The 72089-nt window shown below is 35.9% G+C and overlaps 2 protein-coding genes and 1 long non-coding RNA gene across 4 annotated transcripts; 1 reads left to right on the forward strand and 2 right to left on the reverse strand.

Annotated features, from left to right (window-relative positions):
* Positions 1-36472: 36472 nt before the first annotated feature.
* LOC141687112 (uncharacterized) lies at positions 36473-41676 on the forward strand. Of its 2 annotated transcripts, XR_012560926.1 has the most exons (4): positions 36473-36655; positions 36741-36798; positions 40744-40817; positions 41349-41676. It is a non-coding gene; the product is annotated as an uncharacterized LOC141687112 (long non-coding RNA). The 2 variants fall into 2 exon arrangements; XR_012560925.1 differs by lacking the exons at positions 40744-40817; positions 41349-41676 and adding an exon at positions 37574-37619.
* Positions 41677-42997: 1321 nt separating this feature from the next.
* Positions 42998-44182, reverse strand: LOC141685938 (uncharacterized). The gene is made up of 2 exons (XM_074491013.1): positions 44070-44182; positions 42998-43742 (listed from the first exon to the last, which is right to left on the reverse strand). The coding sequence occupies exons 1-2, from the start codon at positions 44180-44182 to the stop codon at positions 42998-43000; spliced, it is 858 nt and encodes a 285-aa protein (XP_074347114.1).
* Positions 44183-45659: 1477 nt separating this feature from the next.
* Positions 45660-50983, reverse strand: LOC141684243 (chaperonin CPN60-2, mitochondrial). Its single transcript, XM_074489113.1, has 18 exons — positions 50826-50983; positions 50506-50530; positions 50281-50412; positions 49629-49788; positions 49101-49276; positions 48912-49007; positions 48272-48376; positions 48077-48163; positions 47888-47977; positions 47701-47781; positions 47540-47608; positions 47206-47283; positions 47031-47126; positions 46748-46847; positions 46566-46669; positions 46315-46420; positions 46153-46231; positions 45660-46062 (listed from the first exon to the last, which is right to left on the reverse strand). Exons 1-18 carry the CDS (start codon positions 50861-50863, stop codon positions 45951-45953), a joined length of 1734 nt encoding a protein of 577 aa, XP_074345214.1. The 5' UTR covers positions 50864-50983; the 3' UTR covers positions 45660-45950.
* Between the last annotated feature and the right edge of the window lie 21106 nt (positions 50984-72089).

The following is a 72089-nucleotide window of genomic DNA, read 5'->3' on the forward strand; positions in this document are numbered from 1 at the left end:
GCATCTAGATGCTGATGATCAGAATATAAGTGAGCATCAGGATATGGTTGTTGATCAGAACTTGGAACCAAATCAGCAATTAGAGGATGACGATGAAGCCTCTATTGCTACTCATACTGTTGTTTTATCAGAAGATACTGATTCTGTAAGTTCTGATGCTGCAAATGCTGGAGATACTGGTGATGCTGCTCCATATTCAGATGCTGATGAAGCAGGTCCTTCAAGACATGCACCTCAACAAACTGTTCTTAAATCTGAACTTGTTAAGAAGTTTGTTACAAGAGAAGCACCAGTGCCTTGGAGTGAAACTCCTGCAGGACAGGAGTGGACTAAGGAATGGAACTCAGCTACCTGTGCTCCATTTGCACAGCATCTGGCTAAGCACTTGACAAAAGCTGATGAGATGTTAAATACTGATGATTTCAAAACACATCTTAGAGTCACTGCATTGAGTACTAAACATTTACAAGGTCTCCATTCAACTACTCATGCAGAGTTACATCACTTACGGGAAGAATTAATGAAGCAAGAACAAGTTCAGAAGATTGACAAGAAAAAATTCTTCCAACCTACCTTTGACAGAGTTGCTTATATTGAGAAGACTCAAGAGTCACAACAAGCTTAGATTGATGATATTCTGAAAAATCAAGCTTCTCAGCAATCTCAACTTAATGAAATCCAAGCCTCAGTGGAATTGCTTGTCTCTCTTCTCTTACCTGCTGATGCCAAAAAGGGGGAGAAAGTAATTAAGTCCAAATACAAAACTGATAAGACACTGATGGGGAAGGATGATGAAAAGGATGATCAAGGAAACTCTGGAATGGGTAGAGGTCATAGTCAAGGTAGAGGTCTCTCATCAAGAAAAGCTGAAATCACAAGTCACAAGACAAGTTCTGATACTGGAAAAAGAATTAGTTCTGCTACTGGTTAAAGGATAAGTTCTGATGAACTTTTAGATCTTGATGAAGAAATGTCAAGACAGTTATTTCTTCAGGAAAATCCAGGAATGGACTTGGAGAGTTTAATGGAAGAAGAAGCCAGACTTAAATCAGAAAAAGTCAAGTCTAAATATGAAGCTTCTGGTAAAAAGACACTTCCAAAACTCAAAGGCATTGTGATAAAAGAAAGGACAAATACTGAAGCAACAATGGCTAAATCACAACCGCAGATAGATCCAAGATCCAAGGGTAAAGAAAAAGTTGGTGAACCTATCAAGGTTTATGTGCCTCCTGTGAATGAAGAAATTACTAATGAAAAGGATGATCTTGCTCTGACTTCAAGAAAAGTTTTTAAGACAACCTCTGACATGGCTCAAGTGGTTCAGAGTCAAGAGACAGTAAGTTCTGATATTTCGAAGAAGCAAGTAACCTCTGACATAGCTCAAGTTAACTTGATATCAGAAGATAAATCAAAGAAACTCCTACTAGGATTCACTAAAGCAAAACAGACTCAACCTTTGAAGACTGCTGCAAGTGGTTTTGAAGCAAGAGTGGTTACTGAAAAGGAAGCAAAAGATAAAACTGGATTGGGAAGTGCTGATGAAAGAAGAATACAGAACACTACCAATGATCCAACTTCCTTGAGAGAACCAGGTATTGGAGCAACTCCTGAGAGATTGAATCAACTGGAATCTGTACAAATGGTTTACCATACCTACTTGAAAGAACACATCTTGTTGTACTTCATGACAGATGGTAAGGTTTATCATATAAGGCAAAATGCCATTCCATTGAAGTATTTTGAAGAACTGGAGCATGTACTATTCTTACTTCAAGTGAATGACAGATTAACAGAAAGTGCTGCAAACTATTTGAAGGATCAGATTCAGAGACAGAAAAGGCTTTATTCTGTTAAGTCTGACAGCACATATCTTCCAAAGTACAGAGATCACAAGGGTGATATAGTTGAAATGAAGCCCAACACTGCTAAGATTATAACTACCTTTCTGGGTTACAGGGCTGTGGAATTCAATCTTGAGTCTGATAAGGCATATTTGATCAGACTGGATCATGATATAAGAAAAGCTAAGATTAATGATCTCAGGGCTGCAATCTTTCAAATTGGTAAAGATATTGCAGAACTTAAAGATGCTAAAAGGAGGATGATTGATGAACTCAGATATGCTGAGAGATGTTTGTTGAAGAACTATCTCAGAACAACTCCTGACATTAGAGAGATCAGAAGATGAAGCCAAGTCAAGATCTATAACTGCTTAAATTCTGATATTTGTACAGACTGAAGTTGTTATCAGAAGTTAAATATTGGTAAAGCTTTAAGGACTGTAAGTTGTAGTTATCTAGTCTAATTCTCATGCATTTGTACTTAATGTTTTTGACATCATCAAATATTTGTTAAACTTGTATATTATGCTAATTTACAAGTTGGGGGAGATTGTTAGATATATTTGATAATGTCATGGCTAATATGATTTATGTTTAGTTTTCAGATCTTACTTAAACAGGATAAATCAGTACTTACTGAAAGTCAGGACTGAAGGATATCAGTACTTAAATTATCATGAGATAATCATTAGAAGATGGATATCAGAACTTAAGTACTGAAGGATGTTCAGATAAGGACAACAGCTGATTAAAGAAAAGAAGATCGAGACAAACATAAGAAGAGATATGCATGAAGAAGGAATTCTATGAAGAATAGAATACTTGGAAGAAAAGATATCTGATTGATATATTTTAGGAAGCAGAATTATATTCTATATCAATTAGCGATTATCTTGTAACTGTGTAGTATATAAACACAGACATAGGGTTTACACTATAAGTGTTATTATTATCGAAAATATTATTCGTTGTAACCCTAGCAGCTCTCGTGATATTTGTTCATCACTGAGAGGTAACAGTTTCATACTGTAACAGAGTTTATTGTTTCAATAAAGTTTGTTTTCTGTTACTTGAGTTATTAAATTCGATTTAATTGTACTTTACACTGTATTCACCCCCTCTACAGTGTGTGTGACCTAACAGCGCTTGAATCGCTTGATTCCGATTTACGGATCAAAAGTTATGGCCATTTTACTAAAAGTGATTTACACAACAAAAACTGCTACGAATTACGAACTCTGAAAATATAAAGGATTGACTTAAGAATGTTCATAAATCATGAAATTTTTACAGAGAGTAGTATTTTGAGTTTCCTAACTGCCATTAAAATTTCAAGTGAAAATAATGGTTTTTTCAATTTTATAAAAATATCGGAGCCGAGACCGTGCGATTAGAAACCGTAGAATCTATAAGTGGAGCCGACGACGAAAACTAAATAAACTTAAGATACTTTGAAAAAGGAAGCGACCATGATGTGGATAAGGACTTAAATGAATAATAAGGATAAAATACGTTAAGAGGGTGCATATTAATTAGCGAATGAGTGCGGGTAGCCGTAAATTAGAACGGGACCTAACGAAATGAATTGTGTTCATAATTATAGATTTCCGAGCGGAACCTAGAGCATCCTCCACCTCGAGATACCCAGGAAAGTTTACGAACCCAATCCCATTTACTATTGTGTTGTGAAAGGATTGTTTTATTATCATTACATAAGTACCATGTTTGCCATGATACGTAGTTATTGAATTTTTGCATGATATAGCGATGTTGTACGATAAGTATATATCGTGAAATGTTTAATTCCGCTATAAGCGTGACGCATTATAATAAGACTGAGAGTCGGTCGGGATTTCAAGATAAAAATCCGGGAATCATTCCAGAGATATTATAGGACGATTACAAGTCCATAGTAGTACGTTTTAAAGGGACTCAACGTCCACTTACCAATATTAAACACCTCGAGCTTTTATTAAAACGATTTCCAAAGATCTTATTCCCTCAACTATACTTTATCATTTGGACAAGAAATATTTACTTACTATTCATTTATTAGGGAGAAGTATTCTCCAGTAAATATTTACTTCAATCTCGATTTAATATTAAAGTTATTAATGTATTAAACATAAATTAGTTGAGGAATATTATTTTATTCTTTTAAAAGTAAACTCCTTCGAGGTTTAATTATTTATCGATTATCATTTAATTATTTACTATTTATTAAAGGGTTTATTTATGATTTAAAAATCATAGAACCGGATTTAAATTACTTTCTGATTTTCGAAAATCATTCGAATAATTTCAGATCGTCGAAGAATATTATCCCGGCTTATTTAATATTTTGAATATAGTTTGGAGGAGAAACTTTTCCCCCTTATTTAATTATCTGTTGACAACGGTCAACTCACATCCTTAGTACTTCCTCCGAAAATTTCGGAAGTACGTATATATATATATATACATTTATATCCTAGTAAGATAAACTGTTCCTATCAACAAGCAAAACACTTGGGGAACTCCGATGTGGTTCGAGTTCTCGAGATATGATAGAATTATTTTAAAAGGACAAGGGAGGGGTAGACTCTGGTACTATGTGTGCTAGATGGACTACAAAAGGTACCGCAGGCGAAGGTACTCTGTGTACTCAGGAACCTGTGAAGTATGTGTATACCCAAAAATGGGACACGTAGCCCGAATGCGGCAAGGGTGATAACCGGGATACGAAGGTGTCGTCCTTCTACTAGTAGAAAAGGTTATAATTATCGTATTACGACTGATCATCGTATGCGGTGGCTCCAACGAGTGTCCTATTCTTCCAATTGGAATTGTGATGCAATACCGTAACCCAAGAATATGTGCTGGGTTTACTATTAAGGTATTCGCAGGATAATAAAATCCCTTATAGAATTATTTTCATAAGAAGGTGTGTATCACCAAGGAAAACTAATTTCGAATAAAATATAATTATCATATATAATGTTTTACGTAAGCTTATAATACATACATTTTCATACTGTACATTATTATGCTGGGCACTATAGCTCACTCTTGCTTTCTTTAAATGACACAACACAACAGTGAATCAAGATGCCTACCATGAGAACCACAACCAGGAAACGGGTAGGAAATGGCCAGCTATTCCGTAGATTGTTTGGTATTGTACCGCAGGTAGTCCGAATAAGCTGGATTGGTTTTCAGTTGTTTTTAGTTCGACTTATTTATAAGTATGACTTATGTAAGGTAATAAATAAGAAACATATATTTGGTCGATGGACTAGCCTTACTTAAAGGTTATTCCCCAGTAAGACTTAATTACTTCTGGGTTGTAATAATTATCACTTTGCGGTTTAATCTACTCTAGTAATGAATGGTTCGTATCCAAGACAATAACCTGTAAGTGTGTGTGTGTGATAAGTGTGGGGTTGTAAAGTATGAGTATTTATATATTATGGTGCAAGGTATGTGATTTATAGTGGTTTAGATGGTGTGGCCTCCGAGATTCCCGACCCCGGATTTTGGGATGCCACAGAAATGGTATCAGAGCCTTAGGTTATCAAATCTTGGAAACGATAGGATATAAAATAAGTAGACATAAGAATAATAAAATAATCAATTAGAGCTCAAGTCGAGTTCGTTGTCGGGCTACACGGGTAGTCTTGACAGTTTTACCCTCAAGGGAATACCGACTCTAAGTTAGTAACACCTTGCCTAATTGTGTCAGGTATTAGTGGAGCCTATGAGGGAGGTTGACCATGTTGATAATGTTATGGTTCCTGAGCATGACCCTACTCCTGAGCTAGAGGACCCACCCATTGATGACTCAGATGATGACCCTACTGAGGATGTCCCAGAGGAGGAGACTGACCTTCCTGTCCCCATAGCTGATGACGTTGAGATGACCCAGGGAGATGGCGTAGGCTGAAGGGATGTATAGATGTACCCTCACCTGACTATTCGCTCTCCTACACCACCCCCAGGGATGCAGAGCCCTATGCCCTATACTGATGATGATGAGGAGGATGGGATATATGCACAGGTCTACGAGGCTTACAACATATCATCTGGCAACCCAGACTCACCTCTACCACCCCGGCGACCATACATGTAGTTGTACACGACTGGATGGTGGCTCAGCTTAATGCTGAGATCACTGCGGCATCTGCTCGCATTGTGGACTTACGCCAAGCACTGACAGTTGAGAGAGCCATCAGACTAGGATACCCAGGGGACTTCAGAGCTGCTTCCCCAGCCATAGCCCGTAGAGAGATTGATGGGATTGAGCTCCGTACCCGGGTTCAGATGAGGATGACAATGATTGGAGTATACATCCCAGTAGTTGATGCAGAACTGATGTTGGAAGGAGCGATGAGGAGGGTGTGTGACCTCACGCGCAGTGACAGTGACTGAGGGACTAGTGACTAGATATGGACCTTGAAGAAGGCTGGGTCACTTATCACCAATTTTGATAGGATAGCTAGTAGTAGATAGCGTTCTTAGCCCTTCAGGGTACACGACTTATGTATTTGCATTTCAGTATTCAGGATAAGTAGTGATGTATTATAATCAAGGCATGTATGAACTCGGTTAGTTGTTTTGTCCCCAAGATATAATTGGGAGACCCTATGGTATATATATCTAACAGTTATTAAGAAACTGATTTCCATATTATTGCACTCAATAAAAACATGCTAGATAATAGATGACATGCTTACATATGAATAAATTAATCCAATTATAAAATATTGCAACTATATTGACAAATTTTCATTATCAGAACAATGCCACCCCGTAGAAGAGGAACCAGGGCACAGCCCGCAGAATCTGTTAACCAACAACGGAATGAACCTGACCCTGTAGTAAATGAGGAAAGTGAAGAAGACCTAGACTATAATGAATATGACGAGGAAGACTATGTAGAAGAAAAGGCTGACGATACCCATCAGGGAGGGAACCCCATGAATGAATTTATGGAACTGTTAAGAGCAAATCTGAACCAACAGCCTATTCCACCACAGCCATATACTGCCCAACAGACTATAGCCACTGCCTTTAGGGCCTTCAAATCTCTCAAACCCCCAGAGTTTCTAGGATCTGCCGACCCCGTTGAAGCACGGGCCTGGCTCAAAGAGATAGAAAAGTTCTTCGAGATACTAGGTGTAGAGGAACGACACAAGACTATTTTCGCTTCTTACATGCTGAAAGGATAAGCTAACTACTGGTGGGAGTCCAAACGAAACCTAGAGACTGATGTTGTGATTCCATGGGATAGATTTACCCGACTATTCTTCGACAAGTATTTCCCTAGGTTTATGGAGACCCAGATGGAGATTAAGTTTCTAGAATTGAAACAGGATAAGATGACTGTGGCGAAATATGAGGCCAAGTTTACTGAGTTGTCGAGATTTGTGCCTGAGTTTGTGAATACCGAAGAGAAGAAAGCACGAAGGTTTCAGCTTGGTCTGAAACAGTGGATCCAAAACCGAGTGGCGGTGTTAGAGCTGACAGACTATGCCACCTTAGTACAGAAAGCCTCAATTGTTGAAGCTGGCAGTGTGCAAAGTGTGAAGGAAAAGGAAAATAGGAAGAGGAAGATAGGAAGCCAAGGCGGAGGAGGAGGAGTAGGAACTAGGAACAGGAGCCTTCCAAGCAGGTTCGTCAGGGGAGCGGTGTCCCAACCTGCACGAGGCCCCGGATTCAGAAAGGCCCCGAGTGAGAGTGTTCGCCAGGGCGGCGGATAATTTAGGGCAACGTTCCATAGCCAAACCCGTGCCCCAATACCTGAATGTCAGAAATATGGGAGAAGACACCTTGGAGTGTGTACCCAGGAGAGAGCCCCTCTGAAATGTTACAGGTGTGACCAAATCGGACACCTTGCCAACAACTATACCCGACCCAATGTGACGTGTTTCCAATATGGGAAGGTAGGACACATGAGAAAGGATTGCCCGATATTGAAGCCCGCAGCCTCAGGGATGAGCAGAGCTGCATCCAACCGACCCCCAGCTGCTAGGACCTTCAACATGACCGTTCAGGATGCTGTCTGAAACACTGACGTGATAGCAGGTACCCTTTTGTTAAATTCCGAACATGAAAATGTTCTATTTGATTCTGGAGCAACCAAGTCATTTATATCTCAAGATTTTTCTAAAAAGTTAAAACTTAACGCCGTACCCTTACGCGAGGTATTACAAGTGGAAATAGAAAATAAAGAAATAATCCCTATGAAACAAGTACACCCTAAGTGCAAGTTGAAATTAGAAGGGAAGATCTTCGAGGTTGACCTAATCCCATTTACGTTAGGAGAATTCGATGTAATCTTAGGAATGGATTGGTTATCCAGTAATGGAGCGTAAATAGATTGTGAACGGAAGAGGGTAAAGATAAGAGTGCAAAATAAAAAGGAAATAGTATTTAAAGGTCAACGACAGAACCGGAAATTTCTAACCATGCTACAGGAAAAAAGATTGTTAAGGACAGGTAACGAGGCCTATTTGGCGTATATGGTAGATACTAAGAAGGAAGTTCCTAATATACAGGACATACCCGTAGTGAACGAATTCGAGGATGTGTTTCTAGAGAACTTGGCAGGGTTGCCACCCGATAGGGAAATAGAGTTCTCTATAGAATTAGCACCAGGAACGGCACCAGTATCCAAGACCCCATATAGGCTAGCCCCAGTTGAGATGAAGGAACTAGCTTCTCAACTGCAAGAGTTATTAGATAATAGAATGATAAGACCCAGTGTGTCACCATGGGGAGCTCCAGTACTGTTTGTAAAGAAAAAGGACGGCAGTATGAGATTATGCATAGACTATCGAGAATTGAATAAGCTGACTATTAAGAATAGGTACCCTCTCCCTAGGATTGATGACCTATTTGACCAACTCAAGGGACCTGTACATTTTTCCAAAATAGATTTGAGAATAGGATATGACCAGTTGAAAATCAAACCGGAAGATATACCGAAGACTGCTTTTTGCACTAGGTATGGGCACTATAAGTTCTTAGTCATGTCGTTTGGACTAACCAATGCACCCGCAGCCTTTATGGATTTGATGAACAAAGTGTTCAAAAAGTACCTAGATATATGTGTGGTAGTTTTTATAGATGATATTCTAATCTACTCAAAGACAGAAAAAGAACATGCAGAACATTTAAGGATAGTCTTAGAAATCTTGAGGAACAAGAAATTGTATGCCAAGTTCTCGAAGTGTAAATTTTGGTTAAGAGAAGTTCAGTTTTTAGGACATGTGGTGAGTAGCAAAGGAGTTTTAGTTGACCCCGCCAAAATAGAGGCGGTATCCAACTGGGAAAGACCAACTACCCCAAAAGAGGTTAGGAGTTTTGTGGGTTTAGCAGGATATTATCGAAGATTCATGCAAGACTTTGCTAAGATAGCTGGTCCACTGACTAGACTTACCCGGAAGACAGAAAAGTTTGTATGGACAGAGAAATATGAGGAAAGCTTTCAGGAACTGAAAAAGAGGCTGGTGTCAGCACCAGTGCTCGCTATTCACGATGGAAAGGGATAGTTTGTGATATACAGCGACGCATCACTTAAAGGATTAGGATGTGTACTGATGCAGCATGACAAAGTTATAACGTATGCCTCTCAGCAATTGAAGGAGTATGAGAGCAGATACCCGATGCATGATCTAGAATTAGCAGCCATAGTGTTTGCCCTGAAAATTTGGAAACACTACCTATACGGTGAGAAATGTGAGATCTACACAGACCATAAAGCCTCAAATATATCTTCACTCAGAAGGAACTGAACATGAGACAGAGGAGGTGGTTAGAGTTGATTAAGGACTACGACTGTGAAATTTAGTATCACCCGGGTAAAGCCAATATGGTGGCTGACCCCCTTAGTAGGAAGGAAAGACTCAAGATGATAATGACATCAGAGGAGCTATTTAAAGAATTTGAGAAGATGGAAGTTGACGTGAGAATGACCGGTAAAGGAACAGAAGGATTATTTGAGATTAAGCTGGTGCCGAAACTGACTGAAAAGATACGAGTATGTCAGGAAAAGAAGGCGAGTTAAGAAAGAGAAACATTGACCGGTGAAGAAGTGAGATGCGAGAAGGACGAGAAAGGGATCATGAGGTATGCGTCCCGAATTTGGATTCCAAATGTGCAAGAGTTAAAGGACGAGCTGCTGCATGAAGGGCACAGCTCCAGATATTCAATTCACCCAGGAAGTACGAAGATGTACCGTGACCTTAAGGAATATTATTGGTGGCCTAACATGAAGAGAGAAGTAGCAGAGTGGGTCAGCAAGTGCTTGACATGCCAGAGAGTGAAGGCTGAACATCAGCGACCTAGTGGACTACTACGGCCCCTGGAAATTCCGGAATGGAAATGGGAGCATATAGCCATGGATTTTGTGACAGGCCTACCAAGGACGAAGACCAATCACGACGCCATATGGGTTATCATAGATAGATTGACCAAGTCCGCACACTTCCTACCAATCAACGAAAGGTACCTCTAGTAATGAATGGTTCATTTCCAAGACAATAACCTGTAAGTGTATGTGTGTGATAAGTGTGGGGTTGTAAAGTGTGAGTATTTATATATTGTGGTGCAAGGTATGTGGCTTATAGTGGTTTAGATGGCGTGGCCTCCGAGATTCCCGACCCCGGATTTTGGGCGCCACAATAAAAACCCATAAACCAGGGTTACCATCCACAAAAAAGTCTTAAAAACTTATGGCAATCATAAACATAGTTTAAAACCAACATCAAACTAACATAAGCTTAAAAATAGGTCAACATCAAAAAAAATAGTCTCATTATATGAGAAAAACTCTTTCCCCCCCTTCATCATTGTAAAAGGGTGTTAGATATATTTGTGATGTCATGACTAATCTGATGTGTTTAGTTTCAGAACTTAATATCAGGACTTATCAAGACTTACTGGAAATCAGAACTTACTAAAGCCAGCATTTATATCAGAACTTAAGGTGTCAGGATTTATATCAGGACTTAAGTGCGGGTACACTTCAGATAAGGAATGCATCTGATTTACAGGAGAGGATCTGGACTAAACAATAGAAGATATGCATGGAGAGTTGGACAGCTAGAAGACCTATAAAAAGATAATATCTGATTGATATATTTTAAGAGACAGAATCATATTCCATATCAATTAGAAGATATCTTGTAACTGTATACTATATAAACACAGCTTAGGGTTTACACTATAAGTGTTATCATTCACGAGAATATTATTCATTGTAACCTAGCAGCTCTTAGTGATATTGTTCATCACTGAGAGAGTAGTTTAACCTACTTTGTAACAGAGCTTATTATATTGAATAAACTTGATTACTGTTATATACTTGTGTTCTAAATTGATTTGATTGTATCAACACTATAATCAACCCCCTTCTATAGTGTTGTGTGACCTAACAAGTGGTATCAGAGCCTCTCTGTTGATATAAAAACAGTGAGATCCAGTTTACAATCATGTCTGATGAAACACAAACTTCACCTAAGCCCACCAAAACTCAAGATACTCAAAATAATCAAATACACAGTCGATATGAGAGTATTAGGGTTCCCATACTGAGAGCATATGAGTATCCTATATGGAAGGTAAAGATGGTTATGTTTCTGGAAGCCACGGATCCAGAATACCTTGATAGAATAAATGATGGACCATATAAGCCTACCGAGCTCTCTGTCGCAGTTGCTGATCAACTAGCAAAGATGATACCAAAGGAGAAAGGTGATTACACACCTGAAGACATCTCATCTATTGCCAAGGATGCAAGGGTAAGGCATCTGCTTCATAGTACAATTGACAATGTCATGTCAAATAGGGTAATTGGATGCAAGACTGCAAAGGAAATATGGGATGCCTTGGAGACTAGATTCCAGGGAACTGAAGCCATCAAAAAGAACATGAATACTATGTTAGGTCACACACACTGTATAAGGGGTTGAATATAGTGTTTACCATAATCAAATTGAATTAAAGAACTCAAGTAACAGAAAACAGACTTTATTCAATATAATAAACTTTGTTACAATATGGAACTGTCCTCTCTCAGTGATGAACAAATATCACGAGAGCTGTTAGGGTTACAATGAATATTATTCTCGATAATGATAACACATATAGTGTAAACCCTATGTCTGTGTTTATATACTACACAGTTACAAGATAATCACTAATTGATATGGAATATAATTCTGCTTCCTAAAATATATCAATCAGATATCTTTTCTTCCAAGTATTCTATTCTTCATAGAATTCCTTCTCCATGCATATCTCTTCTTGCGTTTGTCTTGATCTTCTTTCCTTTCAATCAGCCGCCTTCCTTATCTAAAAGTCTCCTTAACGCCTGATATTATCTTCTGATAAATATCTCCTGATAACTTAAGTTCTGACCACTTAAGTTCTGACTTCAGTATAAGTGTTGATTTCTAGTTAAGTACTGATTTGTCTTGTTTAAGTAAGACCTGAAAACTAAACACAAATCATATTAGACATGACATTATCAAATATATCTAACAATCTCCCCCAACTTGTAAATTAGCATAATATACAAGTTTAACAGATATTTGATGATGTCAAAAACATTAAGTACAAATACATGAGAATTTGACTAGATAACTACAACTTACAGTCCTTAAAGCTTTACCAACTTTAACTTCTGATAACAACTTCAGTCTGTATACACATCAGAATTTGAGCAGTTGTAGATCTTGACTTGGCTTCAATTACTGATCTCTTTGATATTAGGAGTTATTCTGAGATAGTTCTTCAATAAACATCTCTCAGCATATTTAAGTTCATCAATCATCCTCCTTTTAGCATTCTTCAATTCAACTGTAACTTCACCAATTTGAAAGATAGCATCCCTGAGATCATTTATTCTGGCTTTTCTTATATCCCGATCCAATCTGATCAAATATGCCTTGTCAGACTCAAGATTGAATTTTTCAGCCTTATAACCCAGAAAGGTAGTTATAATCTTAGCAGAGTTAGGCTTCATCTCAACAATATCACCCTTGTGATCTCTGTACTTGGGACAATATGTGCTGTCAGACTTTACAGAATAAAGTTTCTTCTGTCTCTGAATTTGAGTCTTCAAATAATTTGCAGCACTTTCTGTTAATATTTTCTTCACTTGAAGTAAGAATAGAACATGTTCTAGCTCCTCAAAATACTTCAGTGGTATAGCATTCTCCCTTATATGGTAAACCCTTCCATCTGTCATGAAATATAACAAGATATGTTCTTTCAAGAAGGTATGGTAAACCATATATACAGATTCAAGCTGATTCAATCTTTCAGGAGTTGCTCCAACACCTGGTTTACTTAAGGAAGTTAGATCATTGGTTGTGTTCTGTACTCTTCTTTCATCAGCACTACCCAATCCAGATTTATCTCTTGCTTCCTAACCTGTAACAACTCTTACTTCAAAACCACTTGCTGCAGTCTTCAAAGGTTGAGTCTGTTTAGCTTTAGTGAATCCTGGTATGAGTAACTTTGAGGATTTAACATGAGCAATGTCAGAGGTTTCCTTTAACTTATCTTCTCATATCAAGCTAACTTGAGCTATGTCAGAGGTTTCTTGCTTCAGTGTTATATCAGAACTTACTCTATCTTGACTCTGAACAACTTGAGGCATGTCAGAGGTTGTTTGAGAAATCTTCTTTGAAACCAGAGTAAGATTAGCATCTTCAACAGATATTTCTTTATCCATAGGAGGCACATAAACCTTTACAGGTTCACCAACTTTTTCTTTGCCCTTGGACCTTGGATCTATCTGCATTTGTGATTTGGCCTTGGTTGCCTTAGGATTTACCCTTTCTTTTATCACAATGCCTTTAGCCTTAGGAATTTTCTTTTCAATAACAGAAGCTTCAGATTTGGAGTTGACTTTTTCTAACTTGAGTCTAGCTTCTTCTTCCTTTAGACTCTCAAAGTCCATTCCTGGATTTTCTTTCAGAAATAACTGTCTTGAAATCTCCTCATCAAGTTCCAGATGTTCATCAGAACTTATCCTTTTACCAGTATCAGAAGTTATTCTTCTCCCAGTATCAGAACTTGTTCTTTGAATTATTTTTTTTCTTTTCGGATAGATAAATAATGAAGAGAAAACAATTTTTTTTATAGTTCCAGCTTTTCTTGATGAAAGACCTTTACCTTGACCATGACCTCCACCCATTCCAGAGTTTCTCGGGTCATCTTTTCCATCATCCTTTCCCTTTAGTGTCTTCATTGATTTGCATTTGGACTTAATTACTTTCTCCCCCTTTTTGGCATCAGCAGGTAATAGAAGAGATACAAGAAATTCCACTGAGGATTGGTTCTCATTGAGTTGATTTTGATGAGAAGCTTGATTCTTCAAAATTTCATCAATATGAGACTGTTGCTTCTCTTGGGTTTTCTCAATGTAGGCAATTCTGTCAAAGGTAGGTTGGAAAAACCTTTTCTTTTCAAGTTTCAGATTCATATCTTGCTGGATCAAGTTTTCTTGAATTTTATTCACCTTGTCATGAGTTATTGAGTGTTGACCTTGAAGGTGCCTTATACTCAATGCAGTAACTCTCAACTGAGTCTTAAAATCATCATTTATCATCATTTCATCAGCTTTTGCAAGATGCTCAGCAAAAATCTTTTCAGAAGGAACAAAGGTAACTGTGTTCCACTCCTTAGTCCATTCCTGTCCTCTAGGAGTTTCACTCCAAGGTACTGGTGCTTCCCCTGTAACAAACTTCTTGACTATCTCAGCCTTATGAACAGTTTGTTAAGGTGCATGCCCGGATGGACAAGCTGCATCATCATCTACATTTGTAACAACAGCTTCACCAGTAACTTCATCATTAGCAGCATCAGAACTTATAGAATCAGCATCAGCAGCATCCTCTGATAAAAGAATAGTATGAGAGGCTATGGAGGCTTCAACATCATCCTCTAAGTGCTAATCTCCAACTAAGTTCTGATCAACAACCATATTCTGATGCTCACCTAAAATCTGATCTTCAGTATCTAGATGCAGAGAAGGTGTTGTAGGCAATTCTAGATTAAAATCAGCATCAAGAAGTGGTGTTGGTGGTGGAGTAATTGGAGCTGGTGGAGCTTCTAAGTACAAAACCTCAGGCACAATCAGGTTGTGAATATCAATCTCAGCACTTGTGCCTGGGTCTTCAGTATGTACTGGTTCATTTACAGGAGACATAGGAGGAGTAGGCAGTTTGTCTTGAGTAGGTTCTGGGTGTGCTGAAGGAAGAAAATCAACAACAATTGGTTCTGTTGGGATCAGAGATTCCTGACCCCCTTCCTTAGCTCCTTCTTCCAAAGTTTCTCCAGAATGTAATGATACACTGACAGGCCTCCTGGCTCTTTGCTTTTTATGTATCTTTGAAGGTGGAGAGACTGTGGGAGTTTCATCAGAATACATCCTTCTAAGTCTTTTGAGAAGCTTAGAACTCCCAGTTTTAACATCCTTTTGAGAGGAAATCTTCTCAGCTTCTTTAACAACAGGTTCTGATACTGGAACTTGTTCCTCACTGTCTAACTCATCTCTCAGAACAATCCTCCTTCTCTTCTGTTGTGTCTGAGGTACAGTCTTTGTCCTCTTAGATTTGGAAGATGAAGGCCTCACAGGATGTGCTGATGGTGAAGGTTGAGATGTCTGTGATGGTTTGAAATATGTTTTGATGGAGGGTTGAGTAGGTTGAGGTTGAGAAGTTTGAGGTGTAGATGTGGTATGTTCTGATGGTTGTTGTGGTGGCTGGGATGTGCTGGTGGGTTGAACATCATGGAAAATAGATGTGTAGGTTTGAGGATCAGCATTTATTAGGATCTGTTTTATAGACTGAGGTATCTGTAAGGGTCTAACCACTTGTTTCTTTATGTCAGCATTTAACAAATCATTAAAAGCCCATTTTGCAAGTTTAAAAGGTGGAATTAAATCAGTGGTAGGTTGGGGTTCATCAGCACAACAGAAATTATATATAAGCTGATAGAATCTAGCAAAGTACACGACATTCCTATCTTCTGCCATCCTATCCCCTGTTGATACTTTGATACTCTGTGATACTTGTGATTGCCCTAGTCTAAAATGCCTAACATCAACAGCTTTAGTCCTAAGCTAAGAAGCCTAACGACTAACTCCTTCTGCTGCTGACGAAGAGCACTGCAAGACGGATGATCCATTCTTACTGACGGAGATGTAGATCTCTTTGGACAGTCAACAAGTCATTTTTAATGATCTCTGGAAATTGAATCCAGAGATCATGAGGAATGTTGTTGATAGGATATGCAGTCGGAAGTCCATTTTGAAAAATATGCACAGTTTCGGTGCCATAGTTGTAAAACCAACCAAACTCAGCCATTTTTGTTGATATGAATGAAAAGAGAGTGAGTTTGTGAGAAAGTGAAGAATGTTTTGGCTGGAATGAATCGTTGGTTTAAATAGCCAATGGAATACCAAGGGACGCGAGAACTGGGCAGCAATTACAAGTAAAAATAATGACCCCTCGATTCCCTAGACTGATGAGTAATAATAATAGCCATTGGAAGCTTAAAACAGGAGTTAATGAGCACACGAAACAAGTAGGAATGACTGTGCATGTACGAGTACCACTAACCCAAATTATGTTGACTGTTTATAACTCACCCAAACTTATTCTGAATGTTAAATATGACTGTTTCAGATTTTAACCACAAATAAGTCAAGTAAAGAATCAGGATTTAATATCAGAACTTAGACTTATATCAGAACTTAATAGTCATCGGAACATGGCTCCTTAACTCGAAAAGTGAATGTCTATTCCTGTAATTCTTCACACAAAATACTGATTTCATTTCTTCAGAACTTAATCATCAGAATTTCCATCATTACTTGTCCTCAGAATTTATGCAACTGACACTTAACCTGTTCATCTAAAACAACATTTACCAACACAGTAATTTTCATCATTCATATGGAGTGTATGTGTGTGCAGTAAGCTAAATATCAAATAAAGATTAAAGTCTGATTCACTTCAGTACATCTTAGAAATAAGGCATAACTAAGAACTTTGCTTAAAATCTGTTAGTATTCTGAAGTCTACTTTAGAATGAGTTCATGCATGAGTCCACCTCAACTGTTTTGTGCTCATTTTATAAATATTTTGAAATTCCATTTTACAGTGGCTTCTCAGTGTAAGTGAGTTACGACTGCTTATCAAAATTTATGCTTTTATCAGAGTATTTCTCCAGTAATCATGGAGTGTGAAAAGTCACCAAGAAAATTTTATTTTGCTTTTCTAATGCATATTACTTAATACCAGCAATGCACTTGGGTCGTCCCTTCCATATTTTTACTCTAGATCTCAAAGGAGTACCTGATTTTTATTTCTTTTTCTTTTCCTTTTTCTTTTGATAAGTGAGGTTTATCAGCACTTAGTACATCCATCAGATTTACTAACATCAGAACTTAACAGATAAGAAGCATTATTCTAGTTTTTGACTTAGTAATAAGATACACAAAGTAAACTTAACTAAGCTCAATATTAGAATTTGCTTGTGTTTAAAAGATTTCCACATAAATAATTAGTTCAAACATGGGACTTTAGTATGTTAAAGACTACTAGGTCAGCATCTAGCACAGTTATCCTCATTGGATTGAATAGTAACTGAAATATTCATATCACTATCAGAGTTTAGAAATTCACATCAGACAACAACCAGTACTTAAGCAATTTTCAATTTAAGCACATAATACATAAAAATAGTAATATATGTAAATACTGATCATAAAGTCTGATGTATCATAATATAAACTAAGCAGATTTAGAGAAAGAACCTGAAATCATTCCAAGTTCATTTGCCAATCTTGTAAAAGTAGCTTCACACAGTGGTTTTGTGAAGATATCTGCTAGTTATTGATCTGTTGGAACAAAGTGCAATTCCACTGTACCTTCATCCACATGTTCCCTAATGAAATGGTACCTAATGCTGATGTGCTTTGTCATTGAGTGTTGAACTGGATTACCTGTCATAGCAATAGCACTTTGATTATCACAGTAAATAGGGATTTTAAAGTATGTTAACCCATAATCCTGTAACTAATTCTTCATCCAAAGAATCTGTGCACAACAGCTTCCTGCAGCAATTTACTCTGCTTCTGCAGTTGATGTGGAAATTGACTTTTGTTTCTTACTAAACCAAGAAACTAATCTGCCTCCAAGAAATTGGCCGCTTCCACTTGTGCTTTTCCTGTCAATTTTGCATCCTGCAAAATCTGCATCTGAGTAACCTATTAGCTTAAAGTCTGATTCTCTAGGATACCACAATCCCAGATCAGCTGTACCCTTAAGGTACTTGAAAATTCTTTTCACAGCAGTTAAGTGAGGTTCTCTTGGATCTGCTTAAAATCTTGCACAAAGACAGGTAGCATACATGTTATCAGGTCGACTTGCAGTTAGATAGAGTAATGAGCCAATCATACCTCTGTAATCAGTAATATCTACTGATGTACCAGTATCCTTATCCAATTTTATTGCAGTGGCCATGGGAGTGGATGCACTTGAACAATCTTGCATTCCAAATTTCTTCAGCAAATTTCTAATGTACTTGGATTGACAAATAAAAGTGCCTTTTTCATTCTGCTTGACTTGAAGGCCCAGAAAATAGCTAAGTTCCCCATCATACTCATTTGATATCTTGACTGCATCAGTTTGGCAAACTTCTTGCAAAGTCTGCCATTTGTAGAACCAAAAATGATATCATCAACATATATCTGTACCAAAAGTAAGTCATTTCCATGGTTGAGGTAGAACAGTGTTTTGTCAATAGTTCCTCTGTTAAATCCACTTTCCAGAAGAAACTGAGCTACAGTCTCATACCATGCTCTTGGAGCTTGCATAAGGCCATAAAGTGCTTTATCAAGCCTGTAGACATGATTTGGAAGTTTGGAATCTACAAAGCCTGGAGGTTGTTCAACATATACTTCCTCTTTCAATTCTCCATTGAGAAAAGCACTTTTCACATCCATTTGAAAGACAGTAAACTTTTTGTGAGCAGCATAAGCCGAAAATATCCTTATGGCTTCCAATCTAGCAACTTGTGCAAATGTTTCATCATAATCAATTCCCTCATGTTGAGAATATCCTTTTGCAACAAGCCTTGCTTTATTCCTAGTAATTATGCCATCACTATCAGTTTTGTTTCTGAACACCCACTTTGTACCAACAACAGATCTGTTCTTTGGTCTTGGCACTAGGGTCCAGACTTTGTTTCTTTCAAATTCATTTAACTATTCCTGCATTGCTTGCACCCAATCAGCATCTTGAAGAGCTTCTTCCACTTTCTTTGGTTCAGTCTGAGAAAGAAAAGAATTATAAAGACATTCATTTGATGTGGATGTTCTAGTTCTGACACCTGCATCAGGATTTCCAATAATTAAGTCAGGTGTATGTGATTTAGTCCACTTCCTTGCAGATGGAAGGTTTTCTCTAGAACTGGATGCTCTCCCATGATCCATGTTGTCTTCATCAAAATTTTCGGATGCTCCCCCTGAAATTATGCTCTCTGAGTTAGATACTTCAGAATTTGAGTTTCCAGAATTATCAGAACTTGGCTCATCAGAACTTGATGAATCAGAACTTGAAGAGCCAGTTGTAGGTTCTGATGCTTTTTGAGATGTGGTTGTATCTTCAGTATGCTCCCCCAGCACAGGTGCATCTTCCTTTGGCGTAGTTACCAAAGTTTCAATAACATCAGAGTTTAATCCATCAGAGTTTGCAGTATCAGGATTTAGACTGTCAGGATTTACAGTATCAGAATTTAAATCTTCATTTTTAAACCTCAGCTGATCATGATCATTGAAATCTTCAAGTCCAGTAATCTTCTTATCATCAAAAGAGGCATTGATAGATTCCATGACAACCCTTGTTCTTAAATTGTAGACTCTGAAGGCTTTTATGGAAAGTGGATATCCAACAAAATTTCCTTCATCAGCTTTTAAATCAAATTTGGATAGCTGTTCAGGATGAGTCTTAAGAACAAAACACTTACATCCAAGTACGTGAAAATACTTCAGATTTGGCTTCTTTTTCTTCACCATCTCATATGGTGTCTTTCCATGCTTGTTAATGAGTGTTGCATTATGAGTGAAACAAGCAGTCTGCACAGCTTCAGCCCAAAAATAGGTTGGCAACTTTGCTTCATAAAGCATAGTTCGTGCAGCTTCAATAAGAGTTCTATTCTTTCTTTCAACAACTCCATTTTGTTGTGGAGTTCCGGGAGCAGAAAATTCCTGCTTTATTCCATGGTCTTTGCAGAACTCTTCCATAATCAAATTCTTGAACTCAGTGCCATTATCACTTCTTATAATTTTCACAGAATCTTTGACCAATTTATCCAGTTGCTTGATATGATCAATCAAAATAGATGAAGTTTCACTTTTTGTGTGCAAGAAATACACCCATGTGTATCTGGTGAACTCATCCACTATGACCATAGCATATTTCTTCTTTGCAATAGACATGACATTCACTGGACCAAATAGATCAACATGTAGTAGGTGATAAGGCTCAAGAATTGATGATTCAGTCTTGCTCCTGAATGAATATTTTCTTTGTTTAGCCTTCTGACATGAATCACAAAGGCCATCAGGAGTAAATACTGATTTTGGCATTCCTCTCACAAGATCTTTCTTGACAAGTTCATTTATATTGTTAAAATTTAAATGAGAGAGTTTCTTGTGCCAATTCCAACTTTTTTCAATAGATGCTCTACTTAACAGACAGATTGCAGAACCATCAGTACTTGTTGAAAGCTTGGCTTCGTAAATATTACCATGCATGTATCCTTTCAGAACAGCTTTGCCTGTAGATTTGCTTACAACTTCACAGTGTTCTTCAAAGAAATCCACATGATAACCTCTGTCACAGATTTGACTAACACTGAGCAGATTGTGTTTAAGTCCTGAGACCAGAGCTACTTTTTCAATGGTGACATTCCCCAAATTGATATTGCCATATCCCAAGGTTTTTCCAATGTTGCCATATCCATAAGAAACACTTGGGCCAGCTTTCTCCACAAAGTCTGATAGCAGGGCTTTATTTCCAGTCATATATCTTGAATATCCATTGTCCAGAACTAGGATGTTTTTCCTGTTGCCCTGCAATCACAAAGACCATTAATGATTAGTTTTAAGGACCCAGACTTGCTTGGATCCTTTGGCCTTATTAAGTTTGTTAACATTTGCAGCGGATTTAGCATCAGAGTTTATGTTAACATTTTTCTTATCAGCATTTACACTATCAGACTTTGTATCAGAACTTACACTAGAAGGAACAATGCTAACTTTCTTTAAAGAAGGTTTTATTTGATAATAATCATAGTACAAACTATGATATTCCTTACAAGTATAAATGGAATGCCATAAACTACCACAATGAAAACAAGGATTTTGTGGCTTATATCTAACAGACTGACTCTTAACTCCTGACTTTGAAGGTAAGGAGTTTATATTCTTATTTTTCCTGTAAAAAGAAGCCAGATAGTTAGAATTTCCACAGTTATGACATGTTTTTCTAGGAGCATTAGGAACAGGCTTGTAATCATTACCTTGTTTACATTCTTAACATTTTTTAGTTTATGCTTAAGCTGCTTCTTTGTCATTAAGCCTATGTTTACTTCAACTGGCTTATCCTGTTTTGGTTTGTCAGAAGTTATTTTCTCTTTAACTTCTGATTTATCAGTATCAAATTTTACAGCTACAAACTTAACAGGTTTTACCTTTGGCTTTTATTTAATAACTATAGGCTCAATTTCTGCAGTTCCTTTATCATTCTTGTCATCTCCATTTCCTAAGCCCTCTTTCCAGTTTCCACTACTTAACAAATTCTGAGTTGTTCTGCCAGAGTTAGTCCAAGTTCTGATAATCTCTCTTTCCTTTTCTAACTCAGTTTTCAGAGATTCATTCATTTTAAGTACTTCATCCCTAACATAAAAAGCATCATCTCTATCTTTCTGAGTTTGATGGAACATGCCTAACTCTTTTTCTAAATAATCATTCCTCTTTTTAAAAGTAAGATTTTCAGAAGTTAATCTTTCACATGTTAAAGTTTGATCTCTATAACTAATGAACATGGTTTTAAGATATCTTCTCAACTCATTAATATCATCAGTATGAAAGACATAAGTAGTTTGAGGTACCTTTAACTCAGCAGCATCAGAACTGCTATCAGTATTTGCCATCAAGGCATAGTTCTCCTCACTTTCAGAATCTGAAGTGTTTGTCCAGCTTTTCTTCTTTGTGACAAGAGCCTTGCCTTTGTCACTCTTCACTTTCTTGCAATTAGGAGATATGTGGCATTTCTCACCACAGTTGTAGCATTTGACATTTGTGTAATCTCCTCTGTCAGACTTCCCTCCTTTGCCTTCAGATTTTATGAAACTCTTCTTATCAGAACTTGCACCTTTCCTGGAAAATTTCTTTCCCTTCCTGAATTTTCTGTATGCAATTCTTGTGATTCCTTTCACTATAAGAGCACACAGCTTCATCATCTCTTCATCAGCATCCGTCTCAGGCAAGCTTTCAGTTTCTGAGTCATCATCACTATTAGAACTTGATGACCCAGTATCAGACTTTGTGATGAGAGCTTTTCCCTTGCCTTTCCTTGAGGTAGCTGCTTTGGGAGATTCTACCTCAGCCTTAAGAGCAACTGTCCTTGACTTTCCTCCTTTCCTCTTACTTCTTTGTTCCATCTCAAGTTCATGAGTCTTGAGCATCCCATAAATTTCATCAAGAGTTGTTTCTTCAAGATTATAGTTATCTCTTATAGTGGTGGCCTTCAAATCCCATCTTTCAGGAAGTGCTAACAGGAATTTAAGATTTGAATCCTCAAGATCATATTCCTTGTCGACTAGTGACAAATCATTCAAGAGTTTGACAAATCTGTCATATAAACCAGTTAATGACGCATCAGGCTTTGAGTCAAAGTGTTCATACTCTTGAGTAAGTATAGTCTTCCTGTTCTTCTTAATTGATTCGGTTCCCTGGCATCTTGTCTCCAAAGCATCCCATATCTCCTTTGTAGTCTTGCAGTTGATTACTTTGTTTGACATTACATTATCAATAGCACTATATAGCAAGTGTCGTACCTTAGCATCCTTAGCAATTGATGAGATATCTTCAGCAGTATAATCACTCTTCTCTTTTACTACGGACTTTGCTGGTTGACCTGCTACTACAACAGAGAGTTTGGTTGGCTTGTGTGGTCCTTCATTGATTCTGTCAAGGTATTCTGGATCAGTAGCTTTCAGAAACATAGACATCCTCACCTTCCATATGGAATATTCAGATGGTTTCAGTATGGGAACTCTAATAGTCTCATATCGACTATGAATTTGAGTCTTTGGAGGTTCTTCAGTTTTGGTGGGCTTGGTTGGAGTTTCTTCTTCAGACATGATTGTTTTTGGATCTTAAACTGTTTGTTTGTTTACAGATCTGCTCTGATACCACTTGTTAGGTCACACACACTGTAGAAGGGAGTTGAATATAGTGTTTACCACAATCAAATCGAATTAAAGAACTCAAGTAACAGAAAACATACTTTATTCAATATAATAAACTTTGTTACAATATGGAACTGTCCTCTCAGTGATGAACAAATATCACGAGAGCTGCTAGGGTTACAATGAATATTATTCTCGATAATGATAACACATATAGTGTAAACCCTATGTCTGTGTTTATATACTACACAGTTACAAGATAATCACTAATTGATATGGAATATAATTCTGCTCTCTAAAATATATCATTCAGATATCTTTTCTTCCAAGTATTCTATTCTTCATAGAATTCCTTCTTCATGCATATCTCTTCTTGCGTTTGTCTTGATCTTATTTCCTTTCAATCAGCCGTCTTTCTTATCTGAAAGTCTCCTTAAGTCTTGATATTATCTTCTGATAAATATCTCCTGATAACTTAAGTTCTGGCCACTTAAGTTCTGACTTCAGTATAAGTGCTGATTTTCAGTTAAGTACTGATTTGTCCTGTTTAAGTAAGACCTGAAAACTAAACACAAATCATATTAGACATGACATTATCAAATATATCTAACAGGCTAAACTCACACAAGAGTATGAGCACTTTGATTCAAAAGCAATAATTATATGCATGTTCCTAATGCTCCTAGAAAGAAATGCTATAATTGTGGAAACTCTAACCATCTTGCTTCTTTTTGCAGGAAAAATAAAGATATAAACTCTTTACCTCCTAGATCAGGAGTTAAGAGTCAGTCTGTTAGGTTTAAACCACAAAATCCTTGTTTTCATTGTGGTAGTTTATAGCATTCTATTTATACTTGTAAGGAATATCATAGTTTTTATTATGATTATTATCAAATAAAACCTTCTTTAAAGAAAGTTATTGTAATTTCTTCTAGTGTAAATTCTAATGCAAAGTCTGATATAAAGTCTAATAAAAAGCATGTTAGCATAAACTCTGAAACTAGATTCGCTGCAAATGCTAAAAAACTTAAAAAGGCCAAAGGATCCAAGCAAGTATGGATCCTTAAAACTAACCAATAATGGTCTTTGTGATTGTAGGACAACAGGAAAAACATCCTAGTTCTGGACAGTGGATGTTCAAGACATATGACTGGAAATAAAGCCCTGCTATCAGACTTTGTGGAGAAAGCTGGCCCAGGAGTTTCTTATGGAGATGGCAACATGGGAAAAACTCTGGGATATGGCAATATCAATCTTGGGAATGTCGTAATTGAATCAGTAGCTCTTGTCTCAGGACTTAATCACAATCTGCTAAGTGTGAGTCAAATTTGTGACAGAGGTTATCATGTGGATTTCTTTGAAGAACACTTTGAAGTTGTAAGTAATTCTACAAGCAAAGTGGTTCTGAAAGGTTACATACACGGTAACATATATGAAGCCAGACTTTCAACAAATTCTGATGGTTCTGCAATCTGTCTGTTAAGCAGAGCATCAATTGAAGAAAGCTGGAATTGGCACAAGAGACTCTCTCATTTAAATTTCAAAAACATAAATGAGCTAGTAAAGAAAGATCTTGTGAGAGGACTACCAAAATCAGTATTTGCTCCTGATGGTCTTTGTGACTCATGTCAAAAGGCAAAACAAAGAAAATCTTCATTCAAGAGCAAAACTGAATCCTCAATTCTTGAGCCTTATCACTTACTGCATGTTGATCTATTTGGTCGAGTCAATGTCATGTCCATTGCAAAGAAGAAATATGTTATGGTTATAGTGGATGAGTTCATAAGATACACTTGGGTGTATTTCTTGCACAAGAAGAATGAAACTGCGTCTACTCTAACTGATCATGTCAGACAGCTGGATAAGTTATTCAAAGATTTTGTTAAAATAATAAGAAGTGATAATGGCACTGAGTTCAAGAATTCAATCATGGAAGAGTTCTGCAAAGAGAATGAAATAAAGCAGGAATTTTCTGCACCTGGAACTCCACAGCAGAATGGAGTTGTAGAAAGAAAGAACATGACTCTAATTGAAGCTGCACGAACTATGCTTGATGAAGCAAAGCTACCAACCTACTTTTGGGCTGAAGCTGTACAGACTGCTTGTTTTACACAGAATGCTACACTCATAAACAAGCATGAAAAAACACCATATGAGATGGTGAAGAAAAAGAAGCCAAATCTGAAATACTTTCATGTATTTAGATGCAAGTGTTTTGTTCTTAAGACTCATCCTGAACAACTGTCAAAATTTGATCTAAAAGCTGATGAAGGAATTTTTGTTGGATATCCACTTTCCACAAAAGCCTTCAGAGTCTACAATTTAAGAACAAGGATTGTCATGGAATCTATCAATGTATCTTTTGATGATAAAAAGATTACTAGACTTGAAGATTTCAATGATCATGATCAGCTGAGATTTGAAAATGAAGATGTAAATTCTGATTCTGTAAATTCTGATGACCTAAGTCCTGATCCTGTAAGTTCTGATGGGTTAAATTCTGATGTCATTGAAACTGTGGTAACTACTCCAAAAGAAAATACACCTGTTCAGGGGGAGCAAGCTAATGATCCTACCACATCTCAAGACTCTCAAGAAGCATCAGAACCAGTAACTGGCTCTTCAAGTTCTGATTCATCAAGTTCTGATGAGCCAAATTCTGATAATTCTGGAAACTCTGATTCTTCAATTCCTGAAGGATCCAACTCAAATCCTGGAATCTCAGAGAGCATAACTTCAGGGGGAGCATCATAAAATGCTGATGGAGACAGCATGGATCATGGGGGAGGATCCAGTTCTAGAGATCAACATCCATCTGTAAGGAAGTGGACTAAATCACATATACCTGACTTAATAATTGGAGATCCTGAAGCAGGTGTCAGAACTAGAACAACAACATCAAATGAATGTCTTTATCATTCCTTTCTATCTCAGATTGAACCAAAGAAAGTGGAAGAAGCTCTTCAAGATGTTGATTGGGTGCAAGCAATGCAGGAAGAGTTAAATGAATTTAAAAGAAATAAAGTCTGAACTCTAGTGCCAAGACCAAAGAACAGATCCATTGTTGGCACAAAATGGGTGTTCAGAAACAAAACTGACAGTGATGGCATAATTACAAGAAACAAAGCAAGGCTGGTTGCTAAAGGTTACTCTCAACAGGAGGGTATTGACTATGATGAAACATTTACTCCAGTTGCTAGATTAAAAGCCATAAGAATCTTTTTGGCTTATGCTGCTCACAAGAAGTTCAAAGTCTTTCAAATGGATGTGAAAAGTGTTTTTCTCAATGGAAAATTGGAAGAAGAGGTATATGTTGAACAACCTCCAGGCTTTGTAGATCCAAAATTTCCTAATCATGTCTACATACTTGATAAAGCACTATATGGCCTTAAGCAAACTCCAAGAGCATGGTATGAGTCTTTAGCTCAATTTCTTCTGGAAAGTGGATTTACCAGAGGCACAATTGATAAAACTATGTTCTACCTCAACCATGGAAATGACTTACTTTTGGTACAGATATAGGTTGATGATATCATCTTTGGCTCTACAAATACAAAACTTTGTGAAAGATTTTCCAAGTTAATACAGTCAAGATATCAAATGAGTATGATGGGAGAGTTGAGTTATTTTCTGGGACTTCAAGTCAAGCAAACTGAAGAAGGTACTTTCATAAATCAATCCAAGTACACCAGAAATTTACTCAAGAAATTTGGAATGCAAGACAGTCTTACTGCATCAACTCCCATGGCCACTGCAATCAAGTTAGATAAAGATACTAGAGCATCGGTAGATATTACTAACTACATAGGTATGATTGGCTCTTTACTCTATTTAACTGCAAGTAGACCTGATATCATGTATGTTACCTGTCTTTGTGCAAGATTTCAGGCTGATCGAAGAGAACCTCATCTAATAGCTGTGAAAAGAATTTTCAAGTACCTCAGGGGTACAGCTGATCTAGGATTGTGGTATCCTAGAGAATCATATTTTAAGCTAATAGGTTACTCAGATGCAGATTTTGCAGGATGCAAAATAGACAGGAAAAGCACTAGTGGAAGCTGCCAATTTCTTGGAGGCAGATTGGTCCCTTGGTTTAGCAAGAAACAGAAATCAATTTCCACATCAATTGCGGAAGCAGAATATATTGTTGCAGGAAGCTGTTGTGCACAGATTCTTTGGGTGAAGAATCAGTTACTGGACTATGGGTTAGGATTTTCTAAAATACCCATTTATTGTGATAATCAAAGTGCTATTGCTATGACAATTTAGTTCAACACTCAATGACAAAGCACATCAGCATTAGGTATTATTTCATAAAGGAAAATATGATGGAAGGTACATTGGAATTGCATTTTGTTCCAACAGATCAACAACTAGCAGATATCTTCACAAAACCACTATGTGAAGCTACTTTTACAAGACTGGTAAATGAACTTGGAATGGTTTCAGGTTCTTTCTCAAAATCTGCTTAGTTTTTGTTCTCATGCATCAAACTTTATGATCAGTGTTTACAGATTGTCTTATCTCAATGTCATCTATGCTTAAATTGTAACATATTAAATACTGAATGTTATCTGGTGTGATTCTATAAACTCTGAAAGTGTTTTGAATGTTCTATGACTATTCACTCCAATGAGGATTATTTGTTAGATGATGACTTAGTAGTATTTAACAAACTATGTATCCCATGTTTCAATTAGTTGTTTATGTGGAAATCAATAACACAAGCAAATTCTGATTTTGATCTTAGTCAAATTTACTTTGTGTAACTTATTACTAAGTCACAAACTAGATTATTGCTTCTTATCTGTCAAATTCTGATGTTAGTAAATCTTAAGGATGAACTACATGCTTGACAAACCTCACTTATCTGAAGAAAACAAAAGAAAAGAAAAATTGAAATCAGGTACTCCTTTGAGATCTAGAGTAAATATGTGAAAGGGAAGATCCAACTGCATTGCTGGTATTAAGTAATATGCATTAGAAAAGCAAATTAATTTTTCTTGGTGACTTTTCACATTCTCTGATTACTGGAGAAATACTCTGATAACAGCATAAATTCTGATGGCAATTGTAACTCATTTACACTGAGAAGCCATTGTCTAAAGAATTTCAAAAGATGCATAAAATGAGCACAAACGGTTGAGGTGGATTCTTGCATAACTTTATTCTATAGTAGACTTCACAATTCAAGACAGATTTTAAGCAATTTTTTTAGTTATGCCTTATTTCTAAGATATACTGAAGTTTATCAGACTTTAATTTTTATCTGATCATTTGCATATACACATGTTATCACTCCATATGAATGATGAAAATTACTGTGGTGATTAAGTTGTTTCAGACAAACAGTTAAGCATTATTTGCATAAATTCTGAGGGAAAGTTCTGATGATTAAACTCTGAAGAAACCAGTCAGTATTTGTGTGAAGAATCACAGAAACAGTCATTCACTTTTTAAGTACAGAAGCCATGTTCTGATGACCATTAAATTCTGATAATAGTCAAGTTCTGATGCAAATCCTGATAGAAACTCTAATGCTTACGTGACATTATTTATTTACTTGACTTATTTTTAGTTTTTACTGTAACGGTCATTTTTATCAGAAAATAATTAAGTGAGATAAAAACAGTAATAATCATTTGGTTTATGGGTTGCGTGTTTGTTTTGAAAACAGCATGTGAGCAGTAATTACTGCACATATTCTGTACCCACTAACCATTGTTTTGACTATTTACTGCGTGACAGGTGTCAAATGTCTGTTTTACTTCCAAAAGGAGTCGTTGAGTAGAAAGAGTATATATATTAGAGTTAAAAGATTTCACAATCTTTTACCTACTCTTACTTTATCAATTATTTCTTTTACTCTCTCTCTCTCTTTTTCTCTCTATTTTCTGACGGACTCTCTTACAGGCATTTTATCAAACACCTTTCTTATGCACAACTTTTCACTTAATTTCTTACAGAAATGGCACCCAAGGACATCATCTTTAATGGAGCCAAGTTCGTCCCCAATAACTACATGGCTATTCTCAGCAAGGATGATGCTACATCAGACCTTCATTTTATTCAAGATTTTCTGGCTAACAGTGAGATTGGGTATGCTTTGACCCAACCACAATTACTCTCAGGAACACAGATACTGGAGTTTTGGAGGACTGGTGTTTATGATGATGGTGGTGAAAATGGGTCCCCAGGCATTATTTTCACAACTGGGGAAGATGAGCATCTGGTTACCTTGTCTACTGTTCGATAAGCTCTACACTTACCAGAAAATTGCACTTTTAATGCTCAAATTGAAGATCCACTGTTACAGGGTATGATGGCTAATCTTGGCTATGAGAAAATTTTGTCCAAGGTGGGACAACTGAAAAGGCCCCACATCAGAAGGGAGTGGAGTTTCTTCTTTGACTGCATCACCAGAGCTTTTGCCAACAAATGCTCCAACTTTGATGCCATTCCAATTCTGAGTGAGCAAATAGGGTATGCACTTCTTAATCAAACTCATTTTGATTGTGCTATTGCTATTTTGGGTTTTATTGGGGATAGGATGGAGGACCCAAATACTGTTTACTTTGCTAGATTTTGTCAACTCATTTACAGTTTTTGTTGTTCTAATAAGCCCCAAAACTTTAGTGAGTCAATTCAACCTTTTAAACTTGCTAAAAGGGCTTTCACAGACTTGTTATCTACTGATAATAAGAAAAACTTACTAAGACCCCTTCAAATTCCTGAATCTGTAAAACAGTTCTTAGTAAACTCTGACCCCAACACATACACACACAAATTTCCTGAAGTTGCTCCCTCTCAACCTCCACAAACACAGCCTTCCAACTCTCAACCACAGACTACCATCAGAACCTATTTCTAACCTGTACAATCCTCTCAACCACAACCATCAGCACCTACAATCAGAGCCTCACCTCTCAAATCTAAAACCTCTGGTACTTCTCAAAAGGTGCCAGTTGTAAAATCTGACAAATCCTCTAGGCCTAAAAGGACTATCTCTATGCCTAAATCTCCACCAAAGAGAAAAAGAAGGGTTATTCTGAGGGTTGAATCTGATGAGGATAATCAAGTCAAGGTTCCCGCATCAGAACCTGTGACAATGGAAGCTGAAGAATCAACTCTTCACAAAGAGAATGAAGCTGAGGGTTCTGGAATTCTGAAAAGGAAAAGACCTTCAAGTTCTGATATAGATAAAGTCACTCCTCCATCTAGAAGATCAAGGAAGATGAGAGCAGGTAGGCATATGGAACAACCTCAATCCGAGGATGCTAAAGATGCTGAGGAAGGGGATCAGGAATCTCTGATCTCACAAGAACCTACAGTAATTGAAGCCCTTCCAGCACCTGGAGAAATTCTGATTCAAGAATCTGAAATTCCTGAAGTTCACATATTAGAACCTGTGATTTCTCCACCTCACTCTCCAATCCAAGCTACAGTTGAAGATTCAGGATTAAGTCCTGAAATTGATATTCACAGGTTACATATACCAACTGTCTTGTATCTGGAAGCACCACAAGCAAAGGAGTCAACTCCACCTGTTTCTCCATTAAATGATGATATTCCTATTACTCCAATTTTGGATTTGGATCCTAAAACAGATGAAGTAGTTCCAGAATCTCCTTCAGCTACACACACTCTTGTATTATCAGAAGATGAGGAGATGTTATCGAGTTCTGGAGACAGTGCTCCAGTTAATGCTCCAATTCTTGGAAATGAGGCACTACTAAAATTTGTTGAAGAAGATGCTCCTGTTCCATGGGAAGAAACTCACAGAGGAGTTGGATGGACCAAGAAGTGGAATGAACCTGACTTCATTCCAAGCTCAAATGTTCAGAAATATCATATTTCAAAAGTCGATGAGTTGCTGACAAATTCTGATTTTAAAGCACAACTTAAAGTCACAGCTCTCAGTACCAAAAATCTTCAAGGTCTACACTCCACAACTCATGAAAAGGTTAATAAACTTTAAGAAACAGCTGATAAGCTGGATATGAAGATCAAGCTAGACAAGAAGAGGTTTATCAGACCTATTCAAGAGAAAGTTGAAGCAATTGAGAAAGTTCAAGAAAAGTAGCAGGCCCAACTGGATGAGGTCTTGCAAAATCAAGCTGCTCAATAAATTCAATTAACTGAAATCCAATCTTCAGTGGAACTTCTTCTCTCACTACTCCTGACAAATGATGCCAAAAAGGGGGAGAAGATAGTTAAGTCCAAATGCTCAATTAGCAAATCACTGAAGAAAAAGGATGATTCTGAAGATGACCAGGGAAACCCTAGCAAGGGCAAAGGTCAAGGTCAAAGTAAAGTTTCTTCACAGATACTAATTTCTGATTCTAGCAAATCTTCTACACAGAAGAATACAAGTTCTGAAGCTGTGAATGCTCAAGTTCTGAAAGCAAGTTCTGATGATCAATGTCTGATGATAAAGCCTAATATTCTGATTTAGTCTGGAAGTCAAGACTCTCAGAAGTTTTCATAAACTCTGAAACTTAAGGGAAGGGAGACTACTGTCTACTATAAAGATCTCAAGATTCAGACACTTGATGAAGAATTTGCTAGAAGATTGTTTCTCAAGGATAATCCTGGAATGGATTTAGAGATTCTAAAGGAGGAAGAAGCTAGATTTGCAGCTGAGAAGAAAAATCTTAAATCTAAAGCTTCTAATACAAAGAAACCTCCAAGGCCTAGGGAAAAAGTCATTGTGATCAAGGAAAGGTCAACTTCCGAGGCTTCAAAGCCCAAGAAAAGATCACAAGTTAAGATTGATCCCAAAGCAAAAAGGGAAAGAAAAGGTTGATGAACCAACAAAGATTCAGAAGAAGAAAATTCCTTCAGTTCTAATAGATCCTGCCTATCAAGCTACAATGCATGATGATACTCTGATAGAAGAGGAAGTTGAATCTTTAAAGAGAAGGAAAAAACTGAAAGAAACAGAGTTCACTACTGATAATGCTCAAGCTACTCAAACTCTGGAAGCTCAGAGTTTATCAAATTCTGAGAAGCTATCTGCTCAAGAAGATAATGAAACAGCAAATCCTGATCAAGTCATCAAGACATCAACCTCTGACACAGCTTAAATTGATTTGAACAAGATGACAATTGCTGATAAGAAGAAGCTGCTATGGAAAAAAGCTACTCCAGTGGAACCTAAGTTCAATCTAATGATTAATCAACTTGCAACGTTTGGGTTAAGAGCAAGCAACCTAGAGATAGAGTTGGATTAAGTTCTGATGAAGAAAAGATCCAAACAGGAGTAGAAGTTACTCTCAGAGATCCTTTCATGCTGACAGACAAACCATATGAACAAATCAAACAAAAGCACCTTGACAAAGTGTTGTCTGCTCAAATTGTGATGGATGTTCATGATAAAGATGATCTAAAAGAGAAATTGATCTTATTTCTCAATGATGGCAGAACTTACAGACTAGATGATACTGATGTGCTAAAGAAGTCTATCAAAGAGCTTCAACATATTCACTACCTTCTGGAAGTAAAATATGATGTTACAAGAAGATGGTCAGAATATATTTTGAAGGTTATAAGAGATCTTCTCAGAATCTCTGGTACAAAGGCTTCTCAGTACATTCCAAAAATAACTGAAGATGGTGAAAGAGAAATTCCTATGAGGAAGAACTCTGATAAGGTGGAAGTTATTCTGAAAGGAAAGCGTATGTGCTACGATGAAGACTCTTCACATTCTAGAGTTATCACACTTGGAGATGGTCTTGAAAGAACATCTATTCCAGCACTCAGAACAGCCATTTATCAAATTGGTGATAATGAAGATGAAGAATTGAAGCAAGTCAAGGCTACATTAGCTCAAGTCCTGAGAAATGCAGAAGAGAAGCTGATATCAAACTTTGTCAAGAATCACTTTGGATTTAGATTGATTCAGTAAGATTGGTAAAAGCTGCAAGGACTGTAAGTTGTAGTTAGTTGTCTAAATAAACTCTCATTGCATTTGTACTTAAATGTTTTTGAAATCATCAAATCTATTAACTTGTATATTTTTCATAATTTAGAAGTTGGGGGAGATTGTTAGATATATTTGTGATGTCATGACTAATCTGATGTGTTTAGTTTCAGAACTTAATATCAGGACTTATCAGGATTTACTGGAAATCAGAACTTACTGAAGTCAGAACTTATATCAGAACTTAAGGTGTCAGGATTTATATCAGGACTTAAGTGCGGGTACACTTCAAATAAGGAATGCAGCTGATTTACAGGAGAGGATCTGGACTAAACAATATAAGATATGCATGGAGAGTTGGACAGCTAGAAGACTTGTAAAAAGATAATATCTGATTGATATATTTTAGGAGACAGAATCATGTTACATATCAATTAGAAGATATCTTGTAACTGTGTACTATATAAACACAGCTTAGGGTTTACACTATAAGTGTTATCATTCACGAGAACATTATTCATTGTAACCTAGCAGCTCTTAGTGATATTGTTCATCAATGAGAGAGTAGTTTAACCTACTTTGTAACAGAGCTTATTATATTGAATAAACTTGATTACTGTTACATACTTGTATTCTAAATCGATTTGATTGTATCAACACTATATTCAACCCCCTTCTATAGTGTTGTGTGACCTAAGAAAGGGTCTTTAATCAGTCTCATTAAAGGTTTATCTCTTTAAACAAATTAAAGAATTATCCTCAATGAATTATTTAAATTATTTTCAAACAACCAGTTTTAACTTCTCTATCTTATCCTTTGTTTGAAAAAAAATTCGTTAGAACTTGTGTTTATAACAACAACTCTAGTTTTCAGATTTGTGACTAATGCTTACACGTTCTATTTTTATACTCTGAAAACCATTCTTGTTTTATATCTTGAATATCCAGTTAAACAAAAAGCTAGTTTGAGTTGTAAACTTTCATTGTTTTTCATTGTGTGTATTCATATCAACTTGTACCGGGTTGTGGCAAGGTTTTGATTTCAAAGGATTAGCCAAGGTAGCCAATGGGTTAGGTGGTAGCAATAATGCTAGGTAGCAACTGTGCTAAGGAAAAGGAATCTTTCGTGGCTATCCATTTGTAATCAAAGAAATATGATAAGTTCTTTATTGAAGTTGATATAATATATTTTCTATGCTAGTTGGCATGAGAACTTGGATATAGGCCATAGATTAGGAGTAGGAGCCGAACCAAGTGAAAACTCTTAGTGTTCTGCATTATTTTATTTCTGATTATTATTTATTTATATTTCAGTAATTTACATTCTATAGATTAATTAGGATTGTCTTATAGTCTGTCTCATTCGTGAAAGGGTCGGTCCCATTTATCAAAGAGACTATCTCATTTATTTTAACAGTTAGATTATCGAATATATAGGTTATGCCTTTGAATTTTATTTAGTATTAGAGCAGGTGTATTTAATTCTCTGTTTAGTGTTTATTTTGCTAGCAATCCATGGCTAAATTAGATAGGTATTTGAATAATTTTCCATCATTGTTTCTTGGTGCTGAAAACTATAACGACTGAAAATTCCGCATGAAAATCTTCCTCCAATGTGATGCTTTTGAGTGGGATGTTGTTGAGAATGTCATCGAAGTCACAATGAAGGATGGAAAGCCTAAATCTCTCAAGGAACTCTCCTGAAAAATTTAATTATCTGAATCACAACGCTAGAACTATGAATTCACTTCTAAATGGAATTGTGGCTACTGAGTTACGTAAAGTGTCAGCTTGTACCACGACTAAACAAATCTGAGATAATATCAAAGTCATCCATGAAGGTACATCTAAGGACTGAAGTAAAACTTAGTATGCTAATGAGTGATTATGAAGGTTTCAGGTTGAAAAGAGATGAACATATCAAAGATACTCAAGGAAGATTCTTGACCTTGATGACTTCTATATCTTTTCTGGAAAGGACTATTCCTCAATCAGATATCAGTCGGAAAAGTCTCAGGGCTATGCCAATGAAATTTGCTCCTAAGGTTACCATACTGCAGGATTTGACTCTTCTTTCTACTATGGATACTCTTACACTCTTCAGTAAACTGGAAGAATTCGAGAATCAATTACTTATATATGATGAAGAAGATTATGTTCCACGAAAAAAAGACGTTGGCCTTTAATACAGATGCAGATGAATCACCTGACGATTTTGATGAGAAAATTGCACTTCTGACCAAGAAGTTTCACAAAATTCTCGTCAAACGAAATGCATCAAATCGACCTATGAAATCTCAATTCCCAAAGAAAGATTTCAAGTCTAATCCTAGAAAAGAAAACAAGACCACTTCAAGCAAGGATACATGCTTCGAATGCGGGAAAAAGGGGCATTTTAAGAAGGACTGTTACAAGCTCAAATCTAAGAAGAAAGCATTACTTACATGGAGTGATGATGATTCTGATGTGGAGATCGACTCAGATAATGAAGTCGCTCAATCGTGTTTCACTCCAAGTCGCATACATCAAGATTGTGTGAATCTTCACAAATTTGAGCGACTTCATCATCTGAGTCGATTTTCACATCTGGATCATCATCACTCCATGTAAGCAATGCTTTCCTCTTAGATTTGAGCTTGTGATTTTGCTGATTATGCTGATTAAGAAAAATTTCCATGCCACACTATGTAGGAGTTCTTTTATTGATATTCTGAGATCTTATTAGTACTCCATATGGTATATAAGTGTATGTAAAGATCGTCAGAATCCAAATTCGAACACTTTGATTTTTCCCGAAAATCCACCAGATACCGAAAGAATTGAGTATAAGATAACATGATTAAAAGGATTTAAATTCAAGGATTATAAGAGAGGACCATAAAAGGAATATGAAATATTGAGAAAGGTTTAGGGGAACCCAAGTAATGAGATCCCGGATATGATCCCTCAAACGATCAACGAGAATTAACAATAAACGAGTCGTAAAATAATTAAACGACTAAGTAAAGCAAGAGGCAAGGAGGAGGGTCAATTAGTGCAAGATTAATGCACTTAGTTAACATTTTAATACAAGGATTAAGCTTAAAAAGATGCTTCCACCATAAGGATGAGACAAGTGGCAAGGATTATGTAAGTTTGATGACATCACCATGCTTATGTCACTTTCCACTAATTTAAACAAAACAACTAGTCAAGTAAATATCCTAAAATCATTTCATTTCCACCACAAGTTCAAGTCAACACAAGGTCTCATCTTCCTCCCCCATTTCCATTGCTCTCGGCCAAAACAGAACCAGCACATTAAAACTGCTGTATCTCCTTCATTTCTCACTCAAATATTGTGTTCTATAGCTCGTTGGAAAGGTATTAAGATGGCCTATAACTCTTGTTCACAAGTATCATCCAAATAAGTATGGTAAGACCCTCATTTTTACAGTTCTTTCAATCGGACTTTTAGAAACTTCAAAGCCTAACTTTGTGTTCTTGATTTCTTTGGAAAGATCAAGCTTGTAGGAGGCTCCCTAAGGCTTCCTAGAAACTTAACACCTCCCAAGGAAGGTATAAACTTCAAACCCTATCCTTTACTTTGATTATTAGTGATTTTGATGGTTGGTTTCTAAATGAGAAGCATGACATTTGATTATTAGTAGTTTGATTTGGATTTGGAGTGATTTGGTGAATGAATCTTGTTATAGTTAATAAAACTTGATTGTGGTTGGTTGATATGAAGAATCTGAAGAATAAGGACTGGTATAGTATTATTTAGTTGAGTTTTTGATGTGTTAATGATTGGGGGTTGTTTCGTGAGGTTTTGGTGTAGTGAAAAACTTGGAAAACTCGTAAATATGGCCGTCATAATGCCCATTTTTATTCAACTGCTTTTTCTTAGTGTTCAGGACAGAAAACTCAATAAACAATCTGTAACATTGCCATGTTTAGATAGAGCGTGTCGTAAGCTTCGTTTTGATATGTGAATCACTTGGTTCCGATGTACGGTTTAGGAGAAACGACCGTTTTAAGTAACGTCGTTTCGCGAACGAACCATTACCCCTCGCCTTACTTTGAAACCTTGGTTAAGGCCCTTAAATGACTAATTGGAGTATGAAACAATTATGTAAAGTGGATTAGGCAGTTGGTAGGGTACTCGCGAAAGAATCGCCTTAAAATTCTTAATGGTTAATTTATTAAAAATGGTGAAGCCAAGGGTACTCGAACGACTTATGTGATTCGTTAAGCGTAGAAGTGACCATAAGCAAACGTTAGGGTTCAATTGGTTAAAGTCTAGTTTCTTAAGCAACTATGGTTTAATTCCGACTTATGTTGTTGTTCATAGGTTATCGGACCCACTCTAAGCTTAAGTCTAACCGGGAACACTCAGGCAAGTATTCTACCCGTTATACTGTTGTTGTGATGTAAATATATGTATATGCATTATCTTGTGATAAGTGCATGATTGTTATTAGCAAATCTTGCGATATATTGGAGCATGTGATATGGTATATATGCATGTATGTTTCGTAATCTTGATATCTAATTGTTGATTCAATTGCTTATAAGTTGCATAATACCTATGCTAGAGATAAGCAGTAGTTGCTTATACCTTTAGTATAGGGGACCCAAAGGTGAACATTTTTCTAAACCTGGAGTCGATGTTCCCGAGTATAATATATATATATATATATATATATATTGATATAGTTTTCAAAACTATTAATCGAATAAGGTTTATTCGATAACTTTATTTTATTTAATGAATATTATTCTGAATATTCATTCGAGAACTTATGACTCCGCTTACTTTATTTAATGAATATTATTCTGAATATTCATTCGAGGACTTATGACTCCGCTTACTTTATTTAATGAATATTATTTTGAATATTCATTCGAGGACTTAAGACTCCGTTTATTTTATTTAATGAATATTATTTTGAATATTCATTTGAGGACTTATGACTCCGCTTATTTATTAAATAATATTCTTTATTTTATTAAAGAATAATGTTTCGATAATCAAACTTATTTTCGATTATTCAAATAAAGATCATAATTTCGTATAAGTATATCTTTGGTTATTTATTATTCATTTCAAGTATAAGTTTTAAAACTTTTACTTCAATTATTTTTATAAGGATTATCCTTATGGGAATATTATTTAAATAATAATATTCAGATATTTTCTAATATATCGGGACTAATTTATTTTATTAAATCAGCATTACTCCAAACATTCTTAAAAATGTTTTCGAGTCTTCAAAATAATTTTTAAAAGTTAGAGCGGATCCCAAAACTCATTTTTATATTTAAGATCTTCCTTTCGAAGGTGATTTAAATACTCACTCAAAACCTGAGGGATCCGGCTCAGTGGTGTATTTTACATTCGCAACGAGGTTGCTGTTTTGAGAAAACATCTTGATTACTTGCCCATCGTTCGGGAAGTAAGTTCATCTAATTGAGTCGGCATAAGCAACATGGGCTCAGTGGGCGTCCATGAAAGTGTAAGTGGCTCAGTTGGAGTCCATCAATGCGTAAGTGGCTGAGTGGCAGTCCAGCATAGGTCCTAATGTGGCCAGGGTGATGACCAGTGGGGAATTCGTCCATCTACTAGTAGAAAAGGTTACGTATTGGTATCTTTGCCTGATCAGCAAGATATCAGGTTTATGCCAAGGTTTCTCCTTTCCAAATTCATTGGATATTGCAACTCTGTTTATAATTTTCATAAAAGAGGTTTTCAAGGAGTGTATGAAATGTATATATATAGGTGTATATATATATCGGGACTTAATGAAGTATCTCGTAACTTCATTATTTATAATGATATTTCAAATATTGAATCTATTCAAATCTTATCTTGTAGTCTCATCTATGTGATGAACTTTTGAAACGGATTATACCTTGAACGGTGGTAGTTCAAGTAGTATTTGGGAAAGATATAAGTATATTGGAGTATCTTGTAACTTCATCTTTTCAACTTATATGTAGTAAATGATTATCTTATGCATGACAAAGATTTTCAGAAAAATGTTGAGACAAGGTTAGATATATGAGATCACCTTGCAATGATATTTTATACAGTTATAAACTGGAACTCTGTGTATATTATATATGTCAGAGGATTTCAAAGATTTGAGAAGCATATATGTATATATATACTGAATATTTTACGACTTCGTCGCGTTAAGATATCAAACTTGGTTCATTTCTTCTTGACCAAGACTTTCATGAGTACTATGAGAATGCTCATATATTGTTAATTATTATACGTATTATTTCGGTGGGCTTGTTGCTCATCCTTGCTTTCTTCTTTCATCACACAACAACAGATAGACATGATGAACAGGACCAAGCTCCCAATTCGTGAGCGGATAGGAGACGTTCCGCAGTTTCCTTTAGGCGTTGATGTTGTTGTAGTTGAGGTAGGAACTACCAATAGGCTAGTCTTTCAACTTTTGTTGTACCAGACTTATGTATATTTATGAATTGTAATAATGGCAAAGAATATGTAAATTTATTCAGAAACCCTTTTGAGGTGTAATGACTTATAATTGTGGAATAAAATGACTTGTATTATTTTTGGTATTCATCTCTGAGACTATAACTTGTGGTATGTGTGTGTATATTGTGGGGTCACGGTACGCAGTGGTTGGTTGTTTATTAAGATTAAGAGTTGTTAAGGGAATTGGAACTCGTGACAACCCGGATCCCCGATCCCGGATTTGGGGGTGTTACATCGGCCCCTACTCATATTCTATGACCTACATCCAAGTCACCATTCCAACTACTGTAGAGAATGTATTATATCAACTTCAATAAAGAACTTAAAGTCTTTATTTGATTACAAACGGATATCTACGAAAGAACCTCTTCCCTTAGCAAACTGACTACCTAGCACTACTGCTACCACGTACCCCAATAGCTGCCTTTGGCTCGTCCTTTGAAATCAGAATTTTGCCACAACCCGGTACAATTTGATATGAATACACGTAGTGAATAACAATGAAAGTTTACAACTCAAACTCGTTTCTTGTTTGATTGGATATCTAAGATATAAAAACATGAATAATTTTCAGAATATAAGGATAAAGCGTGAGAGCATTAGTTGTAATCTAGATCATAAGATGTGTCTTCTTATTTGATAGGATATTCAAAAGGATGAAACAAGAATAGTTTTTTAGAGAATAAGGATCGAACGTGAGATAAGCACTTTTGTTTTAATCTGAAAAATAAGATGTTTATTTATACACACAAGTCTAACTGATTATATTTTTAAAACAAAGAAGAGATAAGATTAGATAATATGTTTGTTTATTTAGAAATATTTGAATAGGTCTCTGCAAAACAACCTGTTGATTGGTTAGAAAAAGATAAATCTTAGAAAGAATAAGTTTTGAATTGATTAAGATGATTTTTCTAGAATTTGATAAACTTGTTACCTGGTGAAACAGAAATACAAATATACAAATAAACACCATCACTCACCACAAGTATCTAACTAATCTGCAGGGAAATATTGAAATAATCATATCATCAGCGAAACCTGTACTTCAACACAGATTGCTACTGTTATTGGGCATGAGGTATGCAATTTTTCACATGTTTTTTTGTCTCCGTAAGTGTCGTTGCATATGTTATTGTGTGTGATGTCTCGAAGTCTCCCAAGGAGCCCTAGTGGAGGCAAGGCAACTACCCAGAGTATTGTTCTGGGATGTCAATCGAAGTCCCACGTCGAGAGATAAAGGAGTAATAATTCTCTTCAATGTAGATGTTCAGAAGGTTTTTGAGTAGGTTATTTAATATATATGAGTAGGTTATTTAATATATATATACAAGCACTTTGGGTGATATATATAATTTTAAAACTTTGTTGTAAAATTTTTAATTGTCACTCAAAGGATTCCTTTATTTTTTGGCTCCTAGGCTTCCAAAATGTCAGCACACCCTTGTTCTGTTTGTCTAAAATTGATCATTGTTAGTAAACTGATTTGTTGTTTTAAAGTGTGTGTGCGTATGTATGTGTCGCTCAATCTATGTTAGACAATAAGGTCTTGATAATTTGTTATTTCCGAGTTCTGACTAATGAGTGTAAATGATAAATTTGAATGAATCAGGTTGGACATGTTGTTGCAAGGCATGGACCTAATAGACTTTACACGTTCGTGCTTCTTTATTTTACAAGACAGTTTCTCGGGTTGTCTAAATCAAAACAGGAGAAGGTTGAAATTGACTGCAATCCTAGTGTTGTCTCAGAATTGATTAAAGTTCTCTTTCAATATCCTGGGCGACAAGTACACTCGATAGACAATATATCAAACTTATGTAACACATATTTTTTCTTCATAGATAATGTATGGTGCTAGTAAGAATGATTTGATATCTTGAAGGAATTTCTGATTTCTTGGTGATTTTAATTTTGAGTTGTGCCAAATACTAAATTTCATGAGGGATAGCCACATTTGAACTTTAATAAGTAATTTTTTTATTTTAAAAGTGAATTTAGTTAAACTCCATTCATAGCTTAAGCAATTTTATCTGTTCTGGCGAGTAGAGACCATAGAGTGATTTGAGTAATTATTATATTTTCATGTATTAACCATATTGCAAGCTCTATGATGATTGGAATGTTTCTTTTGACTGATATTTGTTCTGAGAAAATGGTTTATGAGTTGAAGTGAATGCACCCATGTGTGCCATTCAGTTGACACTTGACACGGCCACAGAGCATGTCACAGAGCATCTCTCTGACTTTAGAGCACCCCCAGTGGGGGGTCAGTTGCCGCATCGGGCCACGTGAAGTGGCTGAATTGTGAAAACTGGGACTGTATTTGCATTGGAAGAATGAAGATAAAAATGGGTAGTCCCTCCTTACCAGGACTATCCCATTTGATTATTTTGGTATATATTCAAAATCAGCTGCATGTGCATTACTTTACTTTTTCAGTTTACAGATACCTACATACTGTTTTTCTGAATGTAACGTATATATTTCTAACGTAAACTTAAAAATGGTAATATTTTTTCCTATAAATACTCTCAATTCTCATACCTTATTCATAATCTTTACATTCTCAAAAAAAAAATTAAAAAAAAATGTGGGAATATATGAATCCAAACAATTCCAACAATCCTCCACCTTCAAATTCTCAAAATTCAAACCCCCAATTTCCATACCCATATCCAAATTTCTATTTCTCAAACCCACAAAATTTTAATTTTAATTCTCAAAATCCGAATTCTCAGTACCAATTTCCATTTTCTCATAATTCTCAATTTCCATTTTCATGTCCTCAAAATTCCCCGTACCAATTTCCATTTCCTCCGTTTTCAAATCCACAATTTGAAACCCAACAAACAACCCCCGATAGTCAAAATTCTCCACAGTCCCGTTTCACAATTGTACGTCGAACGAACGTTTGGTGTGCTACAGTCCCGTTTCGCAATTGTACGTGATCTCGCACATTTTTGGGATAAAACAGATCTTGGGAGAATTATGAGGGCATGTATCATAATACATAATATGATTGTTGAAGACGAGAGGGACATATACGCCACTCAATTTGGTCCCCTACCAACTTATGATGATGCAACAAATGGCTCATCGCAATCAAATTTAGGCGAAGAAATTCCAGTTCAGTATGAAACGTATATTCAGAAGACTATACAAATGCGTGATAAACGAGCACATCGCCAGCTACAAAATGACTTGGTTGAGCAAATCTTCCAATTCCATAAAAAAAAATTCCAAGAAGGAAATTTTGCATTAAAACTTCAAATCATTACATATTACTTGGTAGAGTTCTGGGAATACATTCCCCCCATACCATTGACGATCAGCAATAGAACTATTGTGTCTCGCTAAGAAATGAGTCACATTGTTCGCGGACCGCTTAACAAAGTTTAAAACTACATGTCGGTTTTTCAGATCACTAAGTAGAGCTTTACATTCATCAATGATTCTACCAAGGTATGACAAGTTGACAGTAGAACACCTTATTGCCTGGATCACTGAAAGACAATCAGATTCAACTATAGCCGGTTGAGTAACCTCGTTTTTTATCCAACTTAACGCTTCCTTGATTCCGATTGCTTCAGCCATCTCCGAAACGATTGTCCCTGATCTGCACTTGGTTGTAGCTGCTACCAGTTCACCTGCACCATCTCTAGCTATCATAGAATAACAATACTTGCTAGTGTCTTCAAAAATCGCTGCATCGACATTGATCTTAATCATTCCATCCCGTGGCCGCACCCACTGCTCTAAACCGTCCTCTTGAGTCATGAACCCAAGTGAATTACTAAACGACTTATCCTGAGCAGTTTTCCATTGATTAAGATAGAGTTTTGCCGACTTACATACCTCTGAAAACTCTGAGCCATATTGTTTCCAAACGATCGCATTCATATTCTTCCAGATTGCCCAGCACACCATGACCATCTCTTCTATAGCCTTCTTCTCCAGACTCTGTACTGTATTAGCAAACCACTGTTTGAAACAATTATACGTGCTGCAATTTGTATTAACATTTAGTGATTCCCAACACAATTTGGCAAAAGGACAGCTGACTAAAGAGTGAAGTGTCGTTTATGTTTCCATATTGCAGACTGAGCACATTACTAGCACTGGGACTCGCTTAATCAGGAGTTGATCTTTTATTGGCAACACGTTTGTAATCGCTCTCCATATGAAGTGTTTTACTTTGAGTGGAATTTGTAGATTCCACGCTTGTTTCCAATTGAAATTATCTTCAACTCTATTTGTGCATGTTTAGTCCCGAATTGCAATATAAGTCGATTTTACTGAGTAGTGACCCAGCTTTTCAAATCTCCAATACCATGTGTCCGCAACTGCATTGTTGAGAGGAATGGACAAAATCAGATTTACATCCCTCTCAACAAAAATATCCCTCACCAAGTTGGTATCCCAACTATTACTTTTCGAGTTCATTAAGACATTCCAGTTCCATAATAATCATTAATTTTTTTCCATTTTGCAATCTTTTTAATTTAATGCTTTATCGTGTGGTGTTTTTCAATATTTTTTACCGCAAATATAATTGTAATTATTTATTTATTTAATTAAATAAAATATAGTATATAATTATAAATTATAATTTTATAATAAGTATTATAAAAGACAGAATAAGATAAAATTAAAAGGGACCCATGTATAAGTAAAATTGGATTTGTACATTGGAGGGGAGTGGCCACTTATTTCTAAAAGATCACTTGATACTTAGTTGGCAAAAATATAACCCCGGTTGGGCTTAAGCATAGGAGATGCTCTTGTGTGTATTATTGCATAGTCTTTACTTAGCGCAGGACCATGTGCGCAATTGTTCTTTGCATAGTCTTTACTTAGCGCAGGACCCATGTGCGCAATTGTTTTTTGCATAGTCTTTACGATTTCAAAAATCAGCATATGTAATCTGACACTACTTACAAAAGTTGTAATCTGACAAAAGTATTAATGAAGAATTCCAAGCATGATCAGATATATAATCCTTTTGCAATTAGGCAGGAAAGTGAAGCAACTACATTGGGTTACTTAACTTGTAATGGCATCAGCTGGCTATGATCCTCAAGAGGCGCCAAAGGTGTATGAAATGCTTCAGAATTTTTCATCAAGAGAAAGTGATTTTTATTGTACGCATCCCTCTGGAAAGAAAAGAGCCAAGAATCTGGCCAAAGCAAAAGTAATGGAAGAAGCAAGTTGTATATACTCGAAAGCCATTGAAACAACATACGCATTGATGGTGTCTTTCTATTTATATACACAAAACTGAAATACATATTTCAAAAGGATATTATTGTCGATCAGAAATTTGAAAAAACTACTAATGCTCGTCAAATGCCACAGTAAGATGTTTCCTTATCTGTTTTACTTGCTTCCATGTAGGAAGATGAGCGACCTCAAATATCGTTGGTTCTGGTACTAATAACTTTGTCTAAAGTAGTTAGGAGCTAACCTGGATTACTGATCTAAGCTATTGAGGGCACATCATGGCACCTGATTCTCTGACAAGTAGTGAAGCGTAAATTGCTTTATTTTTTGATATGACAAGTTATGCAACCTAGATTGCTTGTGTATAGTTGCATTGCTTTGATAGAACACTATAACAGACAAGGGGAAGTGTATATAATGTTTGCCCAGAAATGATCAGTTAAAGTAACTGTATGTTGGTTTTACATCAAATTTACTCATATGACAGCATCTCTATTGCATTCATTAGTTAAGGGGAACAAAAGGGCAAAATCTTAGTTAAGGGGAACACAAGGGATAAATCTGGTATTCTTAATTCAGAAGACACAATGCATTGAAAATGTCATAGAGTAGATATTTTATAAACTGGAAGATGTAAAAGGCCACAGAGGTGTACCGCCAACTTGGCCATCTAAAAGTTCATTTGCCTGGCAGAAATTACTGGGTTGTAAACAAACCATTTATTAATTAATAATAATGATACAAAGAAGCCCGGAGAATTGTCTTCTTAAAAATTGCCTAATGATACAAGAACACAATATAAGTGCCATCAAGTTCTCGAAAAAACATCCTCACTTCAAAATCCTACAAGACCCGAAACTATCAATCTCTCTTCCATGGCATGATTATTACATGTGGGGTGTTTAACACCCCAACATATAACTATCCTAACCTACTGGGATTTAAACCCTTGTATTCATTGTAATATACGTTGGCCTTGTTAGCGTGACCATCAATAGTCCATGCCCCCCATACCGCCCATGCCTCCACCCATAGGCAAGTCTTTATCGTCCTTAGGAAGTTCAACAACAATAGCCTCTGTGGTCGTCATCAAGGAAGATACACTGCAGACATGTGTGTACATATATAAATTAGTTACATGAATGTACGACACAAGATTGACTAAATGAGGGAAAAGGTCAACTTCTTTTTACCTTGCTGCATCAACCAATGCTGTTCTAATCACTTTTAATGGGTCAATAATTCCAGCTTTCACCATATCAACATAAGCACCTGTTTTGATATTTTAAGAATATTATCAAGATGTAAAGAGAAACTCATCAAGGGAGCCTCACAAAACCAACAAATATACTGACCTTTGGCAGCATCATATCCAAGATCAGGGTCATCCTGCTCCAAAAGCTTGCCAACCACAACAGCCCCCTCAACTCCAGCATTGGAGGCGATGGTGTGTACTGGTGTCTGCAAGAACATGGTTACACCCTGGTTTAATCACTAGAACAGGGACTGACAAAATGAAATGTTTATCATAACTGCCATAAATACAAGCCAACTAGGATTTGTTAAGAAGGTAATGAAACATGGTGCAAAAGTAACATAAATTAACCTTTAGGGCGTTCTGAATGATTTGGACACCAATTTTCTGGTCAAAATTGGCTGTTGGCAACTTTTCTAATTCTTTGGCAGCATAAAGTAGAGCAACACCACCACCTGCATTAGAATATAAATTCAGTACATGCACAGGTTTGTCAAAGACGTCAATGATAATAAAAATAAGTCATTCAATACCTGGCACAATCCCTTCTTCTACAGCAGCCTTTGTGGCATTCAGTGCATCTGTAACTCTATCTTTCTTCTCACCTACTTCAGTTTCACTGGCTCCTCCAATCTACAAGAAGCGGAAATTTGAACATAAATAAAAAGCCTATCAGTAAATCTGTCCGTGTTAACAATTGCCGACTTCTACAGCAAATCTTTAATCTCTGTATGGTACAGGTTATTCCTTAAGTACTGACATTAGACTTCATTACTTTAATGAGCAAAAAGCAAAATTTTAAGACTCAAGGCAGACCTTCAGCACGGCAACACCACCAGAAAGCTTAGCCAATCTTTCTTGAAACTTCTCCTTATCGTAATCTGAAGTACTCAATTCAACTGATGATCGTATCTATTAAGCAAAACAAAAAATTAGCATCTAAAACATGTAACTCGGAAGTTTGTAACATGATGTCAAAGAGTACACTTACCTGTTCACACCTTTCTTCTATAGCCTTTTTCTCACCAGCCCCATCAAGAACAACAGTATCATCCTTGGATATTGTGATCTAAATATAAAGATCTTTGTTAGTTAACCGCTAGATTGTACTAAAAAAAACAAAGATACTACTCTCTTAATAACAAGGCTCTGTACAATGATTGAGTTGTAGTGTAATACCCACCATAACCATAATCAACATCCACATTATAAATAAGTACATGTTACAGATATTACATTAGGGTAATTATTTAATGTGATATGGACAACTGAGTGCATCAAGTCAAAATAACTAAAATATACTTCAACAATTTTAATCTATTTACCTTTTTGCAAGAGCCAAACATTTCCAATTCTACATTTTCAAGGTTCATACCAAGTTCTTCAGTAATAACCTATAAACCAGAGGTGCCTGAATTAGCTAGTTGCCTTCAATTGATAAAGAACTGTTATTCACACTAAGAACAGATTCAGCAGGAAAACCTACTTGGCCTCCAGTAAGAACAGCAAGATCCTGGAGATTAGCCTTTCTGTTCTCACCGAACCCAGGAGCTTTAATAGCGCAAACCTGAAAAAGAAAGGGGCCAAGTCTCACGATGCCATCTATATACATATAAACTTCACAAAAAAGATAATTTAAAGGAAAAAAAGTAGCACGTGTACAAAGGGGGAACCTTTATTCCGGCACGTAGTTTATTGAGAATTAAAGTGGCAAGTGCTTCACTATCAACATCTTCGGCAACTATCAAAAGAGGCCTTTGTCTCTGAAAAAATAATTAATTTAGAAACTAAACATGTATAATATGACCAAGACTTTGAGAGTTAACAGATACATGAGAAAGGACAAACCAGAGATATTTTACCTTTAATGCCAACTCCAATACTTTCACCACTGCATTTATGCTAGAGATTTTCTTCTCATGAATTAAAATAAGAGGGTCGTCCAACTCCTGTAGGAGATTAAGAAATCTGTAATTTTAGTACATAATAGAACAAGCAAAACTACAACTGAAAAACATCTCAAGATACTTCACTATTATATAGCACACATGACTTACACATTTCTGGTTTTTCTGATTTGTAATAAAATACGGGGATATGTAACCTCTGTCAAGCTTCATTCCTTCAACAACTTCTAATTCATTGTACAATGTTTTTCCATCCTGCAATTGTATTGAAGAATGTCAAACCACATTTTAGAGGTGTGAAGTATAAAATGGGAGGTAATTTATTATCCAGTACACTCAGCTAATATTTGGTGACTATATATTAAATTTTCTTGTTGACCACGATGAAACACTAGATGACATATTTTTGCTTCCACGTCTTTTTCAGAATGATAAAAACAGGAAGGTTTTGTCCAACAAATAAATCATAGCAAGCTCTAAGAGCAAGATTCATAGAAACATTCTTGCATAAAGCTGAACTTTTTACAGTAACTTGATATTGATAAATAAATAGAAATAACGTCTGACCTTGACATAATCTGTTTGCTTCAAGTCGGCATTTTCTTACATTTACACACTGGTACGCACATTTTTATAAATCTCAAATATTTGGCAGGGGCCACAAACACTTTTAGCTCACAATAAAACGTTTATTAAGATTTGCAAACAATATCCATACAGTACTACATAATCTAAAGAAGCTTGAGACTCTTTGGGTGTTAACGGTGTTGAATATACATAATCGACTTACCTGGATTGTTATTACCCCCTCCTTGCCAACTCTCTCCATTGCCTTTGCAATTAACTCACCAATCTCTCGTTCTCCATTTGCAGATATCGTTCCAACCTTTTAAAATACAGAGCATTCCAAAATGTATAACACTAAATAGTCGATCCTATAACAGTAATAAATAAAGAGTACTAAACAGTAGAAACAGACCTGTGCAATTTCTTCAGATGTGCTTATCATCCGTGCTCTACTTTTCAAATTTGTTACCACTGCATCCACAGCCATGGTAATACCACGTCTAAGGTCCATGGCATTCATACCAGCTGCAACTGACTTGCAACCTTCCGTAAATATTGCACGGGTGAGGACAGTGGCACAAGTAGTTCCTGAAATTTAATTGAAAGAATGGTAAATTGTATAACTTGAATCAAATGCAAAAGACAACAGTGAAACAATAAACATAATGTATTCATTAGGGGCCGTAGAATTTCTAAAACAGGCACATGAGAATATGAGATACAGAGGGAAATCTCTTGATACAATTATAGACTAATATAAGGTGTTAAAAATTAGAAAAAAATAACCGGAAAAACGTAAAGCTAATAACAGAGATAAAGGCTCAAGGGAAACCAAAAATCATTCAGCTTTAAAATCCTCTATCTTTTGTTTTTTATAGCAATGACAAAACACCCTAACAACTACTACAAAAAGAATAATTTAGATAAAATAAGACTTTACCGTCACCCGCGACATCATTGGTGGCGTTTGCAACCTGTTTAACAAGGCTTGCACCAATGTTCTTCACTTTGTCTTTAAACTCAATGCTTTTGGCCACAGTTACCCCATCTTTTGTGACTTTAGGCGCCCCATACGATTGTTCAATAACAACAGTACGCCCCTTTACAATGAAACCAAAATTTGTAAATCTTGGCAATCTCATCTCAATATTTTTGAAACCTCAATAACAAAAAGGAATTTTTTTTGCAATATCTGACAAGAAATTTGGGAAAACAACTTATTGCAATTACTACAATTCTAAACTTCCATAGTTTTAAATCATCATAGTACTAAATAATGAAGAATGTTTAGCAATTCTACAAAACATGTGCTTTCAAAAAAAACATGTTAAGAAATGTAACAGGAAATAAAAACTGCGAAGTTCCCTTTAAAGATACATTGACCTCCAAAAAGTGTGTTCAATCACAAACAAGAAATCATAGTGTATTTAAATCGTATATCCTTTTGGCAACAAAGCAAAACTGCCTAATCATCAATAAACAGATATACATATAGGTGTGTGTGCGCATACAATAGAAACATAAAATCAAATCAAAAAAGAGAAAATGACCAAATCGATATGAATGCGTGTAGCTGCACAAATGACAAGTACCTTTGGGCCCATAGTTACTCTCACTGCATCAGCAAGCTCTTCAACACCTTTAAGCATCAAAGCCCGGGCTTCAATCCCAAATCTAATATCCTTGGCAGCATAGTTTCTGCTCAAATTTAACCTACTCCCAATCTTTACAAGAAAAATACAAATATTAAAAATCAAAACTTTGAAAAAAACATTTTCACAACTAAATTTTAAAGCATCAGGATCCATTAAAACTACCTGTTTGGAGCTGTTTGTAGCAATCCTGCACAACAATCACAAATGGTTTTTCTCATATTAGAATAAAGATCAAAACTCAATGGATTATAAATCAAAACTTCAAAAAAATTAAAAAACAACACAATTCAGTTGTAAATTCAAATGGGTTAAATGGGTTTATTCAAATTAAAATAAAGATCAAATCTTTGACTAAAAGAAAATGAAACCAAATCAAATATATTAATGGGCTAGCTCAAATTAGAATAAAGATCAAATCTTTAAAGCAAAAACAATGAAAACAAATTGTGAGTATAAAACTATAGATATACAAGTTAATGTACCGTGCTTTGGAGGCAAGATTAGCTGCAAATCTATACATGACTCTGTGTGATTATAGAAGAATAATCAGATTGTATTTAAGCTAATGAGATTTGTATAGTTGAAGTGAGAAGAAAAGATAGCAACGGAGGGTATTTATTTTAAGAGTAGCAGTACGAAGAGAAGGGTCTAGAAGTCGCAGCTTTTAGGGTTTTAAGGGTTTTAGATTTCATTTTCATTAGCCAAACAGGGAATAGTAATTATCTTTTTAATTTATTTAATTATAATTTGCCTCATATTGTTTTTTTTTCTCGATTTACTGATTTAGTATCAAAGCTAGCTTATAATACCATTTCTCTCAAGGCCATTTTATCCTTGAACACGGGCCTAATAATTAATATGTTTAAAGTTCTTGGTTTTTTTTATTTTGGGGTCAACATATGCGAAATATTAAAAATTTTGTTGATAGTCGTGATTCGGTACATATCATCAATCAATCAATGATTAATGTACTTATATAAAGAAGATGATAAAGGAATTTAGGTGGCGCATATCATATCGTTTCAACTTATTTTTTTAATTTTTCGAGTTAATAAATATCAAAAATTATAATTATCTTATATTCCCCTAAAAATATTATAGTTGTTCATAATATTCGCCTAAAATTTTCTACAACATCTTCCATTTAAATTTTTAAAATCAACTTATCTTCATAATATTCTCTTAAAAGCCTATTTTTTTTACACAATTTTACTACTCTGACATTTTCCTTGACAACCGCCTCCTTCATTCTCATCTTCCCAATGCTCACATGCGTCTCCATGACGATCTCTTGAAAAACGATTTTAGTTTGAGGAAAACTTATACACGCAATGAACACGAGTGGCTTTTGATTTCTGTGATTCTACTGTAAATTGAAGATATGGGGAACTTTGTCTCGCGCGATTCACGTAACCGCCATTATCATCTTCAACTTCTCTTACACTACTTATGACAAGATCAAGATCAAGGAAGAAACAACTTTCTCTCGAACGGTTACTTTTTGTATTTATCGGTCACACATGTATACGATCTTGTTCATCATTACACATTTTAAAATGGATTTTCAAACTTCTTACCTGATTGGTTGAAACTTGCTGGTGATCAAGCAACAAGTAACAAATAATTAGGTAAGTCTCATGTGAATTATGCCATGGGCTAAGGTTTGTTCGACTCTTTTCAATTTAAGTGATCAAATTTTTTGTTTGTTTGAATTGAGTATTTATTCTTGCGTATATGTTATATCATTCTTTTCACTTTTTATGTATTTTAACACGCACACACAAGCCGGGGGTCTTTCGGGAAACATGCTCTTCATTGTTCAGAATGAGGGGAAGGCTGCGTATATCTTAGCCTCCCCAGACCCTGCATTAAACGAGATATATTGGGTATGTTTGGTTTGGTTTGGTTTATTTCATTAAAATTTTAGAAATCAAAGTATTTTCTTAAAACTTATAATTTCTCTTTAAATAAACTTATCTTAACATTCTCTTAAATTTCCCTTTTAATAACATTTCTCTTCTTTCTCCTAAATCAACTTACTATGTCATATTTTTTTAATTTTTAAACTATAAAATATTACAAAGACAAGTTTTGTTAAATATTTATCATCATTCATAATATTCTTCTATTTGATTAAATTTTTTGTAATCAACTTACGATCATAATATAGTATAATGTAATTTACATTGCAAATTATAAGCTCGTGACCGGGGAATGAGAAAGAGAATTCCGAAACCTAACATTCCATCACATCTGTAAAAAAAACACTTGACACAAATAACATATCCAACTGTCTCCACCTTAAGGAAAAGACATAAGCTAATAGAAGTTACAATAACAACCGATATAAATTATCGACACATCAAACTTCCTAGAACCTCCCAGATACACATAAACAAACAACATTTCACAAAAATAAAAACCCATGTAAACAAAGATAATATATGAATACAAATCTATATTTTTTCAGAATTTCAAAATGATCGACACGGAACCACAAATTAAAAAAATCATAATATTATTTTAATGTTAAGCCCGCTGCAAAATGCGATTTAGTAAACTAATTCATGATATAAGATTTGTGAATAATGAGATAGCGGTTCATTACAGTAAACATGTTTAACGAGAGAACGAATTTTTAAACTTCTTGATTTATTTTATATATTTGTTATTCGTAATTTTAGAATGACCAAGATACGATAAGAAATATAAAAATAAAAAAAATGGAACATTATTTTAGAAAGTGGTTGTGAAGCGCGACTTAGTAAAATAGTTGTACTAGTTTAGAACCTGTGTGGTACACAGATTATTTTAAATATTAATTTTTTTTTAAAATTTATTGAATAGAAAATTTTAAGATATGAAATTTGTTCGTATATTATTATTTTATTTAGTCCAGATAAAATTATATATATTTTTATGTTAGGTCACACACACTGTAGAAGGGGGTTGAATACAGTGTTTATCACAATCAAATCGAATTAAAGAACTCAAGTAACAGAAAACAGACTTTATTCAATATAATAAACTTTGTTACAATATGGAACTGTCCTCTCTCAGTGATGAACAAATATCACGAGAGCTGTTAGGGTTACAATGAATAATATTCTCGATAATGATAAGACTTATAGTGTAAATCCTATGTCTCTGTTTATATACCACACAGCTACAAGATAATCACTAATTGATATGGAATATAATTATGCTTCCTAAAATATATCAATCAGTTATCTTTTCTTCCAAGTATTCCATTCTTCACAGAATTCCTTCTTCATATATCTCTTCTTACGTTTGTCTTGATCTTCTTTCCTTTCAATCAGCCGCCTTCCTTATCCGAAAGTTTCCTTTAATTCCTGATATTATCTCCTGAATCTTAAGTACTGATAACTTAAGTTCTGACTTCAGTATAAGTGCTGATTTCAGTTAAGTATTGATTTGTCCTGTTTAAGTAAGATCTGAAAACTAAACATAAATCATATTAGGCATGACATTATCAAATATATCTAACAATCTCCCCCAACTTGTAAATTAGCATAATATATAAGTTTAACAGATATTTGATGATGTCAAAAACATTAAGTACAAATGCATGAGAATTTGATTAGATAACTACAACTTACAGTCCTTAAAGCTTTACCAACTTTAACTTCTGATAACAACTTCAGTCTGTATACATATCAAATTTTGAGCAGCTATAGATCTTGACTTGGCTTCACTTTCTGATCTTTTTGATGTCAGGAGTTGTTCTGAGATAGTTTTTTAACAAACATCTCTCAGCATATCTTAGTTCATCAATCATCCTCCTTTTAGCATCTTTGAGTTCTGCAGTATCTTCACCACTTTGGAAGACAACATATCTGAGATCATTAATTTTTGCTTTTCTCAACTCCTGATCTAGTCTTATGACATAGGCTTTGTCAGACTCTAGATTGAATTCAAGTCCCTTAATACCAAGATATGTTCTGATTGATGCAGTATTAGGCTTCATATCAACAATATCACCCTTGTGATCTCTGTACTTGGGACAGTATGTGCTATCAGACTTTACAGAATAAAGCCTTTTCTGTCTCTGAATTTGAGTCTTCAAATAGTTTGCAGCACTTTCTGTTATTATGTCATTCACTTGAAGTAAGAATAAAACATGTTCTAGTTCCTCAAAATACTTCAGTGGTATAGCATTTTCCCTTATATGGTAAACCCTTCCATCTGTCATGAAATATAACAAGATGTGTTCTTTCAAGAAGGTATGGTAGACCATCTGTACAGATTCTAGTTGATTCAATCTTTCAGGAGTTGCTCCAACACCTGGTTCACTTAAGGAAGTTGGATCATTTGTTGTGTTCTGCACTCTTCTTTCATCAACACTACCCAATCCAGATTTATCTCTTGCTTCCTTTCCAGTAACCACTCTTGCTTCAAAACCACTTGATGCAGTCTTCAAAGGTTGAGTATGTTTGGCTTTAGTGAATCCTAGTAGGAGTAACTTTGAGGATTTAACATGAGCAATGTCAGAGGTTTCCTTTGACTTATCTTCTGATATCAAGTCAACTTGAGCTATGTCAGATGTTGCTTGCTTCATTGTTATATCAGAACTAACTATATCTTGACTCTGAACAACTTGAGCCATGTCAGAGATTGTCTTAGAAATCTTCCTTGAAGTCAGAGTAAGATCAACATCTTCAACATAAACTTCTTCATCCATAGGAGGCACATAAACCTTTACAGGTTCACCAACTTTTTCTTTTTCCTTGGACCTTGGATCTATCTGCAATTGTGATTTGGCCTTGGTTGCCACAGGATTTGTCCTTTCTTTTATCACAATGCCTTTAGCCGTAGGAAGTTTCTTTTTAACAACAGAAGCTTCGGATTTGGAGTTGACCTTTTCTAACTTAAGTCTAGCTTCTTCTTCCATTAGACTCTCAAAGTCCATTCCTGGATTTTCTTTCAGAAATAACTGTCTTGAAATTTCTTCATCAAGATCCAAAAGTTCATCAGAACTTATCCTTTTACCAGTATCAGAAGTTATTCTTCTCCCAGTATCAGAACTTGTTCTATGACTTATAGTTCCAGCTCTACTTGATGAGAGACCTCCACCTTGACCACGACCTCCACCCATTCCAGAGTTTCCTGGGTCATTACCATCATCCTTTTTCTTCAGTGTCTTATCAGATTTGCATTTGGACTTAATTACTTTCTCCCCCTTTTTGGCATCAGCAGGTAAAAGAAGAGAGAGAGAAGCAATTTCACTGAGGATTGGATCTCATTGAGTTGAGATTGCTGAGAAGCTTGATTTTTTAAAATTTCATCAATCTGAGACTGTTGCTTCTCTTGGGTTTTCTCAATGCTGGTAATTTGGTCAAAGGAAGGTTTGAAAAACCTTTTCTTGTCCAGCTTGACAAGTGTATCTTGCTGCATTAAAGATTCTTGAATCTTGTCCACTTTAGCCTGAGTTACAGACTGTTGACCTTGAAGGTGCCTTGTAGCAAGTGCAGTAACTCTTAGCTGTGTCTTGAAATCTTCATTGACTAACAACTCATCAGCTTTTGCCAAATGATCAACAAGAATCTTTTCTGAAGGAACAAAGGTAACTGTGTTCCACTCCTTAGTCCACTCCTGTCCTCGAGGAGTTTCACTCCAAGGTACTGGTGCTTCCCCTGTAACAAACTTTTTGACTATTTCAGCCTGTAAAGGAGATTGCAGAGGTGCATGTCCAGAAGGACCAGCTGCATCATCATCTAAATTTGTAGCAGCATTACCAGTAGCATCAATATTTGCAGCATCAGAACTTACAGAGTCATCAGCTTCAGCATCTTCTGATACAAGAACAGTATGAGAAGCTATGGATGCTTCAACATCATCCTCTAAGGACTGATCTGCAACTAAGTTCTGATCAACATCCATATTCTGATGCTCACCTAAAATCTGATCTTCAGTATCTAGATGCAGAGAAGGTGTTGTAGGCAATTCTGGATGAAAATCAGCATCAGGAATTGGTGTTGTTGGTGGAGTGACTTGGATTGTTGGAGCTTCCAGATGCAAAACTGGAGGCACTTCCAAGTTATGAATGTCAATTCCATCACTTGGTCCCTGGGTATCAGCATTTACTGGAGATACTGGAGGTGTAGGTATATGAGTGGATTCGGGCTCATGTAGTGGTGAGTGATGAGTAGCATGAGGATCTGAATCAGCACTAGGAGAATTATGAGCTTCAACAGAGTCTTGTGAGATCAGAGATTCATGATCCCCTTCCTTAGCTGCTGCTTCCATTCCTTTACCAGAATCTTTAGGCCTTTTTGCCAACGTTTTGAATCTTTTAGCTTTTAAGGTGACTGTGGGAGCTTTATCATCAGAATTATGCTTTCTAAGCCTTTTTAGAGGCCTAGAACTCCCAATATCATCATCCTTCTGAGAAGAGACCTTCTCAGCTTCTTGAATAACAGGTTCTGATACAGGAACCTGTTCCTCAGCATCTGAGCTAGAAAGGTCATCAGAATATGGTTAGTATCAGGATTTAAAATGTTATCAGAATATCAAACGACTCAGAGACAAAATCTTGCAAAAATATAAAATTTAATTAATATATTGAGCAAATACATTTCATGAAATTTAAATTACAAGTTCAAAAGTACAAGATTGTCCTAAGCTACAAATCCTAACATCAACAGCTTTTGTCCTAAGCTAAGAAGCCAGACAAAGCTGACGGTGAAGAGAAACAGGTAGGAGAAATTATTTCTTCTTCCTACTCTCAACAAAAAGAACAGCAAGACGAATAATACGCTCCTGCTGTCGGAGAGCTTTCAATCGTTCCTCTTCCAGTCGCTCAAGATGGCGATGGTAGTCCATATAGAAGAACAAGAGGTCTGTGAGGACCTCTTGGGGAACCGAGTCCCAAATTTCATCAGGAATGGCAGTAACATGCCATTCCTGCTGCCATTTTGTACACCTAATATTGACAGTGAAGGTGTCATTGTTCAGAACTAAGTTGTAATGAACCATGGTTGTGATGAGTGAAAAAGAAATGAGTAGGAGGGTTTGAGAAAAAATGAGAGATGTGATGGCTGGAAAGAGGTGTTGGTTTATATAGCCAATAGAATGCGAAGAGACGCAAGGAAAATTGAATGGTTATAGGTAGAAATAATTCTACCTCGTCTCCCTAGACTGATGAGAATAAAAACAGCCATTAGAAGTGTAAAACAGGATTTAATGCGCACATGAAACAAGTAAAAATTACTGTGCGTAGACGTGTACCACTAACCCAAATTATATTGACTGTTAATATCTCACCCAAACATATTCTGATTTTAAATAAGACTGTTTCAGATTTTAACCACAAATAAGTCAAGTAAAGAATCAGAGTGTAATATCAGAACTTAGACTTATATCAGAATTTAACAGTCATCGGAACATGATTTCTTAACTCGAAAAATGAATGCCTATTTCTGTAATTCTTCACACAAATTCTGATTTCGTTTCTTCAGAACTTAATCATCAGAACTTCCATCATAACTTGTCCTCGGAATTTATGTAACAGACACTTAAACGTTATCTAAAACACCATTTATCACCACAATAACTTTCATCATTCATATGGAGTGTATGTGTGTGCAGTAAGCTAAATATCAGATAAAGATTAAAGTCTGATTCACTTCAGTACATCTTAAAAATAAGACATAACTAAGAACTTTGCTCAAAATCTGTCATGATTCTGAAGTCTACTTTAGAATGAGTTCATGCATGAGTCCATGTTGTGCATATGTTGTGTACTTGATGATTTCATAAACAAAACATCTAAGTAGATTTTACTTAGTGAAATAATGTAGCACTCGACGGATAAGAATTATAGTCCCGACGGATAACTCATTATAGTCCCGACGGATGTTAACTTATTATCCATCGAGTGAGTAGCTTATGTAATAATAAGTCTGTAGCACAGTTCTGTATACATCTTTGTATAGATTCTGTAGTAGCCAATAAGTCATGTTGACTTTAACTAGATATGCAGAATAGGCTGATTAATTATATATAAATGATGTCTTGTAATTCTGCATAAGTGAAATGAAGTCAAGTGCCAAAATAGCTACCGACGGATGATTAACAAAGCCATCGACGGATGATCAAATGACTATCAACTGATGTTTAATATAGCAGTCGACGGATGATCAATGAAGCCATCAACGGATGTTCAGAAAGTCGACGGATGATCATATATCCAACGGATATTCATAAAGTCCAACGGATGATCATATAAAGAATTCAAACAGCAGTTGAACAGTGAAAACTGAGCACAGCCGTCGAGATGTATATAAATCTACCGTGGAAGCCCATTAACTGGGTAAAAGAGGACGAAAAGTAGCAAAGCTTAAGACTGATAGTTTTTATATTTGTTCAGTCTTTTTGACTTTGTAATCTTGGTAATATATAAACCAAGAACGTAGCAAATAAGAATAGAGAGCTGAGATACAAAAAGAAAGAAATCTTTGTAAGAAAAATCCTTAGCATTTCCCTGTATTCTCAGAAGTTCGATTTGTAAGAAGCTGTGAGCATTCTTGCACACAGAGTCCTCTCGATATATAATATATCTCTGGTGGAATTGTTTAAATCCACCAGAAAGTTTTTAAAGACTCTTGTTTTTAATTACTTATGTTTTAATTCAATTAAGTTTTTATTCCGCATTGTGCTAATCAAAACACTTATATCTATATTCGAGTTGAACATTTTTATTTTGAGAAAAAGGTTCAAGAATTCCATTCAACCCCCCTTCTGTAATTCTTGCTATATTGTTAAGGGATTAACAATTGGTATCAGAGCAAGCTCTTAATCTACAAAGAGTTTAAAGATCAAAACAATTCAGCAAGATGAACAAGAAAGACGTTGGAGTCAAGATTCCTTTTCTAGATAAAGATAATTACCATCATTGGAAGGTAAAGATGCATCTTCATATGCTTTCTCAAGATGAGGCCTATGTGGACTGCATAGAAAGAGGTCCTCATGTTCCAATGAGAGCTGCAACAGGAAACGAGCCATCAGTTCCCAAGTTAAGGCACAAATGATATTGAACAAGTCAGGAAGGATAAAAAGGCCATGAACATTCTGTTCAATGGAGTTGATGCAGACATGTTTGACAACATTATTAACTACAAAACTTCCAAGGAAGTCCGGGATACTATACAGATAATATGTGATGGCACCGAGCAAGTTAGAGAAAATAAAATGCAGCTCTTGATTCAGCAATATGAGCATTTTCACAATGAGGAAAGTGAGTCACTCACTGACATTTTTAGTAGATTCCAAAAACTACTAAATGCTCTTAAGTTGCATGGAAGAGTCTATCAGACTAAAGACTCTAATCTGAAATTCCTTAGATCTCTTCCAAAGGAATGGAAACCAATGACAGTCTCATTAAGAAACTCACAAGATTATAAAGAGTTTACTTTGGAGAGACTGTATGGTATCCTGAAGACCTATGAGCTTGAGATAGAGCAGGATGAAAGGATGGAGAAAGGAAAGAAGAAAGGAGGATCCATTGCACTAGTTGCTGATTTGGAAAAAGAGAAGGAATTGAAGATGGAAGCTGTTGAGTCAACTTCTAAGGTCTGTGAAAGCAAGGGCAAGGGGATTGCAGTAGAAAGTGAAGATTCATTGAGTCAAGATGACATGGAGGACATTGATGAGCACTAGCATTTATTTCCAGGAGATTTGCCAAGCTCAAGTTTAAGAAGAACTTTGGAGCAGCCAAGCCAAATAGAAACATGGTGGATAAGTCAAAATTCAAATGTTTCAAATGTGGCTTGGCAGGGCATTTTGCAAATGAGTGTAGAAAGTCAGATTCCAGTAAGAAAAGGTTTGAGTCTGTGGATTATAAGTAAAAATACTTTGTTCTACTCAAACAAAAGGAAAGGGCTTTTATTACACAAGAGAATGACTGGGCAGCAGATGGTTTGGATGAAGATGAAGATGTCAGCTATGTCAATCTAGCCCTAATGGCCAAGTCTGATGAAACAGAGATAAGTTCCTCAAGCAATCAGGTAATTACTACAAACCTTGCACATTTATCTAAAGCTGAGTGTAATGATGCCATAAATGACATGTCTACAGAATTATATCATTTGCGTGTTACACTTAAGTCTCTTACTAAAGAAAATGCTAAAATCAAAGAAAACAACTTGTTTTTAAGTGAGAGGAATTAATGTGCTTGAGTCTCAGCTTGTTGATTTTGAGAAACTAAGGATTGAGTGTAAGATTGCCAAGGAGGAATTTACTGAGTCCTTAAAAAAGGAAGAGATTTTAAAGAAGCAGCTCGAGCGTGAACAAGAGGTGATTAAAGCATGGAAAACATCCAGGGATGTCCATGCTGAAATCACCAAAGTTCAAGGAATTGAGTCTTTTGTGATGAAGCCTGGAAAAAGAGTAAAGAGAAACTAGAACCTAATTTGGTAGATGGTTAGCTGACAGATGTAGACTCGACAGATGATGAGGACTATCTGTCGGATAACAAAAAGTGTTATCTGTCGAAAGATGAAAATCATCATCCGTCGGCTGTGAGCAAACCCATTAGCAAAGCCAAACTAATCAAGCTAAATGAGAAGTATGGGTCTGTTTCCAAGAACTTTATTTCAGGAGAGTCAAGTCAAGTTAAGAAAGGAAAAAGGGCTAATATTGGTCACATGGCTGTCAAACAGCTAAGTGACAGACTTGAGAAAATTGAGATAAAAACAGAGACTAAAAGGAAAAACAACAGGAATGGTAAAGTAGGGATTAACAAACACAATAACTACACACCTGATAAATATGATCCTAGAAAACTCTGTGTCAAGTGTGGTAGTGTAAATCATTTGTCTGTTAATTGCAAATCTGCCATGCCTACTCCCATGTCTGTTCAGTCTCAATTTCCTAACATGAATGCAATGCCTCACATGCATGTTAATGCTATGCCTACACAGAACATGAATGCACAGTTTGCTAATATGTCATTTGCACCTAATCCATATTATGTTGCATACAGTATGCCTTAAATGCCATTGAGCATGCCTTACTGGAATAACATGTTTACACCAAGCATGTCATTTCCTGTTAGCCATAATATGCATGATAATTCTGTTGCATTAAATGGTTTCAAAGGCCCAACCCAAATGACTAAGGAAGAATCTGAAATTCCTAAGTGTAAGGCACATGTCATAGCCTATTTGTACATTCGAGGATTTAACTCAACTCAAATAAGAATGTAATAAGTAAATAGTGGATCTACCGTCAAAGAGATCTCGCAAAGTAATATCTGTCAAAGGATTCAGAGACAAGGTTCATCTACAGACTTGAGGAATTAATTCACTGGAAAAAGTTCAAGAAATTGATCATGCCTCAGTGATATAAATCAAGATTGTGGATTTAATCAAGTGACAGAGATCTCGTCAGGGTATCAATTAATTACAAGGATTTAGTCTGAAGAAAATCAAGAGTATCAAGGTCAAGGCTTGAAGAAACATCACGGAAGTTAGTCACTCATGAACCAGACAGTACATCGAGTGTCAACATTGAAATGGTGGAATTGATTCATAATTGACAGTGATTTTCAGAAGATTTTCAGAAGAATGGTTGCTGCTCAAGATTAGTATTAATTCTCTATTAATTAATTAAGTCATATAATTTAATTAAGAAAATAAATTTTATCTGCAAAGATTAATTTATTGATTAATTGAATTAATTGATTAATTAATTCAGAATTAATATTAAGGATTTTCAGAATTTAAATTGGATTAAAATCTATTTAAATTCAACAAGACAATCTGATTGTACTAATATGACAATCGGTATGACAATTGATAGTCATACCGAAAGTCATGCTAGTACAAATAATTGTCTTGCCGAAAGTTACACTGGGAGGAGGATAGTCTTGCTAGTTCATTCTGATAGTCTTGCTAGTTCATTTGATAGTCCTACCGAAAGTCTTGCTAGTTTTTGGGATTGTCTTGCTGAGCTCAGGATTGTCATTCCAGTTCATTCCATTTTGTTGATTGATTAAAAAGACAGAAGCAGCCATTCAACAAAAAGAAAAAAACACAACAGAACCCGAGAACAAGAAGAAAAAGAAGCAGAACAAATATTTCATCTTCTCTGCTAATTTCAAGACATAATTTCTAGTTTGTAAAGTTAAATCCAAACCACTAGAAATTTTTATCTTGTTCTTGGGTAACTATCTAGCGGATCAAAATCCCTAGAACTTAATCTCAAATTGCGTTTAGCATTTGAATCCTTTTATTACAAAAATAGAAAAAGTTCATGTCGAATTTATTCTAGATTTGTGATAATTAATTTGAGATTAATTCCTTGTAATCGATACAGTTGTTGTAACACCTTTCAAGTTTAATAATATTCTTATTTAACTTGAATTTTGTTTCAATTTTTTATTCCGCACTAAATTCGATTATTCGGTATAGTTTGTATTCAACCCCTCCTTCTATAAACACATTGGGACCTAACACTAAGTCAAATGAGTTAAGACCTAAGAAACAGAAGAAGAAAGCTAACAAGGCAGGACCCAAGGAAACTTGGGGTACCAAAATCAACTTGATTTGATTTTGATGTGTGCAGGGAAACAGAAGGAATCTTTGGTACTTGGACAGTGGTTGTTTAAGACACATGACTGGTGATTCTACCCTGCTCACAAAGTTTAAGGAGAGAGCTGACCCAAGTATTACTTTGGAGATGACAGCAAGGGTTATACTATGTGATATGGCTTGATTTCAAAAGACAATGTCATCATTTAGTGGATGGTCTCAAACACAATCTATTGAGTATCAGCCAGCTTTGTGACAAAGGCAATTCAGTATCCTTCAACAAAGAAGCCTGTGTTGTGACTAATAATCAAAGCAACAAAGTGGTTCTCACTGGTGTGAGAAGAGGAAATGTGTACCTAGCTGATTTCAACTCAACTAAAGCAGAATCTGTAACTTGTCTTCTCAGTAAAGCAAGTCAGGATGAAAGTTGGCTATGGCACAAGAAGCTATCTCATTTAAACTTCAAGACCATGAATGAGCTGGTAAAGAAAGAATTGGTAAGAGGTATTCCTCTAGTGGAGTTTTCAAAGGATGGACTGTGTGATGCCTGCCAAAAAGGGAAGCAGATCAAAGCATCATTCAGGAAAAAACTTGATTCAGCAATTGAAGAGCCTTTACAACTGCTTCACATGGATTTGTTTGGACCAGTCAATGTATTGTCCATCTGTAGGAAAAGATTTTGCCTAGTAATTGTAGATGATTTCTCAAAGTTCTCTTGGACATATTTTCTAAAGTCTAAAGATGAGGCTAGTGAAATCATCATCAATCACATAACGCAAGTCAACAATCATCCTGATTTCAAAGTTAGAAGAATCAGGAGTGACAATGGGACTGAGTTTAAGAATTCTGTCATGAGAGCATATTGTGAAGAAAATGGGATACTGCATGAGTTTTCAACAGCAAGGACTCCACAACAGAATGGAGTAGTGGAAAGGAAGAACAGAACACTTATTGAAGCTACAAGGACAATGCTTGAAGAATCTAAATTACCAACATATTTCTGGGCTGAAGCTGTAAATACTGCATGCTACACTCAGAACATTTCTCTGATTAATCAAGCAAGATGCATGACTCCCTATCAATTGTTCAAGAACAAGAAGCCAACTCTAAACTTTCTTCATGTCTTTGGTTGCAAATGCTATATCCTGAGAAATCAAACTGATCAAAATGGGAAGTTTGATGCTAAAGCAGATGAAGGAATATTTGTTGGATATGCTGTTGGTAAAGCATATAGAGTATACAATCTAAGAACCAACATTGTTGTGGAATCTATACATGTTGTGTTTGATGATAAAAAGATTGAAGGACCGGAAGATGGAGATTACCATGAGAGCCTCAAATTCGACAATGTTGAGATGGTTAGTGATGACAGTGATGATGAGAGTGATCAAGAAACAGTGTCTAAGAATAATACAGACAAATCTACCACCAATGAAGCATAAAACTCAACATCCGTTGAGTTGCATAATGCTTCATCCGTCGGAAGGCAATCTGTATTATCCGTCGGAAGACAACCTGACTCATCTGTCGGTACTCAAAATTCACCATCCGTCGGTTTATCAAAAGGAGCAGGAGGTCAAGACATATCACCTACAGAAAATTCTCCTTTCTCAAATCAAAGATCCACAAACTCAGGGGAAGTTTCTAGCAATCAAAACTCAATCACACATCAAAACAATCATGATGTCTCTTCATCTAGAGCTAATCTACCTCAGCAAAGGAAATGGACAAAAGATCATCCCTTTGAGCTTATCATTGGTGATGTTTCTTCTAGAGTTCAAACAAGAAGAGCAACTCAGGAAGAATGTCTATACAGCAGCTTTCTATCAAAGGAAGAACCAAAGAAGGTAGAAGAAGCTTTGTTGGATCCTGATTGGATCTTAGCTATGCAGGAGGAGCTAAACCAATTTGAAAGGAATAATGTATGGAAGCTAGTACCCAAGCCTAAAGGAAAGAATCCAATAGACACCAAGTGGGTATTCAGAAACAAGATGGATGAAAATGGCATAGTAATCAGGAATAAAGCTAGATTGGTTGCTAAGGGTTATTGTCAGCAAGAAGGAATAGATTTTGATGAAACTTTTGCTCCTGTTACAAGACTTGAAGCCATCAGAATCTTCTTAGCCTATGCAGCCCATGCCAATTTCAAGGTCTATCAAATGGATGTCAAAAGTGCCTTTATAAATGGAGATTTGGAGGAAGAAGTGTATGTTAGTCAACCTCCTGGTTTTGAAGATCCAAATTTTCCAGAATATGTCTATTATCTTCTGAAAGCACTTTATGGACTGAAGCAAACACCTAGAGCCTGGTATGACACTTTATCAAAGTTCCTTTTGGAAAATCATTTCACAAGAGGTACTGTAGATAAAACTTTATTCTTCAGAAATGTTAATGGCTCTAGTATACTTGTTCAAATTTATGTAGATGATATTATTTTTGGCTCTACAGATGAGAAACTTTGCAAAAAGTTTGCCAAATTGATGCAAAGTAAGTATGAAATGAGTATGATGGGAGAACTAACTTACTTTCTTGGTTTGCAAGTTAAGCAAGTTAGTGATGGAATATTCATTAGTCAAACTAAATATATTTTTGATCTTTTAAAGAAGTTTGATCTAATGGATTGCACATCTGCAAAAACTCCCATGGCCACTGCAACTAAGCTTGAACTAAACACTACTGAAAAGTCTGTGGATATTTCAAGTTATAGAGGCATGGTTGGCTCACTTCTGTACTTAACAGCTAGTAGGCCAGATATAATGTTTGCTACATGTTTATGTGCTAGATTTCAGGCTGATCCTAGAGAATCTCACTTGATAGCTATTAAAAGAATTTTCAGATATCTCAAGGGAACACCAAAACTTGGCATTTGGTACCCTAGAGATTCTGGCTTTGATCTAAGTGGTTATTCAGATGCAGATTATGCAGGTTGTAGAATTGATAGAAAGAGCACAACATGAACCTGTCAATTTCTAGGAAACAAGCTTGTGTCCTGGTTCAGTAAAAAGCAAAATTTAGTTTCTACTTCTACAGCTGAAGCTGAATATATTGCTGCTGGCAGTTGCTGTGCACAGATTTTATGGATGAAAAATCAATTGCTAGACTATGGTTTGCAAGTTGAAAGGATTCCTATTTTCTGTCATAACACAAGTGCAATTGCCATCACTGAAAATCCAGTGCAACATTCAAGGACAAAGCACATAGACATCAAGTACCATTTCATAAGGGAACATGTAATGAATGGTACTGTGGAGTTACATTTTGTTCGAAGTGAGAAACAACTTGCAGATATCTTTACCAAGCCACTGGATGAATCCACCTTTTCAAGGTTGGTAAGTGAGTTAGGTATGCTTAATTACTCTTAAATTTTTCTAAGTTATTTTGCAAGTTGGAATGCAGCCAGAAATTTAGTTGATCTTTAAATCTTTGATGAAATTTTGACTAAGTCAAAATTTGCATCTCGACGGATGACCCTTATCCATCGAGTTTAGTCATCCGTCGATATACTACTTGCTAATAAAAGTCAATTATTTTTCTGGAATACTTTATGTCTCGACGGATATCAGTTTATCCTCTTCCGTCGAATTGTCTAAATCTCAGCCGTTAATTCCCTGAACATTATCCATCGAGTATACTTACAGTTTGTAAGCATTACATGACGGATAATGGGGGGAATTTTTAACAGTTATTTTTTTTAAAACGGCTATTTTAGGCAATTTCTATTGGTCAATGTACCTTACTTTATTATTTTTATCAGTTATTTTTGAGATAGTATAAAAGCTTACTTCATAGCAATTGTTTTCTTTTATCATTCTCAAATTCAACTGCTTTTATTTCATTCTCTCTCAAGCAAATATTCTCCTTCTCTTCAAGCTTTCATTCTCTAACAATGGCACCTGTAGTGAAGATTATGTCTCAAACTGGGTTCATTTATGAGAAGAACAACTTCACTGCTTTGGTCAATAAGGGTATTCAGCAATCAGAGGACTATCACAAGATGATGGACTTTGTGAAGAATTGCAAGCTAAATTATGCCATGGTGGAGTCACCCACAATCTTCTGTGAAGTTGTTGAAGAGATGTGGACCACTGCTATTTACAACTCTGCTGACAAGACCATCACTCTAACCATCAAAGGTAATGAGTTCTGTATCAATAGTGATGTAATAAAAGCATGTTTCAAAATTCCTGATAATAATGTGACTTCACCACACAATGACAATGATATTATCAATATGCTTAATTCCATGCACTATGCACTTCCTACTACTAAACTAAGTGATATTAGGAGATTGGGTCTTAGGAAGGAGTGGAGTTTCTTGTGTGATGTGGTTACTAAAGTTTTCTCTGGAAAAGTCAGTAATTTTGATTCAGTGAATATTTCCATGCTTAACATGCTATACATGCTAGTTACAGATAAATTTTATAATTTCAGTGACCTTGTCTTGTTTGAGTTAGGTTTTAAACTAGGTGAGTTAGCTAAAAGAGGAAAGAATGTGTATTGTGCTAGATTTTTTATGTTATTGGCTAACCATCTATGTCAAGAGATTGTGCTTGAGAACCCAAACAATAAACTGGCTTGTTGGGTTCAAGAGAGAAGACTCATTGCAGATTTGAACAGAGCCAACCATCACAGGGATGTGCCAATGTTCTACTTTCCTGTAATGCAGGCACCTCAGGTAAGTGAGGTAAGTTCATCCATCCCTACAACTGTTCCAACCTTCACTATTTCTTTGACTTCAGGAGCAGCTATGGCAACTGTGCAAATGACCAAACAGTTGCCTACCAAAGCCTCCAAACCCTCTACAACTTCCAGATCTAAATCAAAGAAAACCCCCTCTGGTATCTCTCAAAAGAAGCCAGTTGAAAAATCCACAAAAGCAAAAGAGGGGAGTGTGAAGGAGGGAAAGTCAGGTGAGGGAAGGGGTGAACATCAAAGAAACCCCAAGTATAAGGATGGAGAGTTGGGTGAATCCCAGCCTAGCCACACTGCAGTTTCCCAACAAACTTCAGTGCTTAAAAAGGATAAAAGCTCAATTCTAGCTACATCCTCCCAAAAGGATGTAGTTATTGAACAAAGCCCTCAGCGAAGAGCACAGGCCAAAAGGGTTAGGGACACAAGCTCACCCCCAAACTTACACAAGAAAGAAGAAATCTAAGACCTTTGGGGATGTACAGGGCACACACACAGTGCAAACTGGTGCTAAAGACACAGTCCCTGCACTCTCTCAAATTCAGTTTGATGTGGCTCCAATAAATGTGGAGTCACAGCCAAAATCTCTAATAATAGAAGCATCTGAAACACCATACTCACCAATAAACTCTCTGGAAGTGGATATGATAAACACTTCAATTCCTGATTCCCCTTCTTTAACTCTGTTGGGGAAGCCAAAATCCAGTGCAAGTGAGCATCATCTTTTAGATGATTTGTTGGCTCACTTGCCAATCCTTTCAGATTCTATTGTGACATCTGTGCCCCAAATCTCTTCAATCAACACAGAGTCAACAATAGTTTCTCTTCCCACCTCATTCATTTCTACTCTCTCGATGGATATTGCTCATCCGTCGAGTAGTGATTGTATCCCGACGGATAAGCCTAACAGCAGTTATCCGTCGAATAGCATTACCACTCACTCGACGGATATCACTTATCCGTCGAGTATCTCTGCACAACTTCAAACTTCAATTATTTCAAGTGCAGAAGATTTAGTGGTTGTACAATCACTCTTAGGACTGAGAGAGCAGAGTGTATTGAGTGAGAGGCTGGGTTGCTCCCAGGCAAAAGGAGAGGAAAAGAGTGAAAATCAGCAATCCATTTATTCAGGATTGGCAAAAGTGAGTGAGAGGAGTCCCACCTTAGTAGGTGAAGGTGAGGGTGGGGAGCCAGGGTGAGACCCTGATGCAACAAAAGAGAGATCATGAGAGAAAAGTAGGTACAGAAGCTATAAGGGTGGATCCAGCCATTGCTAGTGAGTCAATGATTGTGGATGATGCTGAAAATGAAAGACAATCTCAGCAACATTACAAAGCTGTAATTGATAACATTTCCTTGGATGCTGACACTTTTACTCACCCTGTGTCAGCCTATCAACTATTGGCTGCTCAGGGCAATGTGGAGGCAGAACAGACTTTGAACTTAGTACACACTTCAAAATCTCTTCAAAGAGATAAAGTTGCTGTCAATAGGATGCCTTCTCAAGCTGGTGAGCCATCTGAAGAATTTGAAGTAAATTCTAATGATGATGACTCTTTTTCTTTGGATGGAAGCATGAACTTAGGGGGAGATGAATGCCCAAGTTCTGTTCCAAATTTACCTGAATGGGCATGTAATAACCCCAATTTTTGGGAATTTTTTTTTGAAACCCTTATGAATAGTGTTTTTGCTGATTGAAATTTTTTTTCATGCCACACTATGTAGGGGTTCTGATATGGATATTCTGAGGTTTTATTAGTACTCTATATGGTATATAAGTGTATGCAAAGATCGTCAGAATCCAATTCCGAACACTTTGATTTTTCCCGGAAATATACTAGATACGGAGAGAATTGAGTATAAGGTAACAGGATAAAAAGGATTTAAATTAAAGGATTATAATAGAGGATCATAAAAAGGAATATAATGTATTGAGAAAGGTTAAGGGAACCTAAGTAATAAGATCCCGGGTATGATCCCTCAAACGATAAACGAAAACGAAAGTTAAGCGAACCGTATAACAGATCAGCGGTCATTAGGCAAACAATTAGAAGCTAATCAAAGAGATTAGAAGGGATGATGACATAGCAATGTGACATAAGCATGATATAAGGGGAAGGAGATGTGGTTGATTTAAAACCACACAAAGTCAAGGCTAGAAAAGTAATTAACCAAAAATAAGACAAAAAGCAACCAACCAAGCCAAAACATTTCATTTTCATCAAAAAACACAAAACCCCCATTTTCTTCTTCAAGTTCTCGGCCTCTTTTCTTAAAAAATGAAAGTCCAAGCTCCTCCACTTACTATTTAGCAAGGTAATTATCCTAGCTTCTCCTAGTTAAGTTACATACTTCCTATAAGTTTAAGCTTCTAATTCCAAGCCAATCTTTTTCTATAAATCAAGAAAGAAGATGGTGAATAGTACTTTCTTGAAATTAATTTTTGTGTTCTTTATTTCTTTGAAAGAACAAGCTTGTAGGAGGTTAGATTAAGGCTTCCATGGGCATTCCAAGGATCTTTCATGGATTAAAAGCTTCAAGGAAGGTATAACTCTTCATGATCTTAGCTTTAAGTTTTGTTGTTTAGATTTCCTAATGTTTAGATGAAGGGTTAGGGTAATGGGTGTGTAATCATGTTAAAGCTTGTTATGAGTATTTTAGTTGGTGAAAGGCATGATTATTGTGTGTTTAGAGATTGGTTGATTTTGTGATATTTTTGGAGTTGGAAATCTTGGTTAATTAGTCAATGAACTTAAGTAAAACTCTTAGTTCATAATTGTGAAATAAGTATGAATTGGTAACATTGATTTGATGGGGCTGTTGGAGTGTGTTTTGGATGGATGTTGGTTGTATGATTGATTTGGGGTTGAATTGTGGTTGGTTTTGAATGGTTTAAATTTGGGAAATCACGTAAACATAGCCGTCGTAACGTCCGATTTTCTTTAGACTGTTTTTGTGCATAACATTAGGACCCGATAACCCCCTGCTAGATTATGACCATTGCCATGTCTAGATAGCTCGTGTTACGAGCTTCGTTTTGATATGTGGTTCGTTCGATTCCGATGCACGGTTTAGGAGAAACGACCGTTTTAAGTAACGGCGTTTCGCGAACGAAACATTTCCCCTCGCCTTACTTTGAAACATAGGTTAAAGGCCAAAAAGGGTTAATTAATGTATGAAACATTTATGGTAAGTGTGTTAGGCAGTTGGTAAGACACTCGCGAAGGAATCGGCTTAAAACTCGTAAAGGTTAAATTATTAAAAAATGGTGGAGCCGAGGGTACTCGAGTGACTTAAGAGAATCAGTAAGCACAAAACGAGCGTTAGAGTCTGAGTTGGTTAGAGTATAGATTTACAAGTGACTTTGGTTTAATTCCAACTTACTTGTTGTTTATAGGTTACCAGACTCGTCCCGAGCCTTTTTCACCCCAAGTTGCTCAGGCAAGTTTTCTACCCGTTATACTGTTGTTGTGATGTATATATGTACTTGCATTATCTTGCGATAGATGCATGTTGGTTAATTAGCAAATGTTGCAATATATTGAAGCATGCTGCTATGATATATATATATATACATGCATGTTTCGTATTCTTGCTATATATATCTGTTGATTCAGTTGATAATACCTATGCTAGAGGATATCGGTAACTTGCATATACCCTTAGTATAGGGACCCAAAAGGTGGAAATATTTTCTAAATCGGGAGTCGAGGATCCCGAGTAGATTTTGTATATATGTATATATATACATATATATTTATATATATATATGGTTATAGTTTTCAAAACTATTAATCGAATAAGGTTTATTCGATAACTTTATTTTATTTAATGAATATTATTCAAATATTCATCCGAGGACTTATGACTCCTTTATTTTATTATTGAATATTATTTCAAATATTCATCCGAGGACTTATGACTCCTTTATTTTATTATTGAATATTATTTGAATATTCATTTGAGGATGTATGACTCCTTTATTTTATTTAATGAATATTATTTATAATATTCATTCGAGGTATTATGACTCCGCTTATTACTGAAATATATTCTTTATTTTATTAAAGAATAAGGTGTCGATAATCAAACTTATTTTTGATTATTCAAATAAAGATATTACTTTCGTATAAGTATATCTTTGATTATTTGCTATTCATTTCGAGTATAAGTTTTCCAACTTCTACCTCCATTATTCTTTATGGGAATATTATTTAAATAATAATATTCAGATATTTCTTTCATAATTGGGACTGATTTATTTCATAAATCAGCATTACTCCAAACATTCTTAAAAATGTTTTCGAGTCTTCAAAATGAATTTAAAAAGGGTAGAGCGGATCCCAAAACTTGTTTATAAATTCAAGATCTTCCATTTTAAGGGGACTTGAATACTCGCTAAAAAATCTAAGGGATCCGGCTCTATGGTGTATTTTATATTCGCAACAAGGTTGCAGTTTTGGTAAATGAATTGATTACTTACCCAACGTTCGGGAAGTAAGTCCA

Source organism: Apium graveolens, chromosome 9 (assembly GCF_009905375.1).
Source record: "Apium graveolens cultivar Ventura chromosome 9, ASM990537v1, whole genome shotgun sequence".
Classification (NCBI taxonomy): domain Eukaryota; kingdom Viridiplantae; phylum Streptophyta; class Magnoliopsida; order Apiales; family Apiaceae; genus Apium; species Apium graveolens.

Bases quoted from the DNA above. Each gene is read 5' to 3' on its own strand.
- LOC141684243 (XM_074489113.1), bottom strand. From the start codon at position 50,863: ATGTATAGATTTGCAGCTAATCTTGCCTCCAAAGCACG. The intron at 48,377-48,911 runs GTAAGTCGATTA...ATACAATTGCAG, and splicing joins AGGGGGTAATAACAATCCAG to GATGGAAAAACATTGTACAA. The intron at 47,978-48,076 runs GTAAAATATCTC...TTATTTTTTCAG, and splicing joins TATTGGAGTTGGCATTAAAG to AGACAAAGGCCTCTTTTGAT.
- LOC141685938 (XM_074491013.1), bottom strand. From the start codon at position 44,182: ATGAACTCGAAAAGTAATAGTTGGGATACCAACTTGGTGAGGGATATT. The intron at 43,743-44,069 runs GTATTGGAGATT...TACAAATTGCAG, and splicing joins AATGCAGTTGCGGACACATG to CACGTATAATTGTTTCAAAC.